General features: G+C 46.1%; 2 protein-coding genes across 2 annotated transcripts; one reads left to right on the forward strand and one right to left on the reverse strand.

The window, feature by feature from the left end:
* The first annotated feature begins 7,891 nt into the window (after positions 1 to 7,891).
* On the forward strand, positions 7,892 to 17,435 carry LOC128340372 (interferon-induced transmembrane protein 5-like). The gene is made up of 2 exons (XM_053285377.1): positions 7,892 to 8,077; positions 16,293 to 17,435. Exons 1-2 carry the CDS (start codon positions 7,892 to 7,894, stop codon positions 16,512 to 16,514), a joined length of 408 nt encoding a protein of 135 aa, XP_053141352.1. The 3' UTR covers positions 16,515 to 17,435.
* A 14,025-nt stretch (positions 17,436 to 31,460) lies between these two features.
* PGGHG (protein-glucosylgalactosylhydroxylysine glucosidase) lies at positions 31,461 to 57,960 on the reverse strand. Its single transcript, XM_053286718.1, has 14 exons — positions 57,913 to 57,960; positions 55,079 to 55,334; positions 54,272 to 54,482; positions 52,356 to 52,791; positions 51,085 to 51,204; positions 49,698 to 49,829; positions 49,286 to 49,397; positions 47,222 to 47,294; positions 42,372 to 42,508; positions 39,987 to 40,120; positions 39,731 to 39,826; positions 38,883 to 38,980; positions 33,653 to 33,861; positions 31,461 to 32,400 (listed from the first exon to the last, which is right to left on the reverse strand). Exons 1-14 carry the CDS (start codon positions 57,952 to 57,954, stop codon positions 32,336 to 32,338), a joined length of 2,121 nt encoding a protein of 706 aa, XP_053142693.1. The 5' UTR covers positions 57,955 to 57,960; the 3' UTR covers positions 31,461 to 32,335.
* Between the last annotated feature and the right edge of the window lie 2,988 nt (positions 57,961 to 60,948).

Raw genomic sequence — 60,948 nt, forward strand, 5'->3', positions numbered from 1 at the left:
GTTTCACCTTTTAATTTGCATTACTGAAATTAATGGACTTTTGCACGATATTCTAATTTTCCGAGTTTCACCTGTACAAGCACACAAATCTCAACTACTAATCAGCATTGATACAGAGCAATATGGAAAACCTCAATTGCTTTATAGTGCTTAACAGGACTACAATAATGTGTAGATTTGTATCTAACATGGCAGGATCAAAACACAAGTGTGCGCACACACAGGAAAAGAACTGTACAAGGCACAAGTAAAGCACAGACCAGCTACAAAAGGCTTCTTCTGTGGAGAGCAAATGCATTCTGAAGTTACTAGGGCAGCTCTGCCTGCCTGATTATTTCAAAAATGAATACAGTATAATAATAAATAACAAGAAGGAACTGAGCGAGAGTGGTACAGTGGTTAGTGTACTGGACTAAACTGCATCTGAACCCCCAGATGCCACCAGCACTGAACCCAAACTGCGAGAGTTGCTGCAGCTGGATCCCACTCTCTACCTTTGCCCCTGGGGAAGGGGAAACAGGCCTTGGAACGCCTCCTCAGATGTAACATGCTGGGGAGCAGGAACACTTCACACCTCACCGTCTTCTGGTTGGAAATGCTTTAGGTTTGAGATGCAGGCCTATAATAGCCACGAAAAGTCCTTTTGAAATCTGTGTTGAAAGCAAGTGCAAGGATTTCATTTTTGTGTTTACTTTATCTACCTTCTCTTCAGACAAGGGATCATAGGCTTCTTGGAGATGTTAATGGAACGACTCACTTCTTGGAGACAGCCAAGTACTTGAATGTCACTGCTTGGACAACATCCATCCTGGCCATCATGTTTGTCATCATGCTTTTTGTTACTTTAACGAATCTCAAAGGAAAACTCAGTGACTTATATGAGAACCCCTGAAATATTCAGGGCATTTGGAATTAATGCAATGGTAGAACGTGTCTCCAGGATAGTTTTCCCAGCATGGTATCCTCAGTAGCACTGGCTACCCTTTCTTCTCCGTTGTACACGACCTGTTTAATTTGCAAACAGGCTTGTCCTTAGGGCATGGTGACCGGTGCGATCACCTCAGGCTCTGTGTTTGAGAGGGGCCCGTTGCGGGCAGGCGGGCCACGGACACACACTGGCTGAGTTGTGGGTGGCGGCAGCATTGGGGAGAGTGCACCAAGGTGCGGGTGGCGGCGGGGGGGTCAGGAGAGAGTGCAGAGGGCCCAAGACGGACTGCCTGCCTGCCTGCATGGAAGATGGCTGAAGAATGGCTTTCCATCCCTGCAGCAGGGTGGGAGAAAGAGAGTGAGCTAGCGAACATGTGATCTGCTCGCTCCTACATCATGTGCTTTGCTTTGTTCAGACGGCAGCAGCGAGAGGGAGCAGAGGCTACGGTGAAGCCAGGCAGGGAGCTAGTGGTAGCAAGGCTCCTCAGAAGCCAGCAGATCTCCTTTCCTCATCCTGCTGGTCTGTCTGGCTTGGAGGCTCCACAGCGGGCGGCAGAAATGAGTGAGGAGGAGAGGAGGAGAAACGGACAGGCAGCAGTACGGAAGCCGGCAGATAGTGTTAAATTCTTGCTTTCTCTTGAGTTCAGTTGCTGTTTGTGCCCCCAAGTACGTGTGTGTGTGTGTGTGTGTGTGTGTGTGTAGGGGGTGATTGATGCGCCTGGGTGGTGAGGCAAAACTGGTATGGATTGAAGAAGAGCTAGGGGGAAAAGAAGGAACAGGATCAGGAGCCAGTGTGGTGTAGTAGTTAGAGTATTGGCCTATGACTAGGAGACCTGAGTTCAATCCCCACTCAGCCATGAAACTCACTGGGTTATTCTGGGCCAGTCATGTATCTCTCAGCCTAACCTACCTCACAGGGTGGCTTTGAAGATAAACATAAGTAACCATGTACACTGCTCTGGGTTCCTTGGAGGGATAGAAAAGTAGGATGAAAAATATTGTCAGAAAAGAATGATTATTTTCTTCCTTTGAAATGGAGGAGCAGTGGGCATTCTGTGAATAATTTGGATGGATGATGGTATGGTGCTTTGCTTTCCAACTTGAATTTTGGAATTCAAGTTTGGGATGTAAATGTGTTAAACTGTGTATATTTGTGTCTTGGTTGTACATAAAATGTATATTATTTCTTTATTTGAAATGTTATGGGGGTGGAGGCCCCGCACATGCTGATTCGCCCCCAGCCCTGCACCATGCTACGGACAGCCCTGATGGGCCTTGTTGAGGTAGGAGCGGAAGGAACCACCTCCAAACAGTGCCTCCCACACCCAACTCGGCCAGTCTATCCAAAAGGGTGGCCAGTGGTATCAAAAAGCCCCTGAGAGAGCCAAGAGAATTGACAGGGTTACATTCCCCCTGTCTCTCTCTTCATAGGTCATCCCACAGGGCGATCAAAGCAGTTTCTTTCAAAGCTGGGCCTGAAGCCTGATTGGAAAGGATCTCGATAGTCCATTTCCTCCAAGAATATCTGGAGCAGGTCAGCCACTACACACTCAAGTACCTTGCCCAGGTAGGGAATATTGTCCACAGGCCTATAGTTTACATCCTCTGGGTCCAGACTGGTTTTCTTTAGGAGTGGTTGAATAATAGCTTGCTTCAGTAATGCTGGGACCACTCCCTGTCTCAATGAGGTGTTTAGAACCTGCTGGACCCAGCTAAAAATTCCCTCCTTACTAGATTTAATAAGCCATAATGGGCAAGATTCAAGCATGCAGGTGGTTGGCCGAACTCAACTAAACACCCTGTCCACATCCTCAGGGACCAATAATTGAAATTCCTACTGCAAAACTAGACCAGGTTTTACTCTGGGCACCTCTCCCAATGATCCTGCATCAGCCAAAGTGCCCAACTCATGGTGAATGCGAGCAGCCTTACCCTCAAAGTGCTGTGCAAATGTGTCACAGTGTGCTACTGAGGGTTCTAATGCATCCTGCCCAGGGCCAGGTTTCAAAAGGTCCCTCACCCCCTGGAAGAGCCCTGCTGGATGACATTGAGAGGAAGCAAGGGTGGATAAAAAACGGGTTTCTTCTGTTCCACCACTGCTACAGAGTAGGCTCAGTAATGAGCTCTAACTTGTGTTTGCTCAGTCTCACCCTGAGTTTCCCTCCACTTAAGGTCCAGCCGACTCCCAGTTTGTTTCATTGCCCTCACCTCAGGTGTATACCAAGGAGCTGCACAGGTTCTGCTTTGCAGGAGAGGGCACTTGGGAGTGATCTTGTCAACTGTCCGAGCCACCTCTCCATTCCAGAGAGCAACTAGAGCTTCAACAGGAGCGCCTGCCATACCAGCTGGAAAATCGCCCAGAGCCCTCAGAAATACATTGGAGTCCATCAGTCTCCGGCGGTGGACCATTTTTATAGGTCCCCCACTCTTGCAGAGAGGTGTAGCCACTAAGACTCTAAATCTCAGAAGGAAGTGATCTGACCATGACAAGGGCATAGATGGCAAATCCCCCACTTTCAAATCACCATCCTCCTGTCCTGTCAAGAAACCCAGATCCAGAGTGTGCCCCGATTCATGTGTTGGGCCAATAAGCTCCATGGTTGTCATGGCAGCCATGAAATCCTGAGCCGCCCCAGACAAGGCAAGCTCAGCATGGATGTTGAAGTTACCCAGAACAATCCGCAGCCCAGGCCAAGCCCCATTTGCATGTGTCACATGCAAAGGGGGCGTGGCCTGGGCTGCTGAGAGCCCAAACGAGCTCTCAGCTCATCATTTCAGGCAGCGTCTGCTGCCTGATAGGACGTTTCCCCTTTTCTCTCCCTCCAGAGAGGCAACTTGTGTGAGCATTGCAAATGCTGAAGGGAAAATGCGGAGTGGAAAATATTTTCTCTGGAGGAGACAGATGGTATAATGTGCAAGACTTTTAGTGGGAAAGGCAGCACTGTGCCATTGCCTGCAAATTTACAAAACAGTGATTATCTGTGCCAGTGATGAGACTATTTGGAAACTTCAGCACAAAACCTGCTGGCTGTAGCATCCCCCTCCTTTATATAGACTTCTTGCACTTTTTTTCAGCAGCCACATGGTGGTGCCACAATAAAGAGAAAGGTGGCTGGCCTTTTATAGGCCAGATCCACATATATACGGCCCTGTGTTCCATAGGATGACTAGCAGCAACAGAGGAAAGGACTTCTGGACTTTTCATATAGTAATGCAGAAGACGAACAACAGGTATAGGAACAAGAGTCCAGTCCTCTTTTGTGTTTGGCTGATCTAGTGTTTGACTTAATGCTGCAGAGAGTTTATCTCTATTTTCATTATGTGGGCCCTCCGAGGTACTACAGTTCCCTGGATGGGAGCACTGACTGGGCTACAGCAGAACCGTGGCCATTTGGAAGGCAGCAATGCTAGCAGTAAACAGAAGTCAGGTGTAGAGCATGCCAAGAAAACGGCCCATAATTAGGGCCCAGTTGAGGGCCCATAATTAGGGCTCTTTTACCTTCTCATAGGTGTGTAAGAGAGATTTGGGGCAGGCTGTGGTTGGCATATAGACACTGGGCGGGAGGACGCAAGCAGCTGCCCCAGCTGAAAATCCCATTTTTTAAGCTAAACCTACAGGGACCCTGTTATGGGAACATAGGAACCAGCCTTCTACCAAGTCAGGCCACTGTGTTCATCCAGCTCGCTGACTGGCTGACTGTAGACCGCTCATCTGCCTTCCCAGACCAGCCGCGAGTTCTTCAAGGTTCCAGGCAGGAGTCTTTCCAAGCCCTCCCTGGAGATGCCAAGGATTGCACCTGGGAGCTTCATGCCAAACTCATGCTCTACCGCTGAGCTATGGCTTCGTCCCTTCTGACACTATTATTACCCAGGCAGTAAGGCTGCCGTTCTGCACAAATGAGGTGGCTGACTCAGAAGGGGTAACTGGGAGAGGGCATGATTGCTTAAAGAATACTGTGGCTCACTGGTGATTCCTTCCCCTGGATCCATCACTGACATTTCTCCCCCAGGAGTCATGGCTCCCCTCTGCCCATCGTTGTATTGCTCTGCTGGGTGCCAGATTGCAACCCAGATTTAAAAAACCAAAACATTTACCTCTCACTGAAGTTGCCTCACCTTCTGCCCCATTAATTGATGTGTCCTGTTGCTTATTCCCCACTCACTCCACATACACATTGGTGGCTTATTTTGCTACATTATATTTATATATATATACACACATACATACTATACTATATGATATGATATGATATGATATGATATGATATGATATGATTTGATTACTATACCGCCCTTCCAAAAATGGCTCAGGGTGGTTTACACAGAGAAATAACAAATAAGTTGGATTCCTGTCCCCAAAGGGCTCACAATCTAAAAATAAACACAAGATAGACACCAGCAACAGCCACTGGAGGTGCTGTGCTGGGGGGTGGAGAGGGCCAGTTACTCTCCCCCTGCTAAATAAAAGAGAATCCCCACGTTAAAGGTGCCTCTTTGCCAAGTTAGCAGGGGTTGAGCTTTAGCTGATGGAAGAGGCTGCATGACAGCACCTCACAAGAAATGTGTGTGTGTGTGGGGGGGGGGGGGTATGTAGCAGTTGCAGGGGGAGAATTGAGGGTAAAAAAATCAGTATATTGTCTGGAACTGAAAAACAAAGAATCCACATTGTAACTTGCCAAGCCTACTAGTCTAGGCTCTTGAGGTGCAATGGTGAGTCAGGGAGAGGGACCAAGCCCATTGGAAGCGAAGACATTTCAGGGCTGTCCTAAAACCCACTCTCTGTTGCAGCTCCAGGCAGAGGCGTATCTAGGGAAAATAGCGCCTAGGGCAAGCACTGAAATTGCGCCCCTTGTCCAAACATCCGACACCCATCTTTCAGATAACTTGACCATAATATTAGCTGAAATATACAAGTCAAGCTCTTTAATCTTTTTATATTTCAAAAATAATTTAGAAAACTACAAATTTCAGTATGCTGGGGCTCATGAAATACCCAAATACTATGTGGAGATGTACTTGGAAAACTAAAGTCTAATTCTCTACTATGCATTGTAGCATCACTATTACATAAGTTTTAAAAAGAAATGGAGAATTTGATTTTTCCCTATTTACTCTGAAAATAATTAAAAATATGCAGAGTAAACTGTGTCACTGCTTGGAATATATTCTGGTATTTCAGAAAGACAGTTAAAATGAGAGAAAGAGAGCAAGAAACTCCTAGTGGGCCTTAATACTAAGGATTTCACACTGATTGAAAGACAAACTCACCATTAATAGCCATATTATTAAGACATCACATTTAACTCACTTATAACAAGAAGCAAAGTAAGAGCAAATGAATACAATTCTAGCTCATAAGCTTCAGCTCAGTATTCACAAGCCCTGATTCTCTGTACATAGTGCCAAACTGAATATGTGTACAGTGACTTAGATTATATTAAATTAAAAAAAATACCTGTAGCCCCTAAAGGCTGTGGGGTGGGTCTGCAAAGGTTCCCCCTCCCCTCGCTAGCCTCTAGGGCTTTGCAGGGACCATTAGAGCATGTGTGGTGGCCATTTATATATATTAAAATGGCCACTGAAAACAAAATGGCTGCCATGCATGCTCAAATGGCCTCTGCGAGGCCTGGCATGGCCTCGGGCTTCACAGGCCATTTGAGCATGTGCAGTGGCCATTTTGTTTTCAGTGGCCATTTTTAAAAAAAACAAGAAAGATTTTTTAAAAAAACAGGAAAGAAGTGAGAAAACACCCAGTCAACAAGGAAGCTGTCTGAGAAACAATCTCCAGGTTGGCCACATGGGCCCTTCTGGGTGCTGGCTATGCCCCCTGCGAGCGATGTCACATGCAGGGGGCGTGTCCCGTGTGTGTTTTTAGATTGTGAGCCCTTTGGGAAAAGGGATCCATCTTATTTATTTATTATTTATGTTAACCGCTTTGGAAACTTCTGTTGAAAAGCGGTATATAAATATTTGTTGTCGTTGCAAGGGGCTGCCGGCGAGAGGATGAACATAAGCCCAGTCTCCTCTGACTATGTGCCTGCACCTTACCATAAACTTTTAACAGGTTGTTTAAACAGGCCAGGGCAGACAATGTGCCCTGAAAGTGTGCAGGTAGGTAAAGAAAAGTTGCATTCAGTTTGGAATGGGTAATAACTACAAGACATTTCTGCAGCCAGTGGCGGAGTGTGACCGCTGGTGGCCTGTGTGCAGCCGCAGCGGCAGCCCCGCTCACCCCGCCCCCCACGTCTGACGTTCTTTGAACCCGTTGGCCCAATGGTGGCTTCACCTTAAGATGCAAGCAACTACAAGATACATCAGCTGTACTTCTCCGATGGAGTCCTACATAATGAAAGTTCTTGTGATATAAGTACAGGTGGTTGCACGCAGTCCCGACACCCGTGGTTCTGAGTATCCGCAGTCAGGCAATGGAGAGGCGACCTTGGTATATGCTGTTTCTTTTATTTCTGCCTTTTCCTTAGCCTCCAGGAACCAAACCCCCCGCCCCCCCGATTCCCATAGCCTCAGTGTCTCAATACTGGCAGTTCCGTTATCTGCGGTTGTAGCTGAGAAGGGAACCCCTGCGGAAGGCGAGGTCTGCCTGTAGATAAGCAGCACCTTGAAGCTTTCAGAACTTGGATTTCTCCTGGCTGCCTCTGAAGCCTTGTGCCTGAATTACTGACCGTTTTTCTGGGCTGCAAGAGGGGCCAAAAGGAACCACGGGCTATAAACAGCTGCACTCCTTGTTCAATAAAGTGAGGGCAGACCAGAAAACCAAATATTTTTCTCAGTCCTAGCAAGGCAAGCCTGATAACCACAGTCAAACAAGAGCTGTAATTTCCCTGGTTTATATATAGATGGAAATGAAACAGTACCTCAGCCAGGCAGTATATAAAGGGCTGGCCCTCACTGGCTTTCTCAGAGACTGCCACTACCGGGAAGCAGTGCCTTTTTTCCTGCTAGAATCATGGACACTTCTTACCCTCGCGAAGACTACCTGCCCATGACATCCCGCAAGCAGGAACCTTCGCCCACAGTCATCACCATCCGGCCTCCTGTGGTCCCCCGTGACTACATGATCTGGTCTGTCTTCAACACCATCTATATGAACTTCTGCTGCCTCGGCTTTGTAGCTCTTGCCTACTCCGTCAAGGTAGGAAAACTCTTGGGCAGGCACTGTCTCTTCTGCAAGAGTCTTCTGTCCTCGCCCTGCATCAGGGCCATGTATTTGTTGGAGATGGCTTCTTTAGGATTCTGGAATAAACCAATCCTCAAGCAGCAGCTGTGTTATTCCATAGAAGCAATAACAGAAAATCCACAGTGGCAATTTGGGGATAAGAAGGCGCCTGCTCCTGCCTACTTATAGTAGAATGGAGTTTTTCTGTTATGCAGAAAAGAAAGGATGTACCAAGTGCTTTAAATGTCTTAACTTGTATTACACCAGTTGATTGTAGGAGTTTGCAAGTTCTTGAATTTCAAGGAACTCTCTTTTTTATATATTTAAATTTTTATTGATTTTAACAATATCTAAACATTCACAACACATTAAACAAATATGGACTTCCCGCTCACACCTCCTCGTGAATCACCAATTATAAAATTAACCCTTGCTATAGTAATAATTCAAAACATACATCTAAACCTTACAAACCCGATTTTAATCTACCCAACCTGCTAATATTATTAAATTTCAAACCCTGTTGTAAAATCAATATTAGGAAAGTAATTCTTTAAGTATAATAAGAATACAATTTCAAGGAACTCTTGATGAATGATTCTCTGAAACTGAAAAGCTTGCATAAGAGTACTTCATATAATAGGTCTGCAGGTTGTTTCATTTTCATAGTTTCTCTGGAATAAATAATACACTGGATTTCATTTCAAGATTTACATTTTACATTCCTGGCTTTCCTCAGAGACTTGCAGCATGTCCTACAAACCACAAGTCCTGCATGTTTTTGAGGAGGACTTTTCATCCATCAAAAAAGCTATACATGATTAAATACAAATACAGCTATCAGGGAATCAAGAGAATACGCATACACATTGTACCTCAGCCTGCTGAAATATGAGATAGAAATTGCTCATGGACTTTGGTCCAAACTGATTCACAGTCATTTGTAAATGGAGACAATCTCAGGAATGTGAGCCAAATTCAGGAGGGTAGCTATAACTGAACAAGGTGCAGTGGTGGTGGTGGGAGAAGTCCTTGGGCCCCTGAGGGACAGGGCCACTGGCTGGGTGACAGTTTGCTCTTTGCTCACAGCCTCATGCCTCTCTGAAAAAGGAAGAGCTAATATGTGCTTGGCCCCAAAGAACTTAACAAGTACTATACTATATTCTAATCAGCTGAAAACTAGATTTTTCGTGGTATAGTTGCCCTGGGGTGATTTCTGTGTGGCAGTGACTTCTGTGTGTTCTGTCCTCTAGAGCAGGGATTCTCAATGTTGGGTCTCCAGATGTTATTGGACTTCAGCTCCTATAATCCTCAGCCCTGGTGGCCTTTGGTTGGGGATTATGGGAGTTGAAGTCCAATAACATCTGGGGACCCAACACTGAGAATCCCTGCTCTAGAAGATATGGAAGAACCGACACCTCTTTCCACCCACACCCCTCTGTAGTCCAGCATTCTCAGCTGGTTTTCTGAGCACTGCAAGAGAAGGAGACATCGCCCAGGTGTTGGTACTTCAGTGGAAACACAGGGAGAGGAGCTATAAATTAAACAGGCAGTACTCAACTCTGTGAGAGCTGGGCAAACCCTAGGAAATGAAGGGAGGTGCATGCTTGGAACTGTATTTATTATTTCAGCTAAGGAGTCAGGTCCAGGCATTGCACTGCATAACAGACACAAACAGAGAATGGAAGAGTGCCAAAAAGTGAAGTTGAGTTGCCACTTGTATAGACTGGAGACAGCCGATAGTTTTTAAGAGTTAAAATTGGTTTGGTAGAGGCATTTTTACCTGTGATGTACCCATACCTTTCTTTTATCCCACTGTTGCCTCCCTGGTCAAACACAGTTTGCAGGTTTTTAAAACAATACAGAAACCTGCAAAACCTATTTGACCAGAGGGAATAGTAGAATGAGTGTACTCAGCATGAGCAGCAACCGCTATTTTAAAACATCTTCAACTCTTAGAAAAATAAAATGTAAAATAATTTTTTTAAAAAAATAAAGGTAGTTTATATACAATGCAGCGTGCAGCCAGCTGCCAACAGAAGCTGGTGGTGTGTGTGCATGCTGCCTCTGTCCATCTTGAAATTATATTGGCAATGTTGCAGGAGGCTCTGTCCAGACAGCATGCTGTGGCAGAGCGCCTCTGCCTGAGTCCCAGCATCCTTAATGGGACTCAGAAGGAGCTACTCTGCTGCAGCATGCTATCTGGATGGAGGTTTTCTAAATGGCGATTTACTCCGGCTTCGCAACACATAGGGTAGGTTCACATGAGGGAGAGATTTACAGCAACTTCGGTACAGTAACAGCAAGGTGCCATTCGTACAGCCAACAGCTTTTTTTTCAGGCTAATTCATTACAACTGGCTCTTAATATGGAATGTAAGTGTGTTAAAGAAGTTGCACTTCGGGAGAGTGTTGAAAAACAGCAGTGCTGTGTAATCCAGCACTTTTGCTGATGTGTCGTATGGAGGGACCCTGCGGATAAAGCACATACAGTGAGAGATGGAGGTGCTCTTGCACACTGCCAGCTGTGCACTAGAACAATGGACAGGCAAGTCCAAAATCCATAGCAGCTTTCAAGCTCTGTACTGTACTCAGGATTGGATATAGTCTGGAAATACCATTGAAATCATCTTAAAATAATGAGGAAATTGGAAGATGGCAAGGGAAAATGGCAAGAGAAATACAAAGTGGTGTATACAGAGTGATCCCCCCCCGCCCCAATGGTGGTGATGTTCTTTGAGGTGGTGGTGGCGGCAGGCCTGGAGGCAAGGCGGCGGCACTCAGCCCGGCCGCGAAGGTGAGGCGGTGGCACTTGGCCCAGCAGCCTGAGCCCAGCACGAGCCAGCCAGAGACAGGGGCAGAAGGTGGGGGGGAGAGGTAGCCGGCCCCCCAAAAGCACACAGATGCTCTGTGTGGGGTCGGCTAGTGATTTTTTAAAACATTAAGCTGAGGTCACGGAGAATCGCAGCTAAAAACTACACATCTGAGAATCACTGGTTTTTTAAAAAATCATTACAATTCAATAGATTGCCCAATTTGCTTGAAATCTGACACACAGCCCTGCCATCCTCCACTACCTGTGTGCCAAATTTCAGAGCTCTCTGCCTGGCCATTACTGTGTTCTGAGTTTTCTCTCTCTTTTTTGTCTGACAAGGTGCTCTTGCATTGCCCCTGCTATAGCAAAAGGAAGAAAACACATCTGAAATCCTTCTGAAGTAACACAGCTGTGCAAGAGCACCTTACCAAAGAGCCACCTCTGCAACTGTATTGGCCAAAAATGGGTGGGATGGATGGAGAGAAGCCTGCTCTAAGAACAAGCCAAGGTTTAGAAAATCACAACAAGCCGCCAGCAAAGCAGCAATGCATACTTATGCTTATACACGCTTATATTTGCTTTAAATACTTTTGTCCTAGTTCACACTGCTTCCTCTCACAGTAAAGCCCAGGAGGGAGGTTTACCAGATGGAGGGCTTTGCTGCAGGAGGAAGTGGTTTAAGTTAGGACAAGTTAGGATGAGAGTATATAAAGTGTGTATTAGAGTTTATAAGTGAAAATAAGAATGAATCGGAGTGAATAATAATGAATTGTAGCCGGAGGACAAAGTCTTCTGGTTCTGGTGGCTCCCCCACCCATTAGGCTTCAGAACTGTGTGCACTTTGAACGTGTGCCCAAAGCCATGCCCCCTGTGCCTGATGTCAGATGCAAGGGGTGGGGCCAATGCCAAGGATGAGCCCATGAGCCCTGTCAGAGCTTCTCCTGTCAGTGGTTCTTGGAATCATTGACTGGGAACTCCTTTCCCTGCCTTCTTGAGAAGGCAGGGAAAGGAGCTCCTAGTCAGCGATTCCACAGATGGCTGACTGGGGAAGCTCTAGCAAGGCTGAAAGTTGTCATGGCTCAGACATCTGACTCAGAAGAGTCAGAGCAGGAGGATTCGCTTGCTAGTGAGGGCTCAGAGGCACAGCAACAGGATTTGGCAGGGAGACCAGACTCTGGAGCTGAGGATTTGCAACAGCTGCCAGACATGATTTCTGATGGGGAGGAGCCTGGGATTTCACCTGTCTTGAGAAGACGGCTCAAGAGGCAAGCTCAGTGGGAGTCACGCAGGCGCAGGAGATAACAAGAGAGGAAGCTGAAGTGCTGACTCAGGGAAGCCTGATTGGCTGCTGGTTCTCTTGAGCCATATATATTTAGCAGTCTCACTTGCTCAGATGCTGTTTGCAACTTTTCACTGGCTGCAGACAGTGTGCTATTTGAATTCCAAAACTTTGTCCGAGTTCCAGTTTGCCTTGTTTATGCTTTCCTGCTTTATTCTGTTAATTCCTTGCTTCTGTCATCCTTTGCTATTTTTCATTCCTTGCTCTGTGTTTTCTTTTCACTTATTACTCAGCTATTGTTAGAGGGGGGTACCTAGTTCAGTTCAGGGGACTTAATTCATTTACTGTTTTTCTTTGTGAGCCTTTTATTTTTCATTCGTGCAGTTCCCCTGCCACTTTCTGTTAACTCACCTGGGAGTGCTGAAGGGGGTTGTAAATCCTGTTGGGTTAGCTGAGCTAACAGATGTACAACAAAAGCCCCATCCTCAGCATTGTCCCCACCCCCTTGCATCTGACAGATGCAGGGGAGGGGGCACTCCCATCCCTCCCCAGTCAGCACTTCATTGGCTAGGTGTGGGAGGGGGCAAGGGAGTACCCTGGCCAAGGGTGAGGGGGTGTCTTGGCAGCCCCCTGACCCTGACGGCTACAAGACAATTGTCCCCCCTTACTCTATGGTCCCTACATCCCTGAATCTGGGCCATTCACATCACTGCTTTTTATTTCAGTTGATGATGGTTCTTTCAACATTGGATTGTTCACAGAGCAGGCTTTGCCCTGATTCCTCCCACCCATCTCTGGCCAATACAGTTGTAGACTCTGTGTGTGGTGGTGGTGGGGGAGGTGCACTGTCTCATGCTTCCTGTTGATGCATTCACCTGTGCCCAGGTAGGCTATGGGTATGTGTGTGCACATGTGTGCTGTCTGGTGATTTTTTAAAAAAATTAATTTTTCAAACACAGTTTTTATGGTGCTCTTGCACAAGAATATTTGCATGCGAGGACAAGAATTTTCCATCTACTGTCATTGATTGCCTTGCTAAATCCAAAACAACTTACATTGCTCTCATTGGGGGTGGATGGGAAGCCCAAGTATCTGATTTTGCACGTGTCGCTCTCAGAATTCTCACTTTTAAAATTAATTAATATATTGTTGGTGCTCTTGCACAAGAGCAGTGGTGCGCCAGTTGCCAGCTCATCAGAATGCTGAAGTTATTTCCACAGAGTGTCAAATCAAAGCTTCTTTTTGGGCTATCAGTAGGGGCTGGGAACAAGCATTACAGGAAGCTGGAAGTCAGTCTCTCCCCGACCCCGCTTCTCAGGTTTGGTCACAAAGTATGTAGTGTGCCCATGTGTGCTGACTTCTGTTCAGATTTTTTCCTCTAATTTTTCAATTTCCTTGGTGCTCTTGTCTTGAGCAAGAGTCTCTGGAGGCAAGATCAACAGGATGCTCCAGTTCCTGTTTTGTATGGCTAAATCCAAAGCACATTTTGCACTCTCACCTGTGGGGGAGGTGGGAAGTGGGTAGCTCCCTCTTCTGCAGTACCAGCTCCTGTCTTGGCTCCTACTGGGAAGTATTAAAAAAAGAAGAGAAGCCACACTGTAAAGCTTTCATTTTTGTAAATGTTTTCCCTCCCTGAAGGCAGGGATGCTAAATTAGTTTTGCCTCTATCTGAATGAGTACTAGAGACAGCAGCGGCTACTATGAGCCCTGCCCCCGCCCCTCACCAGTTGTTCTCGTGCAACCCTGCTGCTGTAAGAGCATCGCTTTCCCATCCTGAATATTATATAGAGCACCAGCATGGGTGTGCAAGAGTAGCTTGTAAAAATGAAAAAGTTTAAAAGAAGGATCATGGTTGCTTTCTGTACTCATTCAGAGAGGGGCAAAGCTATTTCAGATTCCTGGTTTCGCAGGTGGTGGTGGGGGGACATTTACATGTCAATAACCATTCACCTATGTAGTTGTCAGCCTCCCCACTGAGAAGAGAGGTTATGGAGAGGAGGTCTTTGGAAGGTCTTAAACAAAAAGCTCCCTTTATTGTAAAGCAAATACAAAGAAAGCAAACTGTAAATAAAAATGAAAAGTGAATCAAAATTGGGTATGTACAGCATCTCTTCCACATTTTCAATCACTTTGCAGTACCAGGGGTTCAAAACAAAAAACAACCCTTTACTCTTCTGATGCAAATGAGAATCCAGAAAAATTAGAGTAATTGCACCGCATGAGAGAATTTACCGCTTGCTTTTCACATGGATATTGAGCTACTGACGTGTGTGTGTGTGTGTGTGTGTGTGTGTACTTTAGAAGAAGGTCTCCACTGGAAATAGGCTGCAAGGCACAAGGACAACTTTGAATGGAATTGAGGGGTGGCCTGTGGAGTCAAAGTCACTCTCACACAGTGGCCTATGTTTTATCTCGCGGGTCCCTCCATATGGCAAAGAAAAAATGTTGGAGTATCCCACACTGCTGTTTTTCAACACTCTCCCAAATTGCAACTTCAAACCCACCCACCCCCATCACCACCACCACATATTATGTATTAAGGGCCAATTGTCATGAATCATCATGGAAAAAATGGCTGGCTGTATGAGCATCACCTTGCTGATTCTGTACTGAAGTTGCTGTAAATTCCTCCCTTGTATGAACTCCCAGCCACCCTATGTGTAGTGAAGCAGGAGTAAATCGCCATTTGGAAAACCACCTCAGAAACCTCCCCAGGGAAGCCCCCAGGCTGGGAAACCTCAAGTGCAACTTTTTAAGCATGGATATACTATGTATCAAAGGTCAATCATCAGAGGGAAAGCCTGGAAGGAAGAATGCCCCTGGCTGTATGAACAACACAGTATTGAGGTCACTGTAAATACCCTCCCTGTCTGAACTTCCCCCAACCCTAGTAGCAAAGGAGGAATAAATCACCATTTGGAAAACTTCCAGGCACACTGTTTCAGGAGGGATGGAGGTAGTGCACACTCCACCCGCTTCTGTCAATGGGTGGCTGTGCTGTATGGAAGCTACTGTCCACTTCCAGACTTTCGGATCCCAGCTACTGTGCCTTTGTACAGCCAACGGACACCCACACACAGAGCAAGTGAAGCTTTCCTGGCATGCCAGGCTGCCTTAAAGGCTCTAGCCTGGACAGGACCAGAACCAGTGGAAAAAATTGGCAACCTCTTGGAACAGAATGGATGTTTGAGAAGTTAGGATGCCATGGAAGGGACCGTGGTGGTTACAGAGTGTCATTGTGCCATGGGGTACCCTGCACTCCCTTGCACTGAGGGCAGCTTAGGCTCGTTCACTGATGGTGTAGTGAACAGTCTGCAGCGCACAGAGGAGTGGGGTGCTCTTTGGGGAGGCAAGAGCTATTGGGATGGTTTTTGTTGCTGATGTCTGGGTGCCTTCCTGGAGTCTGGTGAGTCAGCGCTTAATCGAGAGGGAGTGTTTCAGGCGATGCACTCTGTGGCTTGTGACACGAAAGAAGTGTGAGACTGGCACACAACATAGCATTTATGCCAGAAAAATTGGCATGTGAACAATCGGACTCTACCTAGATTGGAAAAGAAGTTTGGGAGGATTTGGAGATGTGAATGAGGTTGCCGTGGGAATGGTATGAGGCAACAGTATGCCACACAGTGAGGGGCACCAGCAGAAACCGCACAAGGAGGCAGCACTTCCTTAGAGCTCCAGAGAGCAATTGCCGCCCAGGAGTTATTTGCACATGGCTTCATGCTTCAGGGTCAATGTTGAGCGAAACCACTTCGAAGTACATTCGTGGCATTGAGGGAAGCAGCCTCTGCTCTCGGGGTTGCTTTTGATGCAAGTTCACATGTTTTCCTTCAAGCCAAATTTGTGGCGGGGAAAGAGTACTGAAGAGCTACATTTGAATTTGTAAAGAGAGTATCCTTATCATTCTAAGGATTCTATGTCAGTGTCTCTCCCTACTTACTCTGGCATTTTCATAAAAAGTAGCTTAAGACCAGCATTTTAAAAACCCGGAAATACCTCGAGATGCTGACCACTGTGCTGTACTTTACCGTGGTGGTATTCTGCTTTCCATGGGAGTTTTCCTTGCTTTGTAACGTTACTAACTTTTCTTGCTTGCAGGCACGGGATCAGAAGGTGTCTGGGGACCTGGAAGCTGCCCATCGCTATGGCTCCAAGGCCAGATGCTACAATGTCCTTGCCACCGTGTGGAATGTGGTGTTGCCTTTGGTGCTCATTGCTCTGGTGGTCACTGGTGTCCTCCACCTCTCCAAGCTGGCCCAGGAGTCAATGGACTACTTTGCGTACAGTTTCTTTCCCAACGATGGCGATGACAAGAAGTGAGCTGAGGGCCTGGAGCATTCCTGGGAATTTCTCTTCTACTATTAAGACGACTCCTTACAGAGACTGTCCATTGCTGTAACCCAGCCACTGCGCAATACTAAACTTCTGCTAGTTTTAATTGAATCGATACACTGATGCATTTGTGTGCCTTGTTGGAGCTCAACTCACAACTCACCCTCTGGGATTTCCAAAGATGTAGAAATGGTTCTTTGGCATCCGGCTTACTCAAGGCTGAATTGGCTGCCACAGTGTTTTCCACCTGGTGTTTCGGAGCAGTGAACTGCTTGTGCAACTTTATGCTAGCGCAAAACTCTTACACTCGCTGGTTGTGCTATGCCTGGACATTGTGTTCCAGACTAGTGTTGCAGCTAAGCCATCCTCTTGGGCTAGTGCAATGGTGCTCATTCTGCACGCAGTTCCTTGCTCTAGATGTCAGCCAGCAGAGTTTGCTTTTTCTCTCTCACTCACATCTACTCATGACAGATAAATATGTGGCAATCACACAGAACGCAGGTAGCTAATCTATATGAATAAGTACATTAAATATGGAAACTGGCTACCATGCTTACCTATTTGCAAACCTAACTCTGTTTCTTTTAAATCCATGCTAGTTAGTGTGGTTTTCAATGTGGTTTCTATATGCAGGAGGTTTGTACATGTATTTGTATACATGCTTTGATGAACGTACGTTTCAAATCACACTTATGTATAGTGTACTTGTCATACTTTGGTGAGGTCCAACAATAAGCCCTCTTGTATGGCTCAGTTAATTCATTCCAAGGTGTCTGTTAGTTCCATCTGTTCAAATGTGTAGTTCACTGTCTACAGAGACATATTTGATCTATTAACCAGGAGTGACCATGCGAAAGCCAAGACCATTTACCTTGTATTAGCAATCAGGTGGACAATACAACAGCATTACACGTGTATACCACTTTTCCTTAGAATTTTCCTTTCCTTTCCAGATGTTGACTCCATTCTGACTTGATTGTTACTATTTAAATAAACATTTTTTTACAACTGCCTTGTACATCTATAATTATGTGGTGATACAATTGTGACATGGTGGGTTGGTTTTCACCTCAAGCTACGCTTTACAACTATAAGAACTATACACTTCTTTTAATTTTAACAAAAAAAACACCTGGATTCTAGTGAGGCTGCATTTTTAAAGAAGCACAGGTACTATATACAATTTTTCTAAACAGTTCAGACCTTACACACAAGGCCTGCTTGTCCACTAGGCATATCTAGGCAGCCACCTAGGGCACCAATTCATGGAGGTCGTCACAGCTCTCTGGGCAGAAATCAAGTGGGCAAGGCCTACCTCCTAGCTGGGCTCTGGCTTCCTCCCCCCCCCCCACCACACAATCAGCGCACTCTGTCGCTGCCCCCTGCATAACTCCCTCCGTTCTGTTACTGCTGCAGCTGCTCAAGCGGGAACACCTCCGTCCTGATTTCTCAAACGCCTGGACCCCAAACTGGAAGTAATTGGTGAGCATGATGGTTGGCTGCAATCAGGCCTGGTTGATTACAGAGGGAAGCTCCTTGCAGCATCATTAAAAGCTGCCTATCAGGGAGACAGAGGTCATTCACACAATCAAAAATTGTGTTCTACCCAGGTTTGGGAGCTGTATGTGTTCCCAATTTTCGGTTGTGTGGAAGCATGGTAGGAGGAAAAGCTGGGTAGAGAAGTGATTGTGAGGAAGTAAGGTAGGACCCAGATTTTCCTCCTACCTTGCTTCCACAATTCATTTCTACCTAGGTTTTCCTTTAACCTTGCTTCCACACAACTGAAAATTGGGAGTAGACACAGCTCCCAAACCTGGGTAGAACACAGTTTTTGATTGTGTTTGCTTGGCCCTGAGGATCACAGGGCTTGCACTGCTGCAGGGAGGGAGGCAGTCATTCAACCGGGCAAACTGGTCATTCACCCAGGCAAATGAGCAGCCTGGGTGGCTCAAGCTAAAGCTGGGGCTCCTCACTTCTTGACTGGGGGCGGGCGCACCAACAACTGCTGGGCCAGCTCTGCCTATACAAGTCCTACGCCAAACCCTCCACCTTGAAGGGTCCTCCTATTCCAGCCACAGTGAATAGATGTGGGCATGAGACTTGATCATCATGATGTCTGGAATGCAACAACCCATATGGCCAATGTTAGGAGAGAGAACTAATGGAAAAGTGAATGAGATGAACTTGGCAGTGGCTTTTTATATCTTCAGCCTGTTTTGGGGAGCCCAAGTTCACCACGAAGGCCAAAGGTGAGATAATATTCACGAATACAAATGGAATGGACCATAGCAAGGTTGGAGTGGGACCTGGGACCAAAAAGTAGGACCCTGCCTCCTCCCTCAGAGAAGTTTGGGGTAGTGGTGGGGGGAAACAAACAGCAAGCTGGTGAGTTCTTCTCCCTCAGGAGCCCTGGGATATTTGTCCCCTTTTGTTCTATTTGCTACCCACCCCTTGTTCAAGTAGCTATGCCCCTGCTAAGGGCAAGCCCATACATTACAACTGTCAAGAGAATCCATCCTCATCTAACAAGTCACCAGGGAGACTGATGGCCTCTCCATAGTTTGGCTTCCATTTTGAGAAGATAGTGTCGCTCTAGCACTAATCTCTCTGGGTTGTTTGCTGTCGACACTGGGGTGGTGGGGAAGAAAGAAAGAAAGAAAGAAAAAAGACCCACATTCTCCAAATGGCAATTACTTGGACCCAAATAGGTCCTTTGCAGTTTGAGTATGGATGGTGTGGAGCAGTGCTGGAACTGGGTCATCTCCAGCCAGGCTATTCCTGCTTAACAAAGTATTTGAATAAAGGTACCTCTCCCACACAGGAACAATTAGAGTGGTGCAGACATGTCTCAAGGGGGGGATGTACATGGCAATACTATACTATTACCTATATACTGCTTTTCAACCAAAAGAAGTTCTCAGAGTAGTTTATAGAGGAAAAGAATAATAAGAAAATGATTCCCAGTCCCCAAAGGGCTCACAGTCTAAAAGAAACACAACATAGGCACCAGCCATTGGGGGGATGCTGTGCTGGGTTTAAATAGGACTGGTTGCTCCTGCCCCCCGCTAAATATAGAGAGATTAGCCACTTTGAAAGGTGCCTCTTTGCCCAGTTAGCAGGCCTCACCAAGTAGGGTCTCATGGCCATGGTTTTACACATTCAACCCTTATAGAGTTTTTTGGGTCAGTTTGCCATCACCATGTGAATAATTTAATGTGTGAACGCATCGTCATAACCCTCGGGGGGGGAAGGGGGGGTATCAGTATCAATTTGCAAAATACCTCCATTTCTGACCTGCCATCAATATAGAAAGAGAAAACCACCCAAGCCTCACATAGCAGCCTGTTCTCTCTTGGGTTTCTATTTTGTACTCCCCAGATGATGAGCGACTAAATGGCTATTGGCTCACAACCCTTGGTTAACATTCCTCTGGGGCTGGCCCATCATTATCTTTCTGGTTACATTTAAGAGCAAGGGTTGTAGAACAGGGCAGAGCTATGTAATTTGCCGGCTTTGCATCCCTCTTGCCCTGTCAAGTGTCCATGTCCCGGCTGTTCTAAAATAGTCCCCCCGCATACAAAGGCAGCTGTCCTCTTTGGTCCTGTCCTAGCTGTACAAGAGCACTTCCCCTGCCAGGGCAGCAGGTTTCCCACAGCAGAGAGTTATTTCAGTCCAGGATAATAGCAGTGAGGTTCTGCTCTTTGAAGCCTTTGTGGGCAGCAGCTTCGTGGACCTGCTCTTATGTCTTACACAGTGGTGGCATGGTATTGCCAGGGCTGTAGAGCCCTTGGAGCAATCAGCACGTTATTGTTATCAGCTAAATATTGCAGCCTGTGGCTTTGGAAACCCAGCTGCAATAGGCCATCCACTAACAGAAGCCTCGGTCTCATTAGCATCTTCTTGACTGAACAGAACCACTGAGTGATTAGTGCACACAAGTCTCTCTGCGAACAGAATGCCCAACGAGCCACTCTAGCACACCAATTGCTGGATTTCTGACTGCTTGGAACATTCCTGGCTTGCACACAGGTTTTTCCTACTAGTTAGCGAGGACTTAGGGAAGCTGGGCTCCTGGTTCAACCCCCTCAACATAGGAACATAGGAAGCTGCCATATACTGAGTCAAACCATTGGTCTATCTAGCTCACTATTGTCTTCACAGACTGGCAGCGGCTTCTCCCAGGCTGCAGGCCAGGAATCTCTCTCAGCCCTATCTTGGAGAAGCCAGGGAGGGAACTTGAAACCTTCTGCTCTTCCCAGAGCAGCTCCATCCCCTGAGGGGAATATCTTGCAGTGCTCACACATCAAGTCTCCCATTCAGATGCAACCAGGGCAGACCCTGCTTAGCTATGGGGACAAGTCATGCTTCCTACCACAAGACCAGCTCTCCTCCTCTCCTCATTAAGCGGGAACACAGATGTTCAGTCAGGGGTATAGCTATAATTGAACAGATGAGTTCAAAGAACCTGGGAGCCCCAGCTCCTGAGCCCCCCCCCCCGGGTCCACCCCTCCCTATTTTCTTCATTATCTCCCTCACTCTGAGGGGCCGCCAGGGAGAGGGCCAAACACAGGCAAGGCCAGACTGAGGGTATTGAGAGGGCGGTGGAATGTATGTGGGGAGGGCGCCGGGTTATGAGCAGAATGGTGGGTGCTGAAGAGTGGGAGTATTCACTGCTGCCGAGTGCCGCAGGGGCGCCTCACAGGTGGGGCGCACCGGGAATATGCCCTGTGGCCCTGTGGGCCAGTCCGAGCCTCCCCAGCTATGCCCCTGTGTTCAGTTCAGTTCATAGCTACATGCTACAAGCTCAAGCTGACTGCCTTCTACAGTACTTGCTGTCAGGAGGGCAGTTATCCCTATCTAGCTAAACTTAGTCATCAAGGCCCATGAAAAGCAATGGGACTTACCTAGGGCACTTTCCAGATTGCACACGCTGTTCAGCAGTAAAATGCTTTGGCTTGGCAGGATCATGTTGAAACGGAAATAGCTTGCACAGCCCTCCTATAATGGGCAAATACAGCTATTTCTACTCACCAAATAGGGCCTGATGGCCATGGCGGCCTTCTGACACTATTCAAGCAAGGGTCATTCAAAATGGATGCCATACGCTTGGCTCTCTTCTGTGGAAATCAGTGGGACTTAAGAAATGCCTGGATTGTGCCCATCATGCACCCACATTAAAGGCTCTATCACACAGATGGCTAGATAGGAAGCTGCCTTATACCGAGTCAGGCTATTGGTCCATCTAGTTCAGTATTGTCTCTGCATTGACTGACAGCAACTTCTTCTGTGTTTCAGGCAGAAGTCTTTCCCAGCCCTACCTGGAGATGCCAGGGATTGGATCTGGGGTCTCTGCATGCAAAGCAGCTGCTCTAGCACTGAGCTACAGACAGACAGACATTTCAGTCTGGCCTTCAATAGTTTTTAAAGTTTTAAATGGTTTAAATTGTTGACGATTGCTAATTTTTGTTGTTTTACTGGTTGTAAACCACCAAGGGCTACCAGACTGGGCAGTATAAAAATATAACAAAAGAAAGAAAGAAAGAAAGAAAGAAAGAAAGAGGAACTGTGTTGGCTATATGGGGTTCCCTTCTCATACCCTTTAAAGCAGGTTGTTTTTCATTCCCTGCCCAAGCTATATTATTAATTCTCCAAGATGGGCCATGCGTGGGGGCGTGGTAGAAAGGTGACAGAGTTTGCAAGCAGAAGCACCTGACTGGGCAGTGGGGATTCCATATGCAGATAGGGAGGAGGAGCCTTTGGCACTGTGGTGATTAGGCAGCGGGGATTCCCTATGCAGATAAGGAGGAGGAGCCTGTGATGGTTAAGGTCAGTTGGAAAGCAACTGTTACTGGTTGGAAGATGTTCTTGATTTTAGAGGAGCGGAATCTCTATATATAAAAGGGTAGCAGGCAGGGGTCTGCAAAAAGACGGGTCCTGAAGGACGAAAGAGCCCCTTCAGGAGAAGGAGGATGCTGCTGTGTGAATTAAATGAGGAAACAAGAGCTAAAATCTGTTAACTTAGGGAGGGAGGGAGGGAGAGAAAAAACATGAAGGGAGGGGGAAGAAAGAGTGGGGAAGAGCGAGTGGAGGAGAGAGAAAGAGAAAAAGAAGGGAGGGGGAAGAGAGACAGAAGGAAGGGCAAGGGACAGGCCTGAACCTGTCAGCAGCCTGAGGGGAATGAGCGGCCATGGCAGCATTAGCAGCAAGGAAGGGCCCAGTCAACCACTGCTGCTGTTTGGGGCTACCGAGGCCATTGTCAGAGGGAGGCAGGCAGGCAAGGGATGGGCCCGGGCCTGTCAGCACCCTGAGGGGAACGAGCAGCCATGGTGGTGACAGCAGCGAGGTTGCTGCTCCTGGAGGAAGGAGCAGGTGTGGGGTTCAGGTGAGGGTGGGGAGGTCTCTGGGGATAGGGGACTGCAGCTTGGCCAGTAGGCGGCAGCAATGCTGCAGCCACAACCAAGAAGGGTGAGGGGGATGGAAGCAACGGGATGGAGGAGGAAGAGGAGCAGGAGGAGCAGGAGTGCAGTTCAGGTAAGGGTGGGGAGATCTCTGAGGTGAGGGGAGCAATCAAGTACTAACGTGCAGATGCTCTAGAGCGTGCAAGAGTTCCAGCACTGAAGTGGAGATAAATAATGGCGGCGGCCAGGATGCAGAGGTGGAGGGCCGGCAGGTGAAGCCCCTCCGGCCAGAAGAAGTGGGTGGATGGCGGGCGAAGCCCCGTCGGCCAGGAAGAGGAGGCGGTGGCGGGGAGAAATAATGAGGGCGGCGAGGAGGTGGGCAGATAGCGGGCAAAGCCCTACCAGTTGGGAGGAAGAGGTGGGAGGCGGTGGCGGGATGGCCTGGCCCTGGCCCGCCCAATGGGGAGAGCTGTGGGGGGAGAGTGTTGCAGGGGGAGAGAGAGAGTGAGCGAGCTGCGGGGAAGGGAGCGAGCTGCGGGGGAGAGAACGAGCTGCGGGGGGAGAGACCGAACCAGCGAGCTGTGGGGGGAGAGAGAGCGAGCAAGCAAGCTGCGGGGGGGGGAGAGAGCGAGCCAGAGAGCTGCGGGGGGGGGAGAGAGAGAGCCAGCGAGCTGCGGGGGAGAAAGCGAGCTGCGGGGGGAGAGAGTGAACCAGCGAGTTGCGAGGGGAGAGAGCGAGCCAATGAGCTGCGGGGGGAGAGAGCGAGCCAGCGAGCTGCGGGGGGAGGGGAGAGCGAGCCAGCAAGCTGCGGCAGGGAGAGCGAGCCAGTGAGCTGTGAGGGGGAGCGAGCCAGCGAGTGAGCTGCCGGGGGGGAGTGAGTGAGCGAGAGCGCTGCGGGGGGGAGAGCGAGCGAGAGCGCTGAGGGGGGAGAACGAGCGAGAGCACTGCAGGCGGATGCCACAGGCTCAGTGCACAACTGCACAGATGCTCTGTGCAGGGTCAGCGTGTTTTGTCCTAAACTTCAAAGAGCCCATTCTATATGTTTTTACTCAGAAGCAAGTAATTCCACGGGGTGCACTCACTTGTAACTCTGCTGCAATCCTAAGTGTGAAATAAAACCTGCGCTCCCTCAAACCTGCTATCAAGGGCTGGGTGTGGGGACGAGGGGTTGTCTTCTGTTGACCCACCCGACCATTGTGGCCTTCTGGTGATTAGGGGCTAGGCTTTCCCCCTTTTTCTTTTTAAAATAAAGACAGACCTTGATTTTCAGCCAGCCTAATTACAAGGCAGAAGAACTCATTTCTCAGCCTCCTTAAGCATTCCCATCTGTTGCCTGGAAGCGTGCAGGGGCCCTGGGTTTGGGCACTACTGGTGGACAACTTGCGGGATTTGTCTGCACAAAACCAAATCTCAGCAAAGGAGAAACCGATGTTGCAATGCCTTGACTGGGAACATGGATACCATCTGGATGTGAGCGAGAACCCAGACAAGTGCAGAGGTAAGATACGCCAAGCTTTGCTGTTCGGCTGACTGATGGCTCACAGGCAAGTGTTCAAGGCCCCGATTCTCTGGGCAGCCTCTAAACACATGAACCCCTCTCAAAAGGCAAACACAGTCAGCAAAACTATTTTCAGCTCCACCCATGTGTGTGGGCTAGCCATGGACTGGGTCTGGACATGGGTGAGTAACATTCAACTCCCTCCTCACACACCAAGCCCTCTGGGTGGCCTTGGGCAAGTCTCTATCTTCCAGCCTGACCTCCCACACAAGGTCGTTGTGAAGACAACCATGAGATGGAGAAACCAATGTTTTCACAATTTGTACCCGGTTAAGTACATGCTGGATTAGGAAATTTGCACAACTATGTACAAGATCACATCTGATTCTTATACCATCCATGGCAGACATATTATTATAGGAATAGTACTGTGGGGACTCTGAATATTTCTTACCAAGCCCTCTATACTCGCTATTGGTTTCAGTTCTCTGTCAGTTAAGCAGCTGCATCTCTGACTGGATGTTGTTGTTGATGCAACTTCCAGCACAACACAACTCAGAAAAGGTTGCTTGAACAAGATGCAAGCCCATTCCTGCTTAACAGGAGGAAGAATTCCTCAACCTCATCACATCTAAGGGCTGCTTCTGCTGTAATGTTTTGCAGCTTTGAGGTTGCAGAAGCATTGGCCCTGTCTGGATTAAGGACTCGAGGAAGCATTCTCTGACACTGTAGCCCTATCCCCAGGTTATGCTGAACACATGTGCAATCTTATTTATTTATTATTTCTCTGTGTAAACTGCCCTGAGCCATTTTTGGAAGGGCGGTATAGAAATTGAATGAATGAATGAATGAATCTGCACACAGTATACATAGGCTTAGATCTGTATGCAAGTACAGTTATTCACATGTCATGTTAAACATTAATACCACAGTACACTTCCTATACAGTATGTATAGCCTGCATTTCAGGGGGCATAGACCCAGGTTTGCTTTAAAAATAAACACAGGTACCACCATTCACACAAAAATATGTTCATGTGCACAGATGTCTGAATGCAGGTACAACAGAATGCCTGGATAGGGCTTGTCAGGCTTCTGCATGGATGTGAAGAAGCCAATAGCTCATATTCAGGGGTGGGGAACCGTAGCCTGGTAGGTCCTGGTTTCAGAGGTCTTGCAAATATACTGGGGGCTGCTTTTTGATATACCAAATTCCATAAGGAGAAAGTGAAGAAACAGTCAGAAATATGCACACTTTCCTGGGAGCTCTTGCTTGGAACGACTAGGACCAGGGAGACCTGAGTTCAAATCCCCATTCAGACATAAAACTCACTGGGTGACTCTGGGTCAGTCACGCATCTCTCAGCCTAACCTACCTCACAGGGTGGTTATGAGGATAAAACCTAACCATGTGCACTACTCTGGGCTCCTTGGAGGAAGAGTGGGATAGAAATGTAAATAAATAAATAAAATCTCCACGGGAGCTGTAGCAGGCAGTAACGAAACCTTCCAGTTGGAGATATTGATCTTGCTATTCAACTCCGTTGGTGGTAGGTTGCCCACAGCAAAAGTGGGAGGTATTACAGGATGCTTTATAGTCAGTGCGCTGCCAATGAAAGGGCAATGTGCTACATCCCCTGGCAATCCTATGCAGCATGTGCCCCTTAAATCTCTGATGCAGGAGGAGATGGGCAGCAACAGCGCCTTCCACCCATTCCTCTCCCACCTCACATAACCATCAGAATGAACAAGAATACAATGAATAATTATATACTGCTTTTCAACAAAAGTTCCCAAAGTGGTCTACATATAAACAAACAAAATTGATGAATTATTTAATTAATTAAGTGGCTCCCAGTCCCGAAAGGGTTCACAATCTAAAAAAGAAATATAAGATAGACACCAGCAACAGCCACTGGAAGGATGCTGTGATGGAGATGGATGGGGCCAGTTGTCCTCCGCCTGCTAAATAAAGAGAATTGCCACTTTTAAAAGGTGCCTCTTTTGTTTAGTTAGTAAGGAATTCAATTAGTTGTTAACCAACTAACAACTCAGTTCAATTGGAACTCCAGGTTTGCTGCACAGCAGGCACTAAGTAGTTATGTGTGTGATAGGGTCACCAACCATCTCTTATGAGCAGGATATCCCTTGTTTCAGCCCAAAACTGACTGTCCTTTACAGGATGCCATTTGTCCCTTATTTTCAGCTAAAGGGGACAACCTATGGCTCAGATCAAACCAACTAATAATGGAATAATTAATGAGCTCCAGTTCCTTTCCCTTCTCACTTCCTACCAGAGAACTCGACAGTTCTGGTGGGCTGCAGGCTTTGGGTTGCCAACAGCCCCATATTGGGGACATTAACAAAAACTTTAACATTAGCAGCCATCAATGATTGGCTAACTTATCATTATCAAGATCATGAAAATCATGTAAGTGTTGACTACTCGATAGTGCTCATGTGTGGAACCTATTTGTATTGGCTAAAAATGCTTCTCTTTCTAGAAAACAAAGTTACATCATACCCAGTTTGGCTAACCATGCTTATATCAGTAAGCAGAGGAGAAGCAATCTAAGCTGTAACTTGTACCATAGTTTAAGCTGAAAGTGGTAAAAATACATAGAGCACTCAGGCTCCCAGTTGCTCCTGCATACCCCCCTCCCACACTCATGCCCCTTATTCGGGAGTAGAACGTGGTCAACCTGTGTGTGTGTGAGACAGCAAGACTGGGAAAGGGCCAGGCAGGAGACATTGGGGCAGCCTCGACTCCCGCTGCACTGGAAAGTGTAAAGGCCCCTGAATGTTCTCTTGGTTGCAATCTGGCCTTCTTCATTTGGGATCTTTTAGACATGTTCCTCATAGCCCGCCCAGTCACTGCTTTTTTGCTTGGAGGCAAGAACAAAATTGCAGTGTTACTTTGTCCCATCAGAGACAAGGGCTGTTCTTATGATTATGATTAGGGTAGGAGAAGCCTTGTCACCTTAAGTGGTGCAGCGGGGAAATACTTGACTAACAAGCAGAAGGTTGCCGTTTTGAATCCCCACTGGTACTATATCGGGCAGCAGCAATATAGGAAGATGCTGAAAGGCATCATCTCTTACTGCGTGGGAGGAGACAATAGTAAACGCCTCCTGTATTCTACTAAAGAAAACCAGAGGGCTCTGTGGGCACCAGGAGTCGAAATCCACTTGACGGCACACTTTGCCTTTAGGAGAAGCCTTCCACTTTAATTTGAGCGCTGGGCACACTCCTGTTATTTGATTGTCTGTGAGAGAAAAGCAAGGTTGGAGGTGAGGAGCCTGCTTATCTGTCAAGCCCCAGATGGGTAGGAGGGTTGTTTCTCCTACCTCGTTCTGAAGCTGGGGGCGGAATCCGGCAGGGTGCACTCACCCTACCCAGCTGGGACTTCGCACCTGAGCAAGCTCCACACCTCTGACCTTGTTTTAAATTCTCAGGCGAGCAAATATGGAGAGCACACCCACCTCCTGCATTAGGGTACGAGGCTTCTCTCCTACCCAAATAATTATTGAGAGCAGAGCCCTGTCATGTGCTTCCGAATGCTTCTTAGCACAAGTTCCTATTCACATTAGTGAGTGGTCCATAGCAGAACATTGCTGGGACAAGACAGACTACCCTTCTCCATTTGACCCCTCCTGTTTGTTGAATTTGGACAACTAAGACAATTCAAGCACTAATACAGTATGAGCACTAATTCACAAGACAATTAATATTTATTTATTTATTTATTTATTTATTTATTTACACAGTCAGACAGGTGTTATTAACTGGTTTGTTTTATCCAGACATCGAGTCCTTCCCAAGGACCTGGGATGGCTGAATTTTATTATCAATGTTGTTGCTGTTATTGTAGATATCATCACAGAATATAGGCTGTTCCCAGTAAAGTCTGTTCCCCTGGTGGCGCAGTGGTAAAACTGCCGCCCTGTAACCAGAAGGTTACAAGTTCAATCCTGACCAGGGGCTCAAGGTTGACTCAGCCTTCCATCCTTCCGAGGTTGGTAAAATGAGTACCCAGAATGTTGGGGGCAATATGCTAAAAAATCATTGTAAACCGCTTAGAGAGCTTCCGCTATAGAGTGGTATATAAATGTAAGTGCTATTGCTAAAGTTGCTTTTTGTAATTGGCTGGTGGTGATTTCTGTGGCCCCTATGGTGTTGAGGTGCTCTTCAAGGTCTTTTGGAATTGCACCCAGGGTGCCAATTACCACTGGGATTATTTTGGTCTTTTTCTGCCACAGCCTTTCCATTTCAATTTGTAGATCTTTGTATTTGGTGATTTTTTCTATTTCTTTTTCTTCTATTCTGCTATCCCCTGGTATTGCTATGTCAATTATTTTAACCTGTTTTTCTTTCTTCATGACTACAGTTATATCTGGTGTCTTGTGTGGCAGATGTTTGTCTGTATTATTATTATTAAGACTGAAATATGCTATGGCCTAAAAAGCCCAAACCTCCAACAGCAACAACAGGGAAGGAAGTGCAAAAGGTGCAGATGGGCTCTGGCACAGTAGAGCGGAAATACGGTGGTGTAGCAATGGGCTCCCTCCCCACCTGAACATGTCAGGAGACCTGAACATGTCAGGAGGAGAGCTCGTCTTGTGGTAGCAAGCATGAATTGCCCCCTTTGCTGAGCAGGGTCTGCTTCGGTTGCTTTTGAATGGGAGACTACATGTGCGAGCACTGGAAGGTACTCCCTTTAGGAGATGAGGCCACTCTGGGAAGAGCACCTGCTTGCAGAAGGTTCCAGGTTCCCGTCCTGGCATCTCTAAGAAAGGGCTGAGAGAGGCTCCTGCCTGCAACCTTAGAAAAGATGCTGCCAGTCTGGGTAGACAATACTGAGCTAGATGGACCAATAGTCTGAGTTGGTAGAAGGCAGCTTCCTAAAACCACCAAAAAACTGTCACAGGAGACCTGTTCTGCAGTGCACTATCCAGGCATCATACAAAGCGATGTTTTCTTCTGCTGCTTCTCTTTCCCAAAGTGGGCCTTTTTTTTCTTGAAGCGGTGGTTTTAGTGCCATCATGTGGTTGTTCTGTTGACTTTCAAAGGCTAAAAGTGGAAATAAGCTAGGCCTCCCAAGGCCTTCTAAATAATACTCTTGCCTTCACCAGCTCCTGCTCACATATACTTCTGCGGGCCACTGGGCGTGCCTCAGACAGAACTCCACTATTTAGAGAGAACGAAGTTTTTCTTTTCCTCAGTGAAGGAACCGGTTCATGATTCCTGAACCATCTCTGTTTTGAAACAAAGTTTTAAAGTTTTATTTATGGTAATTTTAATCTGTTTTATATGGTTTTTAGGTTTTAGTTGCCATTTATTTAAATTGTAAACCACCCTGAGATTTTATAGAGGATGGTATATAAATGTGTTAAATAAATAAATTCCCCTCCTCTACCCAAAGAAGTCCCCATCACATCATTAGGATATGGCCTAGTAACATTTTTCCTCAAATGTCAGGGGAATAGAGGATATCTCCATATTATCTGCGGGAGAAACTGAAAGTAATAAAGGTGAGAGACTTTAGAGCATGTCCTCCTCATCGGTGCATACCCACAAACCTATCCTCATATATCTGAAATTAGGAAGTGGGATATCCAGACCAGAGAATGTAATTTCCAGGTAGCCTAAAACTCTGGCATCTTAGAAATTAAGCACGAGCCCCCCTTTATAACAACATAAGGCCTGGGCCCTGGGCCTTATAAAGGAAGCCTTTATATATATAAGCCCTGGGCCTTATATATCTGCACACATAGTTTTCAAAGTTATCTCACATGTATGAACTTGGGCCAACATCCTTCTAAATATAGACGCTGCCTTAATGGGGCTGTAATTGGGCAGGGCTAAACTAATCAAGTTTTACATCAGAACTTAATTCTGAGGCTGCTAGCACAATTTCAGGATACAGTAAGCCCTGGTAGGAAATGGCACCTCATAAACTATCCTGATCCAGGTGAGATGGTTCATACTGGCCAATCCGGATGCAGGAAGACGAAGGCCACAGATCTGAGAGAGCTCAAAGGAGAAAGGAATCACAGCTTCAGCTGCAAGCAAGAAAGCTGGGCACAACAGGGAAAGATGGATGTTGTCCAGCTGATGCTTGGAGCCGACTGCTGGTTTATATGGCTACTGTTCAGGCAATGTGGATTGGCCCCACCTCCTCCTTGGGGAGTGCCCTAAGGTCTTGCTGGCATTGGAGAACCTCTACTTGGACTGGCAGTTCTCAAGGGACTCCTCTGAGTCAGAAGATGAAGGCAGGGCTGTGTTCTTGGTTGTGTCCAAAGGCAGGGTTGTGGGGGTGCTGGCTCTGATTCCCCTGGCATGGAGGTCCCACAGTCTGGGTTATAGAGTCTTTCCACCTTGTCTCATTCCCTGAACTCTTTGCCTCATGCCTCAATTAGGAGGGGGGTCCTGGATCTGGGGTCATGATAGTATCAGACTGGCACCTATTTGGCACAACACAGGGGCTTTCCATCATCACCCCTAATTACTAATGAAGACTATAATCTAGGTCAGGCATACACAACATTAGGCCTGTGGGGACTTTGTTGCTGACCCACAGGTAGGAATATCCTGCTGCAACGGCACTCCAGAAAGGCAGACAGCTACTCTTTGGCACAGACATTAACCAACAGGTGTAGCTACCCATGACACATTAAATATTTTGCATAGCATGGAAGAATCCAGTAGTTGCACCCCCTGCCCCAAAAATGGAGAGGGGCACAGAAGGGGCAAAGTGCATATATGGGTAGATGAGCTGAGTCCCAAATATCTTGTTTGCTACTTTTCTGTATTAGCCCCATAGAGTGAGAAAGAATAAATAATTCTGTAATCTCTCTCCCACCCCACAATGGCTAGAAGGAAAACATGGAGGAAAACATATGAACTTGCATCAAGACAAAACCCGAGAGGAGAGGGGCTGCTTCCCTCAGTGCCTCAAGTGTGATTCAAAGTGGCTTCGCTCAACATTTACCCCGCAGCACAAAGCCATGTGCAAATAACTCCCTGGGGTGCAGAGGATAAGGAGCTGCTTATTTATTATTATTAATAATCAAATTTGTACACTGCCCCAAATTTTCATCTCTGGGCGGTTATGCTGACAGGGTGAAAGGATGAGAGGATACCATATTTATTTATTTAAGGAAAATACAAAAAGACACTGCTGGTCTGGTTCCTTGTGTCTGCTCACTGGTTGAACCCCTCTTTATGTTAGGCAGGAATGGTCAGAAAAGCCTTGGAATTAAGCTTGCAGAATATAGACTGACATGCAGCGGTATCAAGCTAGCCTGCCAGTGTAAACCAGTACTTGGGAGTATTGAAGCTCGCGTGCATAGAGGGGTAAAGTTGACCTGCTGGTATAAACTTGTGCTTGGAGTATGTGTGTGTCAGCTTGCAAGTATAAATTGGTGCACAGGAGCATTAAGTTGGCCTGCTGGCATAAGCAGGTACTTGGAGCACCTGTCCATTGAGCCTGCAGATATAACTTGGTACACAAGAGCATTAAGTTGACGTGCTGGTACACCCTGTTATCTGGGGCACCTGAGCACAGACATTTACTGAGGACTGAGGGGTGTGTAACAAGGTCCTTCAGGGATTAGGCTTCTCCATAAAAAGAAAGACTGGGGAAAGTATTTCCTTCCTCTTCTCCCCAATGCAGAACCTGTCAAACGCCTTCTCACTAGTCAGGAAGGAAGGTACATGCTGTGATGCTGGCATTGCAGAATTTCAAACCAACTCCCACTTGAGCAGGTTGCTTATGTACACACTGAAGGCAGCTAAAACTCAGACTCCTCTGTCCTCCTGCATATTTACAGACCACAGATTGCTAAAACTCCTGCTCTCTGCCATTCTTCCAAAGCTTGTTGGCTTTCATACTTGTCATGAGTAACATACGCTTAAAATATCTCGACAGATACTTTCTGGATCCAACCAGCAGCTATAGGAAAGGAGACACACTGTCCTGAAATGACAAGAACACAAGCTGTAAAGGAGGCCATCCATGTCAATACACTTTCCTCAGATTATAGCATTTTTAGTTCCCTATATTAAGAGACTGTAGAGGATCAAGAGGGCTACTTTGGATGGCAACTTGGCACCATTTGATTTTACATTTAGTTCACTTTCGTGTGTGCTTAGGAAAATAGCTCCAACAAGTTGGTCAGAAGAACTCAGGCAGGTGCACAATCCTCTCTGTGCAATCTTTTCTTGAGTCACTGTAAAGCAGTTTGGGCTGGGAAAGGCTTGCTGATGACTCATTTTTCAAGGTGGTGTCAGTGAAGGGGTCTTTGCCTGCTTTCGTCAGATGCCCACTGGGAGAGACATCCAACGTGGTCCCATGAAAAGGTGGAAGAGCCAGTAGAGGAGTGTGCCTGTTTGAAGAGTGTCTTATTTTTAAATCGTGATGGCAAAGGGCAGATTCCTCCACATGGGGGAGAAATGATGGCGGGGGGGACAACGACATTCGGTTCCAGAAGTTTTTGTAAATTTCTGCCATAAAACAAGTCACTTATAAAACTTCTTTGCAGTTCAATCCTCCCTTTTTAAAATTAAAAATAAAACAATTGACCAATCTGCTTCAGATTAAATATACAGAGCTCTTCCATCCTGCCCAGCCAGCAGGCAGGGAGCAAGTGGGGAAGGGAGGCATTGTAGAGCCCTAGGTCAAGCCATCTCAGCAATACACAAAGTTGGAGGAATAACCCATAAAAGTCCCATATAATCCCACCCACGCACCTTGTGGATGGCTCCCATGATGAGACAGGCACAACACACAAGCAGGCAGCGGTGGGGTGGTGGTGGGGCAGAGCAGGAGGCTTGAACAAGCCTGGGGGCAGCTAGCACTGCCCCTCTGCCTCCCAAACTCAGCCCCTCTGTTGCTGGGCAAGCTTCATCCCATGCTGCTGAAGAGCCAGGAGGCAGGAAGAGGCCTCTGTACTAGCCCTGCCAAACAGCTGATCAGAGGGGGCGGGCGGCAGCACCAGTAGTAGCAGCAGTCTGCTAGGAGGCAAGGAGAGAGTGGAGGAGGGAGGCATTGCAGAGCCTGTGCCAGCGGCTGCGTGGGAAAACCATTCCCGGCACTTGTTGCTGGGGCCCTCCAGGGTAACGCGGAGGCCGGGGCCTTGGACTTGCACCCTGAGGTCTGGGCCTAACGGTGTCTCTGAAGGGAGCTCTCTGTGAGAACAGTATTACAGCTATCAGTGGAGACACTGTACCTTCATTTAAGGGGAGGTGCTTGCCTGTTCCTGCCAGCACAGCCTCCAGCATGGTGGAGCTGGACAAGGACTTTGTCACTTTGATGCTGATCTTTTCTTTGGTGAAGGTGAAATTCAGCTTACTTCCTAAGTAGCACACTCCAGTGATCTTTAGTTCCTTTATGTCATCAGAGCAAACAGGACCAAATTTCAAACTCTTCTTGGTGATCCTAGCAAACGTAGAACTGTGTCAATGGCCAGGACAGAGGATCCTGAAGATTATTATTTATGTACAATATCTCAGATTGCAATATATACATTTTCCTGGGCACTGAATCATAATGAATATAAGCAGTTGTTAGAAAGCAGATATTTTCCTATAATACCCCATGGCATTCAAGGAATCCCATGTTCTTTTGATCAGACATCTCCCAAAACAAGGTGTGTGTGAGTGTGTGTGTGTGAAGCGGGGAGGAGAGGGAGGGAGGGGTGGAGAGACATATCTAGTAAATTCAAGCTTCAATATAAAATTCAGAATAAAATGAAAAGACTAGCCTAGAGTTCATGCTTTCTATTTATAATCTCCCTGTAATCTCTAGCATTTGAGGGATGTGTAGAAACAAACAATCTGAGGAAAAAATCCTCTAATTTCTTTTTGGAAGGAATCCCAACATTCTCTTCAGATTTCTTCAAAGATAAACGTTGGTTCCAATCCATGGAGCAGGGCTGGAGATTCCCTCTGCCTGAGCTTTTGAAAGCTTCTGCCAAGTCAGAGTTGACCATGCTGAGCTACAAGGACTGATGCACCCAATAACATGTTAATTATTTCACCACCAATTTGCATAGTGCTTTACAGACAAAAATTAGCTGAAGAAAGATCTCTACTCAAAGATGCTTATGACCTAGAGATAATGGCAAATCCTTTTATCCTTATCCTCAGGGTGTTACCTGAGCAGTCCCTATTTTGACAAGCGGGACTGTCATGCAGGACAGAAGATTGTTCCTTGAAGTGACTGGCCTGGGAAAGGTGTTGCTAAAATGCCAATGCTCTTGCATTTCAACCGAGAGCTCCTGGCAAAGCAAAGATCTTAAGACAAAGGGGGAGTCTGATCACCTGGCCCCATCCTAAAGCAATTGGGATTCTTTCTCACCACTGATTGAACTGGCACACCTAGATCCACGTCTGCTCTGTGTCCCCAATAGGCAGAACTGCCTCAGCTAGTCAGCCCTTTCGGACTTTAGCTCCGATATCTGCATACCTCTCCCCTGTCTTTTGTCACCTATGAAGCCCCTATTCAGAAGCCTTCCTTGCCTTTGTTTCCAAATTTTATGCCTGTCCCTGGAATCCTGATTTTAGTGCTGCTTTTCAGAGAGTAGGCTGGCAGGCTTACATGCTGCCCAGTTTCTCTCTCTAGGAGTCCCTGGAAGAGTGGCCCACTAACCTGCAATCTAGCTATCCTGGATTTTGCACCAGAACCCCACTTCATGGCACATGCTGTGTCCAAGCCCTGCTTCGAATCTTTGATTCGAGTGCTTACCAAGCATCCAGATCTTTTGGATTAGGTGCCAGCCTAGCAACCTTGGAAACCAAACCAAGCTGGTGACAGTATTACTCTAGCATGGAAATTGGACTTCCAACTTGAGATCCACTCTTTCCCCTTTTGAGATTCCATCTCTTTTCAATGGAAGGGGGAAAGTTGTAAACTGAGTAGGCTCTTCTCCCCTTGGTTTGACTGAACGACTGAACACTCACACAGTTAGTGAGGATGTGGGCCATTGTTTCCCGACTGTCCACAGCTAACTAGGTACTCCCATAGGAACATAGGAAGCTGCCATATACTGAGTCAGACAATTGGTCTGTCTAGCTCTGTATTATCTTCACAGACTGGCAGAGACTTCTCCAAGGTTGCAGGCAGGAATCTCTCTCAGTCCTATCTTGGAGAAGCCAGGGAGGGCTTCTGAAACCTTCTGCTCTTCCCAGAGCGGCTCCATCCCCTGAGGGGAATATCTTATCCTGCTCACACTTCCAGTCTCCCTTTCATATGCAACCAGGGTAGACCCTGCTTAGCTAAGGGGACAAGTCATGCTTGCTGCCACAAGACCAGCTCTCCTCTTCTTTTTCTCCTCTCCTTCTCCCTGTAGCATTCGAGTTCAGGAAAGTATCATTTTCACCATGCTGGCCAAGCCATTGTCAGTGTGGAAAATCAGCCTGCAGACTAGATAGCTTGTGCTAGTCCCCGCCAGGGATCAGCACAAGCATTTGAAGCCATTAGCCCAAGCTGACTGTGAAAATGAGAAGCACACAGTTAGAACCATGGGGAAATACACAAGCATACCTACCACAGAGATGAATTTGAGCACATCAGAATCGTTAATACAGCCTCTAAAAATGTCTATTATGACTACCTTCTGTTTTGTTTTTAAAAAACAAGGCTGCAATTCTGATGGACATACATATTTTAAATGTATAAATATATACAGATCTTGCAATAGTGCTTGGAGTCCCAGGCATCACTGAAAAAAGAAGAAGAGGCCAGAGGCCAGTCAGAGAACTACCCTCACAAGGACATATCTCCACTTCCTCCGAAGGCACAATGAGAGACTCTCTCAAAGGGTCTATTTTGGGTGCTTCGGCCATTTCCTGTGCTTCTTCCCAAGAAACAGGGCTTGTTCTCAGCCTGGGATCTCACTAGTTATTTTTTTGGTGCTGTCAATTGGCCCAGTCCCATTTGAGTATTGACTCAGCTGCCTCCTGCTTGCTGGAGGTGGGGATAAACTTTGTGGCTACAACCATCATGTTCCACACACACACACTAATCACAAATAAACCGGAAACCACGGCATTAGGAAAAGGGCTGCATGACACTTCCCACCTTTGACCAGCTAAGTATAACTCACGCTGGCTGGGATCTACTCCAGAGACAAAAACCTCTCCTGCCATGGCACGATCTGATATTTGGGCAAGGTGGGTGACATAAACACAATGGTTTTCCTCAGCTTGAAGTTCACACATAGCCAGTGCACAGGGGTGTAGCTAGGGGAGAGGGGGCCCGTGTTCACCCCTCTCCCTGGCGGCCCCTCAAACTGAGGGAGATCATGAAGAAAATAGGGAGGGGTGGAGCTGGGGGCCCCAGGTTCTTTGAACCTATCAGCCAATTATAGCTACACCCCAGCCATTGCAAATGATAGCCTGAATGGCTCATCCTAATTGCACTGGGGTTGGGGAGGGAGGAGCATGGGTGTGTATCTCTCTGCCACCTACCCATCCCACCATTTCTTAATTGCACAGGGGGAGTTTTGACCAAGCGTGATTAGACGACAGTGTGAAAGTATTATGGCGGGGTGGGGGAGACATGTTTGCCCAGAGATACAGTTCCCCACTCTGAGCATTTCAGGAGTCGCCCCCACATTTTACTGAACTTACCCCAAAACCTATCCCTGCTTCTCCGCCGAGTGTCAAATCTCTATGCAAATGGGGGATCAGGCTCGACAACAGCAGTTCAGATCTAGCCACCAAGAGTTCCACTGTAAATCTATTCCACAACCACCGCCCGTGAGAAGCCAGGCAAGCTGCTTCTGCCTCTAAGGTGCCTGCCTAGCTCAGTGGCATTTCTAGAGTACAGTAAGAGAGGCGGTTGTAGGACTGGTCCTCAGCAGTGCCTTTGCTGAGGACCCCTTTCCCGGTGGCTGGGTTCTCTATATCCGTTGGTCAAGGGGCCTTTGTGTGTATTTTATGGTTCTCTTGTGTATGGCTCTTAAACTTTTAATTAGATTTGTATTTTTATATTCCCATTTAATATTTTTATTTATAACTGTTTTATAGTCTTATATTGTTTTAAATGTTTTGTAAACTGCCTTGAGATTGTTTTAATGAAAGGCCGTACAAAATTCAGTGATGAATACTTCATATTCTTTGTCCATCAGTAACTACCACTGGGCCTTCATCCTTTCTCAGAGGCATTAAAGATGTGGTGGGAGTAGGGAGGATGGGGATGCATCTTTCTGGATTCCAGTAGGTCGTAATGAAGATACCAGGTAGAACTTACAGCTTGTACAGATAGGCTAACTGCTAACTAAGCAAAGAGGCACCTTTTTAAAGTGATGATTCTCTTTACTTATCAGGGGGAGAGCAACTGGTCCTGGGGGTGGATTAAACTTTTTGCTGCCCATAGGCGACCAAAGGTTTATTTATTTATACATTTATATACCACTCTTTCTCCGAGGAGCTCAGAGTGGTACACATGATTATTTTTATCCTCACAACAACCCTGTGAGGTAGATTAGGCTGAGAGATACATGACTGGCCCAGAGTCACCCAGTGAGTTTCATGGTTGCTGCCCCGGCAAATGTTCTCCTTTACAAGTAAAAGGGGGGGGTTGTTAGATCTATTTAAAATTCCTTTTAAAACCATCACTGTGCGGCAGCGGGGCAGGTGGTGGGGCAGGCAGAGAGAGCTCTTAGTAGGCCCACCTGCCTCTCAAATAATGGCAGGTCATTGGGCCACCTTCACTCATGCATGTGGCAGGATGGTGGCAGAGACAGCAGTGAGAGCTCTTCCCACAGGACTTGCCTGCCTCCCAAATGACAGGTCGGGCCGTTTTCAGCCCTCTATGCACACAAGGCCTGAAATGGGCCAGAAACGGCCCAACCTGTCATTTGGGAAGCAGGCAGGCTCATGGGAGAGCTCTCGCCATCGTCTCTGCCACCATCTCGAAGTGCGCACGAAGGTAGCCCAACAAACTGTCATGATTTGAGAGGCAGGCAGGCCAGCCCACTAGGAGTTCTCACCGCCTCCACACAGCAGCAATTTTAAAATTAGACTGAAGTTTCCCCTGCCCCCCAAATGCAAGTGGCGGATTAACACATAGGCAAAATTTGCTGCTCCGCAAAATTTGCTGCTGTAGGCAAGTGCTTACTTTGCCTATGTGTTAATCTGCCACTGACTGGCCTTATCCATCCTCAACGCAGCACACCTGCAGTGGCTGTTGCTGGTGTCTATCTTATTTTTCTTTTTAAGATGTGAGCCCTTTGGGGACAGGGAGCCATTTTATTTATTTATATCTATGTAAACCGTTTTGGGAATTTTTGTTGTTGTTGAAAAGTGGTATAGAAATATTCGTCGTATTTATACATTGTTCTGTTCCTTGATGTACAGAGAACATTTCTGATAAGAACCCACCATCTTGTTCATTCCTACAGACTGCAGGGTCATGAACAGTAAAATATTACTCAGGAATACTACAGTTTGTACCTGAACCCAGTGTATCCAAAAAGGATGGCTTGCAGGAATCCACCCATCCCCGTGAGGAAGTTCACTGCTCCAGATCCATCACAATTCTCCACCCAGATCTGAAGCAGTCCAAGAAAAAAGAGCACAAACATTGTAGGCAGCTGTGATGACCCATTGTAAAAGAATTCTACATGCCAAAGTAAGGCAACACCTTTATCAGGACCAACTTTGAAAAAGAAGTATATACCAAGAACCATGAGCAGCAAAGCGTTTAGGTTTTCTAGAACTTTCCGTCTGTCTAGATGTTAAGTATAACAAGGGAACAGGTAAAGAGAGCAGGCGAAAAACTCCCAAAGTCTGCAGCCTGCAAAGTCTTAAGAGAGAAAAATAAGTTGTTTAAAAAGTAAAAATAAATTTTGTTGGCACTAGGACCCTGGTAGCATCAGCGCTTAGCTGCAGTGTCTCATAGTGACCACTGGGGGTTTTAGGGTCATGGATAAAAGTGCTGGACTCCTCTCTTTGTTCTTCCAGCATTAGTCTCCATTTTTGTCTCTCCAGATATGGCTGTTTGTTTGGGTCTCTCTCTTCAGCCATGAGCTACAGCTCATTTCAGCCATGAGCTACAGCTGAAATTAAGCTGCAGGCTTTTTCACATTGGTTTGTAACCTTTAAAAAAAATCTTTGTAGTTCTTCAATACTAAAGAACTGCCTCAAGACCTCTTGCTTTGCTGCTTTCTCACCAAACTGGTTTCGCTCTGCTGTTTGGGGACTGAACTGCCATTCTTCCCCTACAGAATGTTGGGGGTGGGGAAGGAACTGCAGGAAGACTACTTCAAAAAGAAAGAAAGAGGGAGGTTCCACCGCCTGACCTTGAATGGTTCAGTGATGTTGCCGAAACACTTGGCCAATTGTTGCTGTGCTCGTTCAGCCTCCTTCAGTTCCAGCCAACCAACAGCAAACATGCTCTGGTAGGGAGAAGAAACCAATCCCATTATTAGTTCCATCTTGCTGTGACAGCCCCACTCAGACCGGTGCATCTCAGCAGTAAATGCCTGCAAGACCCCACACTTTCCACACACAGAAATAATAATTTGGCTTCCTGCCTCCTCAAGGTCAGCTCATTACCCAGGTCATGGCTGGCCCCTGAGGGTCCGTCACAGGCTCATACATCTCCAGATCGTTCCTTCGGACTTCAGGGTCCATGGGATACAGAAGAGGGAATCCAAGCAAGACAACATCAGCCTGTTTCACCGGCTCACCTGAGGAAAGAGCAGAGAGGCAAGGGGCACACATGAACTAGGAATGCATGAATGAGGATGAGCATAGCAGGAAGTAGCCAGGATGGTTTCGGGACCCCAGAGCTAGCTTCTCTTGGGTGGCAAGCAGAATGTAACTTTCTGCCATTCCTACCTAAGTCAGTTGATGCATGCCAGGCAAAAATCCAGCAAGGACAGCTTTCTCCATCACTGCTTCTTCACACTGGGAGAAACTTCACCTGCTGAATTTTGCTCATTGTGCTCTTTTCAAAGGCCTAGGAGTCAGAGACCTGCCAACACTCAAAAGTTGGTAACCCTTAGAAAATAGCTGGTAGGTAGAAATGTTTCATGAAGAGCAGATCAAGATACAGCAATTAAGAGAGAGGCTCCTTTCTTCAGTAACTTCAAGATGAATGTGAGACATGCTGCTCATCACTGCATTCCCTTGGTAAAGAGGGACTATTTTTCAAGACAACACACGTTACGCAACATAAACATTTTGCCTAACAAGCAAGTGCTCTCATGGACAAGCTGACAAAGGGAGCATTTAACTGCTCTTTTCAGTGTGCAAAAAGAGAAAGTCATCATGAAGAAAATTACTCAAAGTAGTCCCATTGGAATGAAAGTCCCATCATGTGTCAGCCAGTGTTCAGAGCAAGATTTATGTATGGTGACCTATGCTGGGAAATTGCTGTATTAACATCCAAGACTGTTCTTTGACTCTTAATCACTTAACATGCAAAGGTAGGTAAGAGAGTGGAGAAATTACTCAAACATTACAGACCTGTCCTTGGCGCATGAGATCCTAATATGGGTCTTTTAAAAGTATACATGAAGGAGAAGCAGCCTCTCTTTCTAGCACTCCCAAATTGGAGAGAGGTCAGTAGTTACAATGTTCCTTTCATGGTCATTTCATTTCCTGCATGATTATAATTTGCTTCCTGCCCGTACTGTATCCCATCCCATCCAGCCTCACATTTATTTGAGACTGAATCTCTTAATTGTACCTCCTGAGATTCCTAATGCCCCTCCCTTCTGTCCTTTAAGAAACTTCTGAAAACTTATCTATTCTGCCAGGCTTTTAGGGGTGGGGTGTGTGTGTGTGTGTGTGTGTGTGTGTGTGTGTGTGTGTCCTGCTGTTGTTTTAATTATGTAAACCGCCTCAAGTCTAAGGAAGTCAGGCAGTTAATAAATTTGCTAAATAAATAAATAAATATAAATAAATAAATAGATTTCTCATCACAGCCACTTACCAACCTTAAGCCTAAGAGAATGTTATTTGGGCTTGGCACACACTATCTTCACCTTCCTCCCCTCCCTCAGCTGAAAATTAGGCTGTAGGCTCCTCAGGGCAGGAACTTGCTTTTTAAAATTTTTGCTTGTGTTAGTCTATAGTGCACCACTGACATAAATGGGAAATATAAATATATATTTATATTCAGCCCCGATTCAGCCCTATATCCCCCCCAGAGGCTGTTGCCTCTCTTGTGTTTCTTTTTAGACTGCGAGTCCCTTGGGAACAGAGAACCATCTCATTATTATTCTTTTTCTATGCAAACTTTTTTTTTAGAACTTTTTGTTGAAAAGCAGTATCTTCCTCCAAGGATCCCAGAGCAGTGTACGTGGCTGTATTTATGTTCACAACAATCCTATGATGATTGTTTACAACAATCACATGCAGTTGTGTATACATCTTATGTTTAAAGAATGTATAGCTGTATACTTCCTACCTGAACTCTGCACTGAGGGGACCTTTTTCCCAATTCACTTTTAACATGAACACATGTACAGTCATTCAATCATACAATGACATATAAAAACTGATTATAAAGCCCTTTCCAGGAAGAAACAAATCAGGACTTCTGAACATCTCCACCTGCATGCTCCACCCCAGCCATATGAAACAAGTAGTCAAAGTCTTGTGCCTGTGTGCAGCTCCCATATTTGATATTGCTGTGCACATGCAGACCTCCGTCTCTGCTAGTTTGAGACTGTGAGGAGCTCCAAAAAGCTAAAAGTTTTCCAGAATACAGGGGCAGGGGGAAGAAAGCTCCTTGGTATGCAAAAGGTATTGATTGTCTCTTCCTGAGCCTGTTCTGATGCACAGTGCATCAATACAAGCAGTACAGACTTCTTAAAAGAGGAGAAATGGTTATGAAGCCAGACATGTTATGTGAATGATTTGTCCTGCATTGCAACAGATATAAAGGGGCTATATGCATCGCCGCCTCCTCTCTCTCCTGTATTCACTCACCTGGGGAGTACCCATCGAACTCCGGGTGGTAGGCCCTGCTTTTATCAAATGGCACTTTAATTTTCATCGCAACTTCCTTCCACTCTTCAGGGATGGGAATATGCAATTGCGAACTCAAGTCAATTGCAAAACTCAAACTGGAAAGGAGAGGCAGGCTGGGTTGGCAAAGCAGACAAGTATAAATGGGAAAGACAGACTTCCACAATATCAGAAAGGGTATGAAGGACAGAAGGCATTAAAGAAGCATTTAAGGGTACAGTTCCCTCTGTGTCTGTTTTAAAAGGGGTTATCATGTTCCTCCCCTCAAATGTTTTTTTAATGTTTCAGCCTCAATGCTGTATTAGGCACAGAGCAGCTTTAAAATTTGAACCCATTTAAATCTAAGGTGCATTCAGACAACAATTTTATACTAAACTAAGACAACACCTTGTTGTGTTAAACAATTTTCATGTGTGCCATTTAAAGTGCTTTTGAGCTTCCTTTGCAGTGTGGGTGGTGGGCATGTGTGAAAAACAGAAATGCAATTTTAAAATGTTAACAGGTTTTAAAATTTATTGACAGCTATGCAGGATTCACAATTGCATTTCAAACTTTTGTTTGCATTAAAAACAAATCTGTGAACAGATGAGTTCCATCTGAGGCCCATTTTTGGTCCTTCAACCATCAGGGATGGGGAACCTTGGCACTCCAGCTGTTTTTGAACTACAACTCCCACCATCCCCAGCCACAATTGTGAGTTGTAGTTCAAAAACAGCTGGAGTGCCAAGGTTCCCCATCCCTGACTAGAGCCTTTGGAGTCAGGTGGTATATAAAATAAATAAACTGGTCAGAAGTGGTCTCCAATGAAAACAAAGAAGGCCAGAGGGAAGCTTTGTCAATTTCATGAGCACTCCTCCCCCACACACACACTTTGAAAAAGGGCATGTATACCTGCACCAGTTCAAGTTCACACAGCAATTATATTTAAATTTTAATCCTCCACCACCTGAGGTGACTTGTCAGTTTAATTGAACAGCCAAGCAAAGAGGACTAAAAGAAATGGTGGTGGGGCAGACAATAGGGGTTCTATTATCACAATATTCCCAGGTCATAATGGAATTATATCCGAATTAACAGGAGGACACTCTGGCAAGTAGGTGATGAGTGTATTCTCCAGCACTAACTGAAGGGAATATGGCAACACTTAAATGAGAACAGTTGTACTGCACATGAACCAAGCTGGGGAAAGATTCTCAAGTGATCACCACCCAGCTTAGAAACGTTTCATGGTTTGGGCCGTATTCAGTGCGAAATTGGAAATGCATGTCTGTGGGGGGTGGGATGAATGGGGGATGGATAATGCCCAGGCTTCAGCGTAATAATATCCATGCAAAATACAAGGTGCTGGTTATAACCTATAAAACCCTAAACAACTTAAAGTAAAGTTGTGCCGTTGAGTTGGTGTCAGCCCCTGGCGACCACAGAGCCATGTGGTTTTCTTTGGTAGAATACATTGCCATCTCCCATGCACTACGAGATGGTGCCTTTCAGCATCTTCTTATATTGCTGCTGCCCGATATAGGTGTTTCCCATAGTCTAGGCCCAGATTATTTAAGAGAACATCTTCTTCACTATGAGCCCCATTGCCCATTGAGATCATCTGGAAAGGTTCATTTGCAGTTGGTCTCCTCTGGTGGCTGCACAGGGACAGGTCTTCTCTGTTGCCACCCCAAGACTCTGGAATGTGCCTCCCGATCTTTTACAACTTTTAGAAAGTCTCCGTCTAAAGACACATTTATTCACCCAAACTTTTTAACTAGACTTGTGGTTTTAAGGTTTTAATCTGTTTTATGTTGCTGTAAACCATCCATAGACAGAAGTCTGAGGCAGTGTACAAATATAATAAATAAATCCCTCATCTTTATTTTGCTACCTGGGCTGTCTGCGCACCTCTCTATGCTCAGAAAGCCTCTCCTCCTTGTTCCCTCCCTCCTGGTACCCACAGCCTCTCCAGATGTTGGGGAGGGACCTTCCCAGTAACTGGTATCTGGACATCTGACATAAACATAGCTAGGACAGAAATCTCTATAGCTATAAACATAGCTAGGACAGGGCAAAGGGCAACATGGAAGTTCACCAAACTCTGCCACTTGGACAAGTGAAATCAGCACAAGGAAATGGCACAGCCTCTCTATTTTGCTGTTACTCTGAAAAAGAACTTTGGTTCAAAACATGTTTGAATCTTGAAATAAAGTATTTATTTTGCACGTGTGTGTGTGTGTGTGTGTGTGTGTGTGTGTGTGTGGCTCATTAAGATCAGCACACTCAACGCCTACAGGATCTTCCAACTGGAAGCAATTTTACAGAGTTCAGTTGAATTATAGCAGACATCTCTATAAAAAGGAGCATTTTCTTCCTTAGATTAGGGTGGCAAACCATCCTCAACATCAACAAGAAAATAATTTATACCACCAGGCATAGGCAAGTTGAAAGGTGACAAGAAATCATATTCTAATATAATAACCAGTGGCCAGCCTCCTTCTCAATCCACCACAGTGCAATCTTATGTCCCTCTTAAGGCTGTAAAGTTAAAGTGTGCCGTTGAGTCGGTGTTGACTCCTGGCAACAACAGAGCCCTGTGGTTGTCTTTGGTAGAATACAGGAGGGGTTTACCATTGCCATCTCCCACGCAGTATGAAATGATACCTTTCAGCATCTTCCTATATCGCTGCTGCCCGATAGAGGTGTTTCCCATAGTCTGGGAAACATACCAGTGGGGATTCGACCTGGCAATCTCTGGCTTGCTAATCAAGTCATTTCCCCACTGTGCCATTAGGTGGCCTTAAGGCAGTACAGAGTTTAAAAAATTTTGAAGTGGTGAATGGAGCAGAGTTGTTTCATTGCCTCTGCAGTGAGAGTAGCCATTTAGGACTGGGCTGCCCCAAAAGCAATGCATTATTTTGTGGGTGTGCACAAACCAAGGTTCATGCACAGGTTTGACACCGCAGAGAGAGGAGTGGCAAACAGGATCTTTTAAAAGGATGAAAGCAGGTCCTTACCTGCTCTCTGCTGCCACAATGGCACTGCCACAATGCTGCCACAATGACACTGCTGTTATGAGCACCCCAAAATATTAATACATATATAGGCCTGTGTCTGATTTCATTTTATTAAGAGTTCAATTAGATCTGCCTGGGCAATGCTTGGTAATTGATTTGTAGAGGCAGGGGTAATCTAGCATTGTTTATCAGGGTTTGTGGAAACTCACTGAGACAATGGGTCAGGCTTAATTACCAGTCTCACACTGCTGAAATTAACCTGTTGTCCAGTAACAGGATGCTTCTGCCTTAAGTCAAATGTGTTGATTAACTTGCCTCACTCATGCTTACCCTTTTGATGATAATTTGAATATTCTTTTGTTGCAAATACACACTAGATAGAGGTATACAAGAAATAATGTCTCACACAAATAGAACTAACTCCCTCTCACTAATTGCTAACTTTTAACACCTTCTGGGATCAGGCTAGCACATCTGGGATGCAGATTTGCTTTTGGACTTTGTCCCCTCCTCAAGATAACAGTTTACAGAAGAAGACTGAGATCTCTCTGAACTGACCAAATATCCTGAGCTAATTTTGGTAATTAAAAGACAATATTCTGAGGATAGCAGGAATAAATGCCTTTTGTGATCCAGAAGACTAAAAATGGACATCAAAGGATGGAACCACTATAAGAAAGAGTCTCTGGACATGGTAGTTTAGCAGTTCAATGCCTACGGGCATTCTGCTCACACGCTAGCTATCTTGTGCCTACAGCAAGATTTGCTCAGGAACTCTGCTCATGAACAGGAACTGTCTGTGACGTCTACTGCGCAGTGAGAAGTCAAGACTTTCCCCCAGCCATGGCACCTTAACTCTCTGCCTCGCTCTGAGCAAACTGTCTGCTTGACCACCAGAAGCCAGACCATCGCTCTGTTGCTGCTCCCAGCTACAGTCTCTCCTCTTCAGCTGAAAGATCCACCATTCTCAAGCCTGGGTAAATATGCGGCTCATACAAACCTGGAATTCCCTCATCCTTTCCCCTTCTCCTACACCCTTCACCTCTCCCCCCTACTAATTTCTGAATCCCCAAAACCATACCAGCCCTGAGCCTTCCTTCCTCCCTCCCCCTTTTTCCGCCTGTATCTAAACCGTACTAGGCTCTAGGAAGATTTAATTGCACACACATATGTCAGTTAGGCACACTGTGGAATATATTGGTACTGGTTAGGATGTTCTGTTTAAATACTGTTGCTACTATTAATAGAGTGTCCTGCTTTCTGCTTTGCTAGATTATGTTGTTAGTTTTTATACTCAATAAAGCCCATTGAACCTCTTTGACGACTGGTTCGACCTCCTTCCTTCTTCGCAATCCAGATCACACATGGTCACTAATATAAAAGAACAAGGTCACGTTGGTGACATTATGGTCCAGACCTATTTTATATACTGGCTAATGAGCATGTTTAGTATATAGATCAGGCCTGGTCTGTAACACTGCCCCCAAGAACCTAAGTATGTGCTAGCGCATGTCCATAGCAGTGCCACGTGTGGGTTCTTGGGGCCAGTGCTATCACAGCAGGAAGCTCCATGCAGTGGCAGATAGCAGGTAAGGACCTGCTCTCCTCCTTTTTAAAGATCCAACTTGCCACTCCGTTCCCCGCAGTGCTGAATCTGTGCACAAGCTTCAGTTTGTGCACATCCCTATTCTGGAGAAAGTACTCAGTTAATGGGGATCGCCGTTTGTATGCTCTAAGGGCCATCTCCAAAAATAAAGCAGAATGAAGGCAGACCTAAACAATGATTGGAGAGTATTTCTGCAAGTCCCTTACCTTCGCTGGGCAATAGCGTTCGTATAAACAGAATTATCCACAGCAAAATGATACTCATCTGGGGGAAGGACACCTAGGAAGAGGATACGCTTCAGAGGTTTTAAGCAGACTCTGCATTTCCACCCACCACAAACAGTCATAAGGAGCAAACAAAAATAATTACACAAATATTCAAATTCAGAGCCAACAAATATTCAAATTCTATTCAGGTTAAAGTACAAGCCAAGAAAAACCAGATTCTGTGACAGGACTAAAATTTTGCTGGCTAGTGTCTGTTAGCATATACTTGTAATTTCTCCATAATTCATTCTTCTGCTGCTAGAAATTGGAAGAGGCAAGGAGGGCCATGCAGAGAACGAGGCCCCTCCTGACCTGCCCCACTCTAGTCCCTGTCCAAACAGTTCCACACTTCTCTTCAGAGCCCAGAAACATTCCTTAAAGGATGTTTGCAGATATGCAAGATTTCAGTTGTGAATCCACTCTAGAACCACATTCACTGTAATACAATATTCTCCCCCAGACCAAGCTCAGATGAAATCTCTTCTCCAAGTTTGCAGCCCAGTTGGCACAGGACTGATTGGCTAGTTCTTGTGCCAATTAAGATGCCACCTCACCCTTTCCTGGAGTTGGTTTTGGAGTTCAACTTGATCATTATTACACTACCTATAAATGTACATATCAGGTGGTTTAGAAATACGGTAAATAAATATCATGTTTATTTATATTTTAAAAAACCAAACTCATGTACCAGATTATCTGTTCCACATGTAAAGTACCCCTCCCCCCCAAAAAAAAAGAAAAGAAAAGGAGAAAAGGGAAAACAGCTCATTTGAAGAACAAGAGAAGAATAAAAGAGGAAGGAGCAATTAGCATTCCATTCAGAGCCTGTAGGCCAGGGCTGCACAACTCAAATGCCCTGGTGGGCCGGAACCATCCACAACATGGTGTGCTGTTCTTAGCACATTATTACATTAAAACTATTATTAGTTACTTGTGGCTCTATTCCCCCTATCAACATGGCGTGCTGTTCTTAGCACATTATTACATTAAAAATATTATTAGTTACTTGTGGCTCTATTCCCCCTATCAATGGACCCATAGTTTTAACCAAGGATAGTGGACAGAGATAGGTCCTGTCCCTGTTCAATCAGTGGGGCCCCTAGAGTGCATGCCAGCCCCAAACAAATGCCAAGTCATTTCCCTAAATTGTTGTTGCTTTCAGGCTGCAATGCTAGGCATGCTTACATGGGAGTAAGCCCCACTGGGCACACCATGGAACATATTTCTGAGAAAGCATACACAGGATGGCGCTATAAGGCAGTTTCCAGCTCCTGTGTTGCTGCAGGATACCCGGAGGCCAGTAAAATAGTCTCTGTGGGCCAAATCCAGCCCTTGGGCCTTATGTTGTGCAGGCCTGCTAGGTGTGAGGAGAGATGGTTATGGGAAGTAGATTCTACTTCAGAGATACCCACTTTTGACAACATAAAAAGAAGTGAAAGCTGAGATTCCCAGAATCTGGCTGAACATTCAGCAGATTTCACAAACACACCATTGCAACTAAATGCACAGAATTCTGACTGATCTCAGTGGTTAGACCAGGGTTGCTCCTCTTCAGCCCTCCATCTGCAATTCCCATAATTCCCAGCCAATGTCCAATAGTCAGTGATTATGGGAGTTGTAGGCCAACATCTGCAGGAGAGTCAAAGTTGAGCAGCCCTGGGTGAGACAGTGAAAATGCCTCACATCACCATGCTACTAAGTGGAAGGAATGAAGTAGTGCATGGATGCCAAGTGCAGTAGAAGCTGGAGATCAGGCGAGGACAAAAGAGAAGAGAACCATTCTGAAAGAGGCACGTGAACCAAATACAACCATCCTGCGTCTGAATGACAGGAGAACCTGATAGCAGGGACTGTAGGCCACGTTGGGTGGGGAACACAACTTTTTCAGGAAACACAGGTCCCACAGTGTCTATCCAAACAGGTGTGGTGTACATGGAGGATGAAGAGGTCTTGCTGGAAGGGCAGAAGATTTCCACTTTAAGGAGTCCTTTCTTATAAATTTACCAGTGATGTGGTAGTTCTGTTCTTCCGGGTTCCACACCACCCGGCTGCACCAGAACTGAGCAATAGCACGGACTACGTCCCAGCCTCCTTCCTGCTGGAAGAGCTTCAGATCCTAGAATCACACAGGGAGGAGGGCTTCAGTGGGCCATCAAGTTCAACCTCCTGTCCTAGGATAAGGGGGTTTAGGGCAAGAGGGGATGCATGAAGAGAAGCAAACATCACAAGACATGTTAACTGGCAGCACTGTTAGGACTGTGGCCTAAGTGATGTTGCTGTTGAAACTGACTTGCTCGTTTCTGGATACGGTACCACAAATCCCGATATTGTACTAAGCTGAAATGCAAGAGATGCTAGTCCCAAGCCAGTGACACCCACACCCTTTCCTGTACAACACAAGATGTGCTAGAGTTACCTGTGTGATGTAGTAATACTGTTCAAACGCCAGCATCACATCTCCATTGATGTGAATTTCCTGGTCTCCATACACTTTTTCAGGGCAGACCTCTCGACCCGTTGCTGCACTCTCCCAGGGGAACTTTGCACCCTGCCAGAAGGACAGCATGTTGAGCAGGCCAGGACACACTATGGGCAAGGGCAGGGTTAATAATGCAGAAAGAGACTTCCTAGTTCTATGAGCGATTCCAAACGCATGACATCCATGGGAACTTGTTCCCTGTGCACTCCTGAAGGTCATACTGGAAATTGGATCATGGCTGACTTTGCACAATCCCTTTCATAGAAATCATATTGTGAAGATAATACAAGTGGCAGTACTGTTGAAATTTATGTGGTATGAAGGTTAACCAGACAACGGGCATGAGAAGCACAATTAAGTTCTGTTAGAGCCAGTGGTGTAGCCGCAAATTCAGAAGTGTAAGCGCTCTCCATGACAGCCCCCATGGCCATGCCCATCCCAACAGCCAGAGAAGCTGAGAAGTACTGGTGCTCTGTCCCTGCGCAACCCCCTTCCACTACACCCCTGGTTAGAGCTCTCACTCACAATTGTCCAGCTGCTGTTTCTGCATATCCCATTCATACATGGAGCAGGCAAACAGACACCATTCGGCTTCTTTGCTCATCTTATCATCTCCAAGGGGAGTCAGAAGGGAGAGAGTTCTACCCTGTTGGAAGATCTGGCAGGATGGGCCTTTCCCCCCTCCAGGTCCCCTTTCCTCCCATTGGAGGAGACAGGTGAGGAAGGAGGATTCAGCAGCAGGACTCAGCCTTTAGATACTCTTCTTAAAAACATCCTCTGTTTTGTTTGTAAGGGAGATGCTATGACATGGTGGGCTGATAGATCAACTCTCACAGTGGAAGAACAGAACTCCAAACAAAGTAAGACATCCACATTAAGGCCTCTCCTGCTCATTTCTCCCAAGGTTATTTCTAAGATGGGTGAACTCTCACACAACTCATCTTGGGGTGCCACAGAGAACACAACACATTCAGGATGCCTCTGGAGAATGCAACATATCTAGGATTCCACTATGCTGACTCGGAAACAAGTGGAGTTGCCTGACTTCCTCAACCTGCTCTTAGAGTGCAAGAACTGACGTGGTTATAATCACTGCTAATTTTATACCCACTTACTAACATATATTCATGCTTCATAGTGTGTGTGCGTGTGCGTGTGTTTGTTTTTGTTTTTTTGCTGAGGGCTAAACTTTTTAGAAAAGCCCTGCCTGGAAAGTAAAAAGAAAACCATCTTTGTCCGTTTAAAAGCAGTCAAGAAACAACTCTGCATTACTCTCTGGTTTGGTCCCTCGCCTCTCTTTCTTTCCTTGTTGTGCTTCTTCTACCTTGTATCCTTGTTCCTTAGCATTGTACAGGGCTCCCTCTAGTGTTCGGATCCTGTATTTCAAGATAGCACGAGCAGCTTCTGGGTAGAAAATTAAGATGTTTGGGTACATCCAGGTATCCTGTGTTTAACAAAAAAAGACAACACATACACACTTATTAAATATGAGAGATTAATCATTCTTACAACACCCACATATTCCCCAGCAAGAGTAATCTCCCCAGCATTCTATAATCTACAATATATGTTGTTGTATTTTGTTCTCTCTCTCCCTCTGAACACAGATGTTACAGGAAATTCCCACATGTATATCATTTGAAGCTCCAAGAACACCTGAGCAAGTCTTTGGCAGGGTGGCACCTACTAGACACTAGGGCAAAACAGGTAGGTCTACTCCCATTTCTTCAAGCATGCAGATGGCATGTGTGTGTGTTGGTTAAAACCCAGCATTGACTACCATGCTACTGCTGATATTCCCCTCTGGTGGTGAAGTGACTGGCCAAAGATTGCCCACCTATCTCCCACAGGATCCTTAGTGCTGTTGGAGGGAAATGATTGGGAAATGGTAGCTGAGGGCCTCTTCCTCCATGGTCATCTCTGCATTTAGAGAGAACGAGAAGTACCTTCTTGCAGCATCCACATTTCTTGGAAGACAGAACAGCATGCGACCTTCCACACTCACACCCTCCTAACCCAGGAATGGCTGCTCTAGTTAGTTCACTCTTAACCACATGCCCAGGGCTCAGCCCTGACAGATGAACAATGCTATGAATGAAAAAGATATATATGCCTTTGGGCTTCTGTAGCACATCTTTCCTTAGCCACTGAACAGACAGTCCCTTCACATCAGGGATTAATAGGAAGGGTGCCCATCTGTATGTGTGTGTGTGTGTGGGGGTGTTTCCAGAGAGCCCCTGATTCCCCTTTTGCTGCTTTAAGGCGGGGGGGGGATTTTTCTGTGCTCCATTTTATGCATCTGACGAAGCTTCAGGCTAAGGTCTAAGTACGCTAAACTGTAAGTGTACATGGGGCAATTCATACAGAGTGAGAAAGGCTCGGCCAAAGGGAAAAGTCTGGAAAGATACACTATTAGGGGCTCCTGCCAATGATGCAAAAAAAGCTCAATGAACTCCCAAGACAGTGAGGTTCCAGCGAAACGGGGAGAATCTGCTCAGTACAGAGCTACGTCTCCCTCTCTGGCTGGCTTGCCAAGGACATATTTGACTCTCCACGGCTCTCTGTATAGAGAGGCTCTGGTACATTTCCACTCACCTGGTCCCAGAAGACATGGCCCCAGTAATCTTCACCTTGTGTGCCATTAGAAAGGCCGCCAGGGCTGATTCCAGAGAACAGAAAGTCAGACGAACCCAGGGAAGGAATTGCACTTAACAGGTAATAGAGACATCCATAGATGGCCTGGCTCAGTGGAAGAGGCCCATCAACCTCTACAAAGCACCCTTCCCAGAGCTCCACCCATGCCTGGGTGTGAGATTCGTACAAAGCACCAGAAAGAATAAGTGACAGTCCTTCACTAAAGCTCCTTTTCACATCCTCTTCGCTCTCAGCTATAGCAGTGAGGAACTCCCAACTCTTCTCCTTTTCCTCCCCAGAGAGAGTCACCGACTGTGGCACTGGAGTCCAGATCATGTGGACAGTAGGCTGGGGACCGCCCTCCACTTCAGGGACCAATGTCTTCCCACAGAGATAACTAATGCACAGAGGGGGGAAAGTCATGGGGAGATCACAAAAGGATTAAAAGCTCAATTTTTATTCCCACCATTCCCATTAATCCCACCGGAGGCTTCACCTCATCCATCACAAAGGCCGGGTTCACATGTAGTGTGGAACCGGCAGTTGATCCAAGTGGCTGCAGTCCTGGGCACATGCAAGAGCCCTAATTCCAGTCTCAAGAAAGATATGCCAAGATTGGTGGGTTTGTATGTCATGCTCGTCTCGGAATATTTCACCCAATCTAGAGCATGGAACCATGTCAGCAAGCTGCCAGCTGCTGAGAAGCGGGGGCGGGGGGACTGAGAGAATCAGAGGCCCAGCAAATGGCCAGCTGCCGCCAAAGAGAAGTGGTGGCCTGGCGAATGGCCCGCCACGGCGGGCGGGGGGGAGAGCAGTGGCGCAGCAAGCCACCAGCCACTGAGAAGCGGGGTGGGGGAGCGCCGGAGAGAATCAGGGGAATATCTCTCTCGATAAAAGGATAGTGGGCAGGGGTCTGCAAGAACGGGGTCATGAGGGAAAAAAGAGCCCCTTCAGGAGGAGGCTGCTGTTGTGTGAATTAGATGAGGAAACAAGATCTATTAACTCAGGAAGGGAGCGAGAGAGGGGAGGGGGGAAAGACAGAGGGGAAGAGCGAGTGGAGGAGAGAGAAAGAGAGAAAAAGGAGAGAGGGGAAGAGAGAGAAAAGGGTGAGGAACTGCCCGGAGTCTGTCAGCGGCCTGAGGGGATCAAGTGGCCAGGGCTGCACCTACTGGCAGCAAGGAAGGGCCCATTCAACCACTGCTACTGTTTGGGGCTACTGAGGCCATTGGCAGAGGCAGGCAGGCAGGCAAGGGACAGGCCCAGGCCTGCCAGCGGCCTAAGGGGAACGAGCAGCCATGGTGGTGGAGGCAGCGAGGAAGGGCCCAGTTAACTGCTGCTGCTGCTCCTGTAGGGAGGTGCAGGAGCAGGGCTCGGGTGAGGAGGTCTCTGGGGATAGGGGGCTGCAGCTTGGCCAATAGGCGCCAGCAAGGCTGCAGCTGCGAGCAAGAGGGGTGAGGGAGATGGAGTAAAGGGATGGAGAAGGAGGAGGAGGAGTGCGGCTCAGGTGAGGGTGGAGAGATCTCTAGAGGTGAGGGGGGCTGTGGCAGGGAGTGAGGGGAGCAATCAAGTACCAGCATTCAGATGCTCTGCACAGGTTAAACTAGTTGCAAATAATTGGCTTCTTGCCTAGTCAGATGGGGGGGGGGCGGTCCAAGAGCAGAGAATCTGGACAGACTTGGCTGCTCTGAGACCCAGTCAAATTACTGGGATGCAAGGTGTTCCTTAGCATTGCACCACCAGGTTCTGAGTGCAGGAAACAGGGCCCATTCAAAAATACAGGGAATACCTAGTTGCCACTATTTGTAAAGTCCACTGGATGGAGGACCTTTTCAATTAAGGCTTTAGAAAAACTTCCCAATAATAATAATAATACTCACTGAGCTCCCTGGAAATCTGCCTTTCTATGCAAATCCAGATCAGGACTCATTGGTGTGAACTGGGCCTGGAGGTTCACAGTAATGGGCTGAGGTTCAAGAGTTGATTTCTGAATGGTTATGCTGAAGGCCAGAAGGTGAACAAGGGAATGGTGGGCATAGATCTTATGAGTGGCTGTATAACCAGAGCACTGGATCATGTGTACATAGGTCCCTGCAGGCAAAAGAGAGTGATCAGCATATATTTATGCTCTCCAAATGCTTCTCTCTAAATTCTGTTGTAAATTTAGACATTTAGTCATGCAAGGATCTCAGTTTCATTTAAAGTAACTGTTGGGGCCAGAAAGTCCAAATGCAGCCTAAAATGTAATAATTATATTATGTGATTTTAAAAAAGGATGTTCACAAAAGAATGTCCACATGGGCTATTATTAGGAACTTTACAAAATGTTACAATAATCCATTCATATGGGAAGATGGAATAATATTCTCTAAATTTTGATCACTTTGTATTTCAATTAAAAACATATCCTCGTCTCCTTTTAAGCTTCTTTTCAAAACAGGTTAGGCTGAAATTTTGTGACTGGCCCAAGATCACCTAGTGAGCTTCATGCTTGAGGGCAGATTTGATCCCAGGATGCCTAATCCTGAAACTCGATGTCCAATATACTCCTTAAAAGGTGCTGGGCTTGCTTTCAAAGCAAAATCCTGAAGTCTGTGCTTGGTGTAAGCTTAAACAGCCCAGTTCTAGAGGGACTGCAGCAAAGGCCACAAAGAGCAGCAGGAGGAGAGAACATTGTTGGCACTTACCTGTCCTTGTGTCTAAAGAGAATGTCTCACTTGGCCTGTCCTCAGCAGCCACATTCATCCGGACATTGATAGGACTGGGGATGTCAGCACGATGCGTGTCCCCCACGGCTCCATTATACACGCCATTCACATGGAGGATGTCCCTATAGACACGAGTGCCCACATAGGCATTGGTCACAGTCACAAGGAGACGGGGGTCAGAGGGCAGAGTGTTGGAGGTGAACACGGCAGGGTCATTCTCTGGCATTGGTATGTACTGCAAACAAGGAGAGAGGAGCAGTTGAAATTCAGGCCAGAAACAATGTGATCCTGCTCAGTGAAATTATGATCTGTGTGGACACAACATTCAGAGATTTGCATGATGGAAAGCAAGGAAGCTAGATGCAGATGTCAAATACATTACTACAAGGATGTTTACTTGTTTAATTTGTTTAAAATATTTGTATCTTGCCTCTCCAGCACAATACTACTTGGGATGATTCACAAAGACAATGCAATGGATAAAACAATATAAAGCAAATTAAATTCAGTTAAAAAAACAACAAGATTCAATTAATTTTAAAATTAAAAAATTAAGACACTAGAAGAAGACAAAGAATAAAAACTAAGAAGCCCCTTTAAAAAGATGGGTCTTTAAGTGTTTCTTAAAAGCCCTGAGGGAGGGGAGCCTGTAGAAGCTCCTCTGAGTTGAAATAGAGACTCCTGCTCCCAAACTGCATATGCTTAGGGTAACCAAGTATCAAGGATGATGGGGCTCTTCCAATATTCTGGATAACAGTTTTGACAAGTGAAGCTTTTCTCATCCATACATAACAAGTGTTATTTGCCAAAATTCCTTCTTCTGCACAGCCATTTAGCACACAGGAGCCATGCCCATCTTGGCATCTGGTAACTCTCCCAGGGAGAATACTTGTTCAAAGACTATCTCCCTGCCACTCCAAATCTCTGATTCCCACTAAGGCTCAGCATTAGAGTTTATTCAGAATCAACTCCATTTTCTTCCCCTCCCTTTCCCTTTCTGACTCCACCCTCACACTTCTGAAAGTGGCCTCTGCTAATCTGCATACAAAAAATATCCTATGACCACATGGCAACAGCAATCTGGTTTAAAATCTGATCACACAATTAGGATATGGTTCAACTGGACATTGTCTCAGAGACAAAGCAAGGGTAACTACTTTAGGTGCCATCAAGATGTCTACATAAACACATACGAGCTACCCAGTAACATCACAGATCTGCAGTGAGGTCTACATTTGGATTAATGTCCTGCTAGAGTCTTTTGCATTATTGTCAGTCATTAATATGCCCCAGAATAAGCTATCTGGGCCCTTTAAAAAGGAAGGATTAGATGTTTAGTATTGGCTGCAAAGAAATAGTACTGGAAAGTTAACATGCCACCAATGATAGTACAACAGACTGATGCACTACTGGAACAAGTAAATTATGAATGAATTAAGTACAGGAAAAAAGAAGAATAGATACTTACCTGTAATTTGGACAACCTGTATAAATGTTAGAACAGAAAATAGCTGGATACAAAAAGTAACCCAGTAAGTGAAAACTAAAGTAAAAGGAAAGGTTGTGCCATTGAGTTGGTGTCAATTCCTGGCAACCACAGAGCCATGTAGTTTTCTTGGCAGAATACAGGAGGGGTTTACCATTGTCATCTCCCATGCAGTATGAGATGATGCCTTTCATCACCTTCCTATATCGCTCCTGCCCAATATAGGTGTTTAGGAAGCCTCTCCCTCACTAGCTGCAGCTCTCCCTTTACCGTCTTTTTATAGGCCAAGGAAACAGAGCCACCTCCTTTGGCCACAACTCTCAGCTCACAGGGGAAGTTAGTTTGCAACGTACCAAAATAAATAAATAAATATGCTCGTCTAATAACATTCAACTTTTTAAAATCCCCTAGCACACTGGCAGACCTAATGCTCGTTCTGTCCTTGGGTGTGAAATCTTTAATTTGTTTTCCTCCTGTTCTCCCACCATGCCTTTCACACCAGAAAGAACAGGCAAAGGGCATTTCCCATCACTGTATCTCCACAAAGGGCTGGAAACAGCTTAACCTGTTGAATTTCTGCCAGTGAGGCTGCTCTTAAAAGCACAGCAACAGCTAATGCTTTAGAAAAAGCCTATGAACTGGCAATCTGAATCCTTGCTTTAGGGAATATCACTACATTTATTGTTGAAAATCCTGTGCCATCAACAGCCATATGAGTGGCAGAAAGAATTCAACAACTTCAGCTCTTCCCATCAAGAGATATTTGTGTGTCGGACCGTTGCATTAGCAGAATTTCTGCCTGACACACTCCTATTAAAGGCACACTCCTGTCAAAGAAATCTCTGGTCTTGAGTATAGGAAATGAGAGGGCAGGGCTGCCCTGGCTGAAATAGTCACAGAGGTACTGTATTGCCCAGTTCCAGCCTCACAGCAAGATAGAGTCAACATTCTTGTTCTACCGGCCTTTATCTCTGAAGACACGGGAAGATCCTCTCTGTGAAGGATCATCAGACCCTACCCTGCAGGCATCTTGTTCTCCTCGGGAAAGAAGTGTGAAAGATTCCGGCTGAGTGTAGGACCTGGGAGAATGATGACTGCAGGCCGTTCCCCAGCTCCTCCTCCTGCCAGGCTGGCAATTTAGCCAAGCCAACCCTTCTTCTCGAAAAGAAGAAGAGGGACTGGGGAAAACAGTTGAAAATGAAGCACAATCCTTTCTTTCACTGGCGGTTTCCCTCCTTTCTTCCTTGTCCGGAAGCCCTCAGGCAGGACAAGAGGAAGACTACAAATGTCTAGAGCTGTCCCGGGAAAAGACTTGTGCATTTCTTACCTGGCTGCGGCTGTTGCTGCTGCCGCCTCTTCTAGAGAGCATCGCCTTCTGAAGAGGCGAAAACGACGGCAGGAAATCATTGAAGAGGAAAAGGAAATAGTTTTCTTTTCTTTTCTGTTCTTTTTTTAAAAGGGAGGCGGACTAGAGCAGGTAATTCTTATTTCCCTAGGATGACCTACCTACCCTAGTCTTGGAAATGTGAGCTCCCTGCGGGAATTCTCTGCGCTTAAGCCTAGTAGCAGGGTAAAGAGAAACACCTTTTTGAGGGGTAAACAAACACAAGGAGTCTCGTCGTGTGGCACCTTAAAAGACTTGTATGCATACGCTTCGGTGGGCGTCATCCCGTGCATTAAGTGCTGGCTCTCTTACTATTAGTTCTTGTTTACACAGTCAGACAGGTGTTATTGACTGGTTTGTTTTATCCAGACATCGAGTCCTTCCCAAGGACCTGGGATGCCAGAATTTTATTGTCAATTGTTATAGATATCGTCGCAGAGTATAGGCTGTTCCCAGTAAAGCTGCTTTTTGTAATTGGCTGATGGTGATTTCTGTGGCCCCTATGGTGTTGAGGTGCTCTTCAAGGTCTTTTGGAACTGCACTCAGGGCGCCAATTACCACTGGGATTATTTTGGTCTTTTTCTGCCACAGCCTTTCAATTTCAATTTGTAGATCTTTGTATTTGGTGATTTTTTCTATTTCTTTTTCTTCTATTCTGCTATCCCCTGGTATTGCTATGTCGAACCGCCCTTCCAAAAACGGCTCAGAGCGGTTTATACAGAGAAATAATAAATAAATAAGATGGATCCCTGTCCCCAAAGGGCATTCTAAAAAGAAACACAAGATAGGGGGAAGCAAGAGGCCCTAATTTTGGACCCAGCAGTTTGTGCATCGCAGTGGTTCTGGCTGGTGTCTCCCTCCCTTGCGTTTCTTTTTCGCTTATGAGCCGCTTTGGGGCAGGGAAGATGGTTATCTTCTCAATCCTTTTACGATGTAAACTTCTTTTTAAGGCTGAACTCACAAAGAAATATTTACTTGGGAGCAAGTCTCATTGAATGCAATGGGACTTGCTTCTGAGTAAGTATCTACAGGCTTAGGCTGCTTGGCTGTGGTGGGGATGAAGTCTTGAGCATGTATGTCACCACAGTGCATCGGCTGTGGAGCTGCAGCAGCAAGCAGTGGTTTGCTCTAGGATGGTTTCTTCTATAGTTTGCTTTCTAGATTAGCTCCTCAAAAGCAGCAAAATGCTTCCGTTCAGCCAAATCGTATTTGAAACGTAAACAGCTGGCGGGGGGGCAGTCTTGCGGAAACTAATAACCCAAAAAACCAGCAACCTCTTTGCGCCAGATACATGGTGTCATAGCACTATATTGCAGCAATTAAATTGGAAACAAGGCATCAGAAATGTGAATGGCACCCTGCTGTCCACGTAGGGACTGTGGTGTCACAACACAGGAAGTGTGGAGGCACACTTCTGAGATACGATGTGACCTGTTGCAGGGTCTAATCTGGAAAGCACCCTCGAGCTTTCCCAGACAACAGCCTTTACCACAGGATTAAATGGAGTGACGTACTGCAAGTTACGGATATTTTGAATCTGCTTAAAAAATCAACACAAAAAGTGGATTTTTTTCATCTCGGACATAAATTGGGCTAAGGTCCAATGAGCAACGAAAAGCCCGGATTGGGTATGGAGTGTTCCCCAATAGCTCGCAGGGATTTCGACTTAAAGCTGGACTTTTGCTGGCCTTGGGCCATAATAAAGAAATTCTGGTTCTGACTTAAAGCTGGACAATATGTGAATGTACACTTGCCTTTCTGTGGTTAAGCAAAGCAAAATAGCTGTCTGGGAACACTCCTGGTGTGATCTTGGGGTGTGAGGAGGACCTCTTCTGCAGTATGAGGGAAGCATTAATATAGAGCAGGGGTACTCAACCTTAGATCCCCGGGTACTGTTGGACTACAATTCCCATCATCCCTAGCCATGATTGCTAGAGGCCATTGTGGCTGAGGATGATGGGAGTTGTATTCCAACATCTGGGGTCCCAAGGTTGAGAACCCCTGGAACAGAGTGTGTACAAGCCAAAATGGAACAAGAGAACTGGGAACAGGTCCTTTCTAAAAAAAACCCTGAATGTTTAAAACACACACACACACACACACACACACACAGAGTGGAATGCTTTGGAGAAGGTTGAGAATAATATTTTAGACCAAATCTGCTTCCAGTATTACACTTACTGTATATTAAACTCTTCTCAACCAGAACCCATCTTGAACAGAATGGGACAAACAATGTATACATAATTATTGTGCAAAAAGCAATGGGCTATGTTAGAAACAGATGGTAACTATATTTTGAAAATGAAATCCATACATTAATGTTGTATTAACCCTTCCCAACCCTAACCCCTTTTGTGGGGTGGGGTGGGGGGATGGATTGGAACAACTGGTTCCAGGGCATCAAATACAGTCAGATTCACAGGCCACATAGGAGCAGGTGGGATTGATGCTGTGATCCACTAAAGCTCTACAACTTCCTTGCTGAGGTACCCTTTCTGGGCATTACATTGTATTAAGGAAATAGAACCCAGAATGAGCAGTCCAAACAAACCAAATTCACAAGTTCCATTGGACTAGATGAGAATGAGATGTCCTCATCCATAGAAGCCGTAGAACTCCCACAAAATCCATGTTCTGGTACCCATTCCAAATGATACAATGGTATTTCAAGAACAATTATTTATTTATTTATTTATTTATTTTACATTTTATATCCTGCTCTTCCTCCAAGGAGCCCAGAGTGGTGTGTACTACATACTTGAGTTTCTCCTCACAACAACCCTGTGAAGTAGGTTAGGCTGAGAGAGAAGTGACTGGCCCAGCATCATCCAGCTAGTATCATGGCTGAATGGGGATTTGAACTCAGGTCTGAAATACCAACATCTGAGCTATGTACACCAACCAAAATCACACATGATACTGCACTAGTTCAACATGATACAGTGAGTCACAAAACATCTGAAGAATCCACATTCC

The sequence above is a fragment of the Hemicordylus capensis genome, chromosome 1 (genome assembly GCF_027244095.1).
Source record: "Hemicordylus capensis ecotype Gifberg chromosome 1, rHemCap1.1.pri, whole genome shotgun sequence".
Classification (NCBI taxonomy): Eukaryota; Metazoa; Chordata; class Lepidosauria; order Squamata; family Cordylidae; genus Hemicordylus; species Hemicordylus capensis.

Coding starts and splice junctions, on each gene's coding strand:
- PGGHG (XM_053286718.1), bottom strand. CDS start 57,954: ATGCTCTCTAGAAGAGGCGGCAGCAGCAACAGCCGCAGCCAG. Junction 55,335..57,912: donor GCAGCAACAGCCGCAGCCAG/GTAAGAAATGCA, acceptor CCTTGTTTGCAG/TACATACCAATGCCAGAGAA. Junction 40,121..42,371: donor GTTCGATGGGTACTCCCCAG/GTGAGTGAATAC, acceptor CTCTTTCCTCAG/GTGAGCCGGTGAAACAGGCT.
- LOC128340372 (XM_053285377.1), top strand. CDS start 7,892: ATGGACACTTCTTACCCTCGCGAAGACTACCTGCCCATGACATCCCGC. Junction 8,078..16,292: donor CTCTTGCCTACTCCGTCAAG/GTAGGAAAACTC, acceptor TCTTGCTTGCAG/GCACGGGATCAGAAGGTGTC.